Source organism: Silene latifolia, chromosome X (genome assembly GCF_048544455.1).
Source record: "Silene latifolia isolate original U9 population chromosome X, ASM4854445v1, whole genome shotgun sequence".
Taxonomy (NCBI): domain Eukaryota; kingdom Viridiplantae; phylum Streptophyta; class Magnoliopsida; order Caryophyllales; family Caryophyllaceae; genus Silene; species Silene latifolia.
The window spans coordinates 44,258,636-44,330,724 of NC_133537.1; the positions used below are offsets into that span (position 1 = coordinate 44,258,636).

Consider the following 72,089-nt stretch of genomic DNA (forward strand, 5'->3'; position numbering starts at 1 on the left):
CGGATTTCGTTGTTCTTTGCATCATAGTAATCCTTGCATCAAGGGTAAGATCCACGTACCATTTTTATAGCATTTAATTGACTTTGTTTAAATCCTAATTTTGGGAATTGGGGGTTTTTATGATTTGTTGTGTTAGTAGTGATTGTATGATTATGTGAATAGGAGGATGATTCGTAGAAGAACGATTTTGAGACAGCTGCTAGATCGTCTGCTGTTTGTGTTGCATTCCAGGTAGGGTTTTCCCTACTCAGTATTAGTTACATGACATGTGTGGTGATTGTGCTGTAGTTAGTGATTGTTGATTGATTCAGACGGTTGTGATTTCGTATTATTGATTGATTCAGACGGTTGATGGTTTTGTGTTGTGATTACTGTTTATCTGTCTGTGTTCTTCGGGGTACGTCCCTGGCTGAGTGGAGTCACTTGCGGGAGTGGCTTCATGCTCATGATTCGCCTTCTGTGGAACCCGCCACAGAAGGGATGTGCACATTAATGGACTTGGGTTTATCGCTCGATGGAGATGAGCGGGGCTTAGGTGGGAACGGCTGCGGTCCCCCACTGGCGGTGTGGAGTACCTTTTGCGATGGGTACTCTGGCAAGGCTACACACTTTAGTGTGTAGTCAGTTATGAGGAGATTGATTATGGAGTTGGGATTGGATGTGACGATTGAGCTGTTTGGTACTTGTTTTATTGTGATTTATGTGATGTAATTTAGTACTGACCCCGTCTTTGTTTTGTAAAAATGTGGTGATCCATTCGGGGATGGTGAGCAGTTGTTGAGCAGGTTTGATTAGAGCCATTTGGGGCTAGCTGGGATGAGTCACCACGAGCTGATTAGAGTCTTCCGCTGTCGTATTTTAGTAGTTTGATACTTTTGGTTTTTGAGAACATGTACCGTATTTTTATCAGTTTGGTTTTGGTTTTTGGGAAGTAAGATGAACATGCGGGTAGTGTATACGAGTCTGTATGACTCGATCGAGTGGGGGGCACTCGATCGAGTAGGTGAGGTACTCGATCGAGTGGGTGTGACTCGGTCGAGTAGATAGTTTGATGTTTTTCTGGGCAGAATCGTGTTTTTGGGTACTCGATCGAGTATATAGGGGCACTCGATCGAGTAGGGGCTGCTCGATCGAGTGCCATGTCAGCTCGGTCGAGTATGTTTTTGAGCAGAGGTCTAATTAGGTTCTGGAGTCGAGGCACTCGATCGAGTAGGTTGGGCACTCGATCGAGTAGCCTCAACTCAATCGAGTGGGTTCTGGTACTCGATCGAGTGGGGTCTGTGCAGGTTATATGCGTGTTCTGGGTTATAGTATGCGTGTTTATATCTACCTTTTCTTATATAGTTACAAGATGCCGCCAAAGAAAAACGCCTTATATGCTAGAGCTGAGAACATGAACATTGATGATATAGTAAAGATGTTGGAGCACCAAGATGCTTTTACGGAAGCGTTGAAGAGAGTGGGAAAGAATAAGGAGGTTGATCATTCAAAGATCATCGTCCACATATCGAGGTTCAACCCTAAAGAGTATAAAGGGACTGGGGAGCCAATTCTTCTGGATAACTAGCATAGGGAGATGGAGAATATCTTGGAGTTAGTTCATTGTCCGGATGAGTTGAAAGTGGAACAAGCGCCGTTCTACTTGAGGGAAGCGGCAGATGAGTGGTGGGATAAGTTCAAGGTGGGTGCTAGGGAGATGTACATGAAGCAGGGACTACCCGTTATACCTTGGGATGAGTTCAGGAGAGTCATGAGGTGAGAGTTCGTACCGGAACATGTGAGGAGCAAGTTGAGAGAGGAGTTCGATGAGTTTAAGATGGCATCTTACATGACGGTGGCTGAGTACTACCGTAAGTTTAATGAGAAGGCTAGGTACGCTGAGAATATGGGTTTGAGTGAGGAGAACCTTGAGAAGGGGTTAACCCCCAAGATAATGGAGAAGCTACCCGTGGGAGTCCTTACAGATGTTAAGGAAGCTTATGAGAGAGCTAGGAGGGCTGAGAGGTTGGTGGAGATGACCCGAGAGAGAGGTACTGAGAAAAGAAAGGCTGAGAGCAAGGGTGGTGGTCAATCCAACTACAAGAAGGGAAACCACACTCAGGCAAGAGCATATTCATCTGGTTCGGGGTTTAGTGCTGGGGCTTCATATGGGCGTGGCCGTGGGAGTGGTAGCGATGAGGCGGGGATGACTGTTTTAATGCGTGGCGGTGTAGGCCACAAGAGACATGAGTGCACCGGTGCGGTGAGTGGGGGTTTCGGAGGCCGGGACAGGGAAGCTTTTCACGTGGTCTCGCACGAGTTATGCGAGCAAATGCATCACCGGGTCATGGAACAACAAGGGAGGTCAGAACAACAACGGTGGGGGCAACCGCAATGGCGGTAATTCTTATCAGAAACCAGCTACGAACACCAACAACAACCAGGGGTCGGGTGCTAAACCGGCTACTTCAGCTAGTACTGTCCAGGGAGGTGGGCGGTAAGACCGATGGCAAGTGTTTATGATGGAGAAGAAAGCAGCTGAGGACGACGCTCATGTTATCACTGGTACTTTTCTTGTTAATGGTGTTTATACCTTTGTTTTGTTTGATTCGGGGGCGTCACATTCGTTTGTATCTTCGAGTCATGCTAAAAGGTTGGGTCTGAGAGAGTATGAGTCTGTAAGAGAGGAAGTTTTCATACCTTCGGGTGAGTCTGTATCGTGTAGGAGGTTGTATAGAGATGTATCCATGATAGTTGGGCAAGTTGATCTACCTGTAGACTTGCTAGAGTTTCCTTTAGAGGGCTTTGAGATGATAGTCGGGAAGGATTGGCTAGGAAAGTACAAAGCTAAGATAGATTGTCATCAAAATAAAGTTTCTCTGAGAGGTCCTAAGGGGATTAGTGTGTCTTATCGTGGGTTTGTTATCAAACCCAAAGTTAAGTTGATTGCAGCTATGACCTTGAAGTCCTATCTGAGGAAGGGGTGCCCGTTGATCTTGTGCCATGTGAGAGATGACAGAATGGAGAGTCCGATAGTTGAGTAGATACCAGTTGTGGGGGAGTTTCCAGATGTCTTTCCAGAGGAGATTCCGGGGTTGCCACTGAAGAGGGAGATAGATTTCAGTGTTGAGCTGAAACCGGGGACGGGGCCAATCTCTAAGGCACCGTACCGGATGGGTCCTAAGGAGTTGGAGGAGCTCAGGAGGCAGTTAGATGATCTGATTGAGAGGGGATACATTAGACCTAGTGTATCACCGTGGGGAGCGCCAGTTCTGTTTGTGAAAAAGAAAGATGGGAGTTTGAGGTTGTGCATAGATTACAGGGAGCTGAACAGGGTGACGGTGAAGAACAAGTATCCTTAGCCAAGGATAGATGACCTGTTTGATCAGTTGAGTGGTGTAACAGTCTATTCTAAGATTGATTTGAGGTCAGGGTACCATCAGGTAAAGATTAGAGAGGAGGACATACCAAAGACAGTTTTCACGTCGAGGTATGGCCATTATGAGTATGTAGTGATGCCGTTTAGGTTATCTAATGCACCCCCTGTGTTTATGGATTTGATGAACAGAGTCTTCAGTCAGTTTTTGGACAAGTTTGTGGTGGTTTTCATAGATGACATCTTAGTCTTTTCTAAGATTAAGGAGGAGCATAAAGAGCATCTGAGGATTGTGTTGCAGACCTTGAGAGAGCATGAGTTGTATGCAAAGTTGTCCAAGTGTGAGTTCTGGTTGGAGAAAGTTATTTTTCTGGGGCATGTGATTTCTAAGGAAGGGGTAGCTGTGGATCCTGCAAAGATTGAGGCAGTTACCAAGTGGGAAGCACTAAAGAATATAGCTGAGATCAGGAGTTTCTTGAGTTTAGATGGGTATTATCGACGGTTCGTGAAAAATTTCTCCAAGATTGCTAGACCTATGACAGCTTTGATGAGGAAAGAGAACAGGTTTCGTTGGGATGAGAGTTGTGAGACGGCGTTCCAAACATTAAAGGAGCGTTTGACCACAGCTCCAATCTTAGCATTGCCTGAAGGGAGTGAGAACTTTGAAGTGTATACAGATGCTTCAAAGAATGGGTTGGGATGTGTGTTGATGCAGAATGGTAAAGTGATTGCCTATGCTTTTAGGCAATTGAAGCCTTATGAGGAGAATTATCCTACACACAATCTAGAGTTGGGTGCAGTTGTGTTTGCTCTCAAGATTTGGAGACATTACCTATATGGGGCGACCTTTAAGGTATTTTCAGATCACAAGAGTCTCAAGTACATCTTCACTCAAACGGAGTTGAACATGAGACAGAGGAGGTGGATGGAGTTGATTGGCGATTATGACATGGATATTATCTACAATGAAGGGAAAGCCAATGTAGTTGCAGATGCTTTGAGCAGGAAGAGTGTACATTCTTTGTGCACGGCTATATTGTTGATGAGATTGAGAGATGAGGTTGGGAAGTTTTGGATACATATGATCCAGAAAGGGGATGCCATGGAAGATTTGATAGTGCCGCCTGATCTTTATGATGATATTCGCGGTAAATAAGAGTTGGATCCTAAGGTGGTGGAGTGGAGAGCTGGAGTAGAGAAAGGGACAGTGTCCAGATTCTCTATTCATACAGATGGTAGTCTGAGGTTTGATGGGAGGTGGTGCGTCCCTAATGATGAGGAGCTGAAAAAGACAATCATGACAGAGGCTCATTGTACACCATACTCGGTACATCCAGGTGGTGACAATCTATATAAGGATCTAAAGAAGACTTTCTGGTGGCCTGGGATGAAGAAAGAAACAGCTGAGTTCGTGGCCCGTTGTTTGACATGTCAGAGAGTTAAAGGGGAGCAGCGACGACCACAAGGCAAGATTCAGTCTCTTGAGGTACCTGAGTGGAAGTGGGAGTCCATTTTTATGGATTTTATCGTGGGTTTATTGAAGAGTCAGCAGGGTAACAACATGATATGGTTTATAGTGGATCGACTGACCAAGTCAGCTCATTTTGTGCCAATGAAAGATACATGAACTAAGACACAATTAGCTATGGCTTATCGGAAGAATGTGCTAAAATTGCATGGAGTGCTTAAAGATATAGTGTCTGACAGAGATTCGAGGTTTATCTCAAGGTTTTGGAAAGAGTTGCAGGAGTCTTTAGGAACTACATTAAAGATGAGTACAGCATTTCATCCTGCGACAGATGGTCAGACAGAGAGGACCATCAAGACTCTTGAGAATATGTTACGAGCTTGTGTGATGGATTTTGGTGGTAGCTGAGAACAGAGGTTAGATTTGATTGAGTTTTCTTATAACAACACCTATCACACCAGTATTGGCATGGCGCCATTTGAGGCTTTATATGGGAGGAGATGTAGGAGTCCGATTTCTTGGGACGACAGTACTGAGGCAGTGGTTCTAGGATCAGATATGGTGCATGAGATGGTAGAGCAGATTAAGCTGATCGGGGAGAGGATGAGAGCGGCTCAGGATAGACAAAAGAATTATGCAGATCTACATCGCCGGGATATAGAGTTCCGGGTTGGGGACAAGGTTCTTCTGAAAGTGTCTCCTATGCGTGGGGTCATGAGATTTGGTAATAAAGGCAAGCTGAGTCAGAAGTTCATAGGACCTTATGAGATCTTAGACCGGGTAGGAGAGGTTGCTTATCGGTTGGCATTACTGTCTGCTTTGGATAGGGTACATAATGTGTTTCATGTCTCTCAGCTGCGGAAGTATGTGAGTGATCTATCACATGTGTTAGAGGTGGAGAACATAGAGCTAGATGAGTCCTTGTCTTATCTTGAGGTGCCTAAACAGATTCTTGACCGGAAGGTTAGGAAGACTAGACATTGTGAGACAACCTTGCTTAAGATCCTTTGGTCTAATCATGAGGTTGAGGAAGCTACATGGGAGGCAGAGGAGGCCATGAGAGAGCGCTATCCGTTTCTTTTTTATTAGGTATGTATAGTTACGGGGACGTAACCTTGTTTATTTTAGGGGCGTAGGAGATGGTCGCGAAGAGTTTTTACATCTTTTTGTGTTGCTTTGACATAGTTAGTACTTGTTTGAGTCGGGTTGAGTTTGGTTGGTACATATGTGTTGGAGTTTTTATGTTGAGTTTTGTTTTGGTTGTTGTGTCGGGAGTGTGTTAGTATGTTTTTATTTTGTTGTGGTTTGAACTTCGGGGACGAAGTTCTTTTTAAGGAGGGAAGACTATAATACTACGGTTTTATGAGTCTTTGGGTACTCTATCTAGTGGGCCTTACTCTGTCGAGTAAGGGTGTTTTGATTTACGAAACAGTGTTATGTATGTAGGGTACTCGATCGAGTAGCCTTGGCACTCGATCGAGTAAGTGGCACTCGATCGAGTACGAGACTTACTCGATCGAGTAGGTCGGGTTACGGGTGTTAATTGACGGGTTTTGTTAATAAAGCGGATTAATATATTATAAGTTCGTCGTCTTCCTAAAACACTTTTGCTAAAACCTAATTCACTGTTTAAGAGAGTTCTCAAGTACGTTGCTTTGTTATTCCGCTTTATTGACAAATCCCGGAGCTAGAGAGGTCGGATTTCGTTGTTCTTTGCATCATAGTAATCCTTGCATCAAGGGTAAGATCCACGTACCATTTTTATAGCATTTGGTTGACTTTGTTTAAACCCTAATTTTGGGAATTGGGGGTTTTTATGATTTGTTGTGTTAGTAGTGATTGTATGATTATGTGAATAGGAGGAGGATTCGTAGAAGAACGATTTTGAGACAGCTGCTAGATCGTCTGCTGTTTGTGTTGCATTCCAGGTAGGGTTTTCCCTACTCAGTATTAGTTACATGACATGTGTGGTGATTATGTTGTAGTTAGTGATTGTTGATTTATTCAGACGGTTGTGATTTCGTATTATTGATTGATTCAGACGGTTGATGGTTTTGTGTTGTGATTACTGTTTATCTGTCTGTGTTTTCGGGGTGCGTCCCTGGCTGAGTGGAATCACTTGCGAGAGTGGCTTCACGCCCATGATTCGCCTTCTGTGGAACCCGCCACAGAAGGGATGTGCACATTAATGTACTTGGGTTTATCGCTCGATGGAGATGGGCGGGGCTTAGGTGGGAACGGCTGCGGTCCCCCACTGGCGGTGTGGAGCACCTGTTGCGATGGGTACTCTGGCAGGGCTACACACTTTAGTGTGTAGTCAGTTATGAGGAGATTGATTATGGAGTTGAGATTGGATGTGACGATTGAGCTGTTTGGTACTTGTTTTATTTTTATTTATGTTGTGTAATTAGTACTAACCCCGTCTTTGTTTTGTAAAACTTTGGTGATCCATTCGGGGATGGTGAGCAGTTGTTGAGCATGTTTGATTAGAGGCATTTGGGGCTAGCTGGGATGAGTCACCACGATCTGATTAGAGTCTTCCGCTGTCGTATTTTAGTAGTTTGATACTTTTGGTTTTTGAGAACATGTACCGTATTTTTATCAGTTTGGTTTTGGATTTGTAATCACTTAAATTTTATTATTATTTAAATTATGTTTCGTTATTGTCATTTGATTATCATTGCCTCGAGAAACCGAGATGGTGACGTTCTTATACCTGAGTGATCCTGGTAAGGCACTCGGAGTATGGGGGTGTCACATACATGAACCACACTCAACATATCATAATCATCCTCTTAATAATGTGATTACCACTAAACATGTTATAATGCAAATGCCCTAATTATGTAAGACTAACAACAACATCAACATAAACAACATCACATTATTGAAACCGAGTAGGATTAACCTACCTTTTAGCATTCTTCACAAGCAAATCTGAAACCACCAAGCATCCATATCATAAAACCGTCTCATCCTACATAATTCCATAACAACTATCACAAAATATGCTACAACAACTAATACTACTAATTAACCCTTCATTATTACCCATTAATTACTCCTAATACTAATTAAAACACTAATTAACAACACCATTAAAAACCCCCAAATTCTAAGGTTTAGTCTTAAAACGAATTATCCAAATTAAAGGGAAAAAGATAGTATAAGACTCACCAAGGGATAAGGAACAAGAATATGTGAATGAATCTTCCAAAATCTTCACCCTTAGTTGTAGATCTAGGATTTAGAGAAGGAGGGATTGTAGAGAGAGGTGAGAGGGGTTTAGAGAGAAGGAGTTAGGGTTTAGGAATGAGAAAAACCAGAAAATAGAGTATATATATCAAAACCCATCAAAGCAAGCCCACGCGAAACTCAACGGTTCCCATGACACTCGGTCGAGTAATATGTTCACTCGGTCGAGTGACATCGCACTCGATCGAGTGAACCACTCACTCGGCCGAATGACAGCCGGCAAAATAAATCTCAACACTACACAGGTCTACTCGGTCGAGTGGACCAACACACTCGGTCGAGTGACTTTCACTCGGCCGAGTGAAAGTCCGAGTAACTATAGAAATTCGGGTTATTACACTTACCTAGGCCCCCTAGGTAAGTGAGAATTCCTGTGGAATTCACTTCCCACATTCCAACCAAACAACTTTTTTCCATTTCATGTGATTTACAAAATCATTGGAACTCTTATTTCCTTGGAATTTTAATTCCCTTAACGAACTAAACAATCCTTAAACGTTAATTATTGTTTGGTTCATTACAGAATTGTATGAAAGAGAGAATGAAGTTTGAAATCAACCAGAATATGGGTATTAGATTTCAAAGGATGGGTGAGGAATTAAAATCCATCAAATTCTAACTCTATTCCAAAATAATTTAACCAAACACTAAAATAGATCAAATTCATTCTATTTCATTCTAACTCCTCCAACCAAACACCTCCGACGGAACTGGATTTGGGGTACGAACTATTTAATAAAAATATAGGGTTATCATGGGAAAGCGCAGGTGGTATTTCAAGTTGAGAACAACTTATTTACCACCGAGTAGTATATAACAGATTTACAAACGGAGGGGTTTAAAACTATGTTGTACTTGTAGCCAACACATCCATGAGCTCCTTTTATTCTAGCCATTTATTTAGGTTTTCATTTTAATCTATTATTTTATGAACTCATATTCTTTGGATCAATTGCTAACATAACCAAATACATTAGTTTTCTTTTCTTTTTGGAGCTGACAAAAGCTAACCCAAATAATGGAACCCAACCTGAACCGCCCAAAATCTAACACGCTAGAACAAGAGATTTGGTTGAACCGAACCGACAAGAGGCAAACAACAATGTTAACATTATTTGTACCAAATCAAACCCTCGCTTAACATGGACAGACTCGTGATCCATCATTGACTCAATCAAATCGATGACCAGAGAAAGAATTAATAATAATGGTAAAAGTAAGTCTACTTGACATCCATCTTATAATCACTTTTTACTTGAAGCTAAAATAATTGAAATTATAAAAATATAAGATAAAATATATACTGATAGTAATACTAAAATTAAATCCATCCGACTTATTACCCAATTTTAACCCTGACTTTATGATGGCCAAGTATGCCTGTTATTAGCTTGACACAACATGAACCTAATATGCGCGACCCACTTAGACCTAACCCATAATCAGCTCGGGTAGTTATTGATGTGTCGTATTCTCTTCGTTTGACATTTTTCTAATTAAATTTGGGTTGTACTTTTTCACATATGAATTTTACTCTTTCACATACGCATTTGACAATTATATCCTTGTCATTTTTTCCTTCCTCACTCAATCGATTTAATTCATCTCCCTTTCTTTTACCTCCCTTCGGCAATCCACTCCGTCCAACCTCACTCCGGTAGACTCATGCTCCGGCCGACCTCGACTCCCCCTTTCCTTGACTACCCTTGTCGGGCTTCTCCGTCAAACGAAAGAGCAAAAGGGTAATTATCGTCTGCGTGGGTCAATAAAAGATGATAAATCTATAAGAATGAATCTGATAAAATCTGCGTGGGTTAATCTAAGATTTCTGGTAGAACATCCAACTAGTAATTACAGTTGTCTAAAAAAAAAAAATCCAACTGGTAATTAATGGCTGCGTGGTTTTACTCAACACTTGCCTTGACACACATGTTACCAGTTGCAACAAATTCTCACATGCAATTTTTAAAAAAATCCATGGGAGTAAACATCCAAATTGGAACTTCACGCATTACTGCATCATCGATCAATCCTCAATCGCCATTGTTTACAACTCAAGAGATTGCATTGTTTAATGTTACTGATATGAAACTTCATAATTTTTACTTACTGTCTTCCCCCAAAAATAAACCCTAATTGATAATAATTAATAAACAATTAAACATATTAATTTCTAATGATAAATCCAATACTTTCAACAAAACATATTAATAATTCTTAAATAACTAAATTACTTCACTAAATGAAGAATTTTAAGGAAAAACATAGACTTAATTTGTGTAGATTTAGGATAAAGGTAATATAACACTTAATTTGCGTAGGTTTAGCAAAAAGGGTATAATATGAAAAGATAATGAAAAAATGTATGTGAAAAAATAAAATCCATATTTCGAATTTCAATACATTTAGTTTCCTCATTCCAAGGCAAATTACTCCTCAGTGATAAGCATCTCTTAACTTCGTATTATGAATTTAAAATCTAACTACAGTTTCCCTAACTCTAGCAATTACAGAAAGTGAAATAAGAGAGAGGTGAAAGAAAGAAGACCCAAAAATCTAATGTTAACGTCATGTTTTGCTCCAAAGCAATGTCATACGGACTTGCTGCCTAAAACCTCAGATGATTATCGTCTTACATAAAAAAAAAAAAAAAAAAAAAGTCGTCTCAAGTCTCAACCGACAAGCCACGCCTAAAGCAAAAAGATGAATTCAATTCAGCTCCGACTGCCAAGCAGTAGAGTCGAAACGAAACGGCTATGCCCTTGTCCACATGCAGCTGCGTATTAGACAACTATTAGGACTAACCTGTTCCTCGATTGACCCTTAAGGTTAGCAATCACAAGTTGAAGAAAAACAAACCTCATAGTGTTCCCACCAATGACAAGATAAGGAGTTGGATGTACATTATGGTTTCCCAAATGATCCAGGATAAATGTTGCGTCAAAAAATACATCTATCGCGTTAAACTTGGTCATCCAAGGGAAGGCATCTACCCACTCTTTCTAGTTTCTACATAACAAACATATCCAAAACGGAAATAATATAAACAATCTAAAAATAAACGAACCATACAGCATAAGCAAAGCATTGGCAATGCCTTCAGCTGATACATACACAACAGCAACTTCATCATCAGACTCGGTTACAAAGGTAACATATATTCAATGTTTTCGGTTTAAAATGTACTCTGTAGTACCCAGTCATTGCACCCAAATAAGAGTGTCGAGTATCAAATACTCGTGCAAAAAGCAGGAATGGACGTAAAAACAACAAACATTAGAGAACCAACACCAAAGCAATATGCCGACTTATCAGCTATAGACTACAGAGATACTTTCCGTGTCTCAAACATCAAGGTTCACAAATTCATTTTCAGGATCACACTTTGCTGTGTTCCCTTTCTGTTCCATGATTTCTCAATTTGCATTTTCCTCCACACATTCTTACAACTGTTAATTCTTGTGCCATGAGAGTTGTCAACTTTGTTTAGAGACAGAAGGAGTAGTAATTTATAAAACCTAGAAAGTAATCCAAACAACACAATAATTCCATGGCAGAGCAACATGCCAACGTTAACCTGAAGAAAACAATTTGTTTTCAAGATGGTAAACGGCTTATCATGTCGGATTCCAGGTTACAAATGAAGAACAAGTATTTATCTAAAGGCTACAGTCAAGGGGCCGTTTGTAGGCAGCGATGAGGATTAACACGCAATATGCCTACAGTATAATTTTGGATCATAGCCGAAGGCCCGGGCAGAGGTCGCGATAACCCCGGCCAAATGCAAGGTCTGTTCAGGTATTAAAACATGGTTTGGCCAAGTAGAACTGATGCAATCAACTTCTAGAAAGAGTTAAAAGAGTATTCAAGTTGAATTTTGGGTGAATAAGTGCTCAAAAGCTCTAGAGGACATTGTCTGTACTGACCTTTGTGCCTGCTTTTTCCCACTAATTTAATACAATGAGCTTTTACCCTAAAAAAACGAGGTAAAGAGGTTGCCTAATCCGGTACATCTAACTGATACTCAATACACGACACACAATCATTAGAGTATCTGATAATTTATCATACACACACATGAACCAGTCGACCCAACCCAAAACCAACCCTACTGACCTGCTAGCCAACTCTAGTGCAATTTCCTTAGGACAGCACCAAGTACTCTGGCCTTCCAATTCCTAAACCCTCCTCCATCCACAATCCAAAATTCCACATACACATCACCAGCCTTTAATAAATAAAGTTTACTCTGATCAAATTTCAGGCAACTAATATTCAGACATCATTTTCGACATGTCCATGTTCTACGTCAATCCTACACCTTTTGGCTTCCCCCAAAACAACCTATTCCAATTTCTAGTTAATAACATGTGTATATTACTACATAAAGGCGACTCCGTGAAAGTGCCTCTAATGAAAATCGATACCAAAGAATCTGAAGTTAGAGAATCTGAAGACGGGTGAAATAAGGACAACTAAAAGCTAGACAGAAACTTCCCACAAGAAATAACTCAATTGATAAGCCAAAAGGCAGCATCTTGCTGAGATCCATGCACCAACACAGGGATGAATAACTTGACCTGCCACATAACAGCTCACTAGTACTATTAGAAACGTCTTCTAAAAGAGCAGAAAAACTAACACAATAAGCATCAAAACGTCATGTAAACTTATCATAGCCTTACCCCTGAAAAAACAGTGTTCTCCATCCTGCATTAACTGTTAACAACTTAAAACTACCTGACAAGGGCTGAAGGAGGGTCAAAAGATACCATCCGACAATCAGACAGGCCTAGAGTGAGAAGCAAGGTCGACAAGAATTTCAGATGAAAAGTAAGGACCACAACGTTAAAAGACCAAAAGATGAGGGCCATGAGAACATGCAAAAAATGAAACATACACGGTTAACGTAAATAAAATACAAATCAAAAGTAGAATCTGGTCAAGTAATTAAAGGACTGTTATAGCAGCAAGAGAATATATAAAAAAAAAATATATATATATATATATATATATATAAAGAAGGTCCAAGAATTCAATGAGCTTCCACTACAGAGATCCTGCATGACAAAACAATAAAATGGTGAATTACAGAAGTGCAGCAGCAAAAGGGGGATGGAGCAGCTCAAGCTTGTATCGCCATGTCTCTGCAAATGTCATAACAGTACAGCAAGATTAAAGAGGTGAGTCTTAAACTTCCAATAAGTCATGGCAATAGGTAAGTAATCAGGTTCACAAGAGCTCCAAGAAAAATGATGCCTGTCAAGATATTACAACAACAATAACAATGAAAGGGATTAGCTAAGAAAGAGAAATTTCACAAAAAGTTAAAATAGCAACAAAAAACTCGAAAAATTTTCTTTAATTGGAGGTTAAGGCCCTGCTTTAATCTGAAACCAGCACAACATTATACGGAGTACATCATAATTCTACTGAAAGACGAGTGGTCAGGGTTAGCAATGAGAAACACAAGTCACAAAAATTGTGAAATACAAAAATGTATACCAACTTATGAGTTGTGACCCGCCAAGTTCCCCATGTACTTTGCCACCCAAATTTAACTATGTCAAAGCTCTTTCCTCCCACACTCAGTTTCTTCGCTGTGTATGTCACCATACACACAGAAAGGCATGTACTGTCTCTATAATCTGCTTTAGAGTTCACAGCAGTAGAACTCAAAAAAGACTTCAAAATAGTACCTAATTACCAAACAAATTTTCTGATTAAGAACATCGACTGTCAACTCAAAGTAAAATGGTCATATATAACAGCTAAAGAAGAAGGCTACCCTCCTCCCACACCCAAAACGAAATTCAACAACGAAATATCAAGCATTTGGTCCAAAAGCTACACCACAATGAAACAACCGTCAGCAGGAAGTAATAAAACAGAAGGCTGTAAAAACTAAATAGAGTTGGAGAAAAAAAGACTAAAGAAACGAAGATCACAGTCCATACCTCTTTGCAAAGAAAGAGTACCACGTAATAATAAAGAATCACTTCATCTCTGCCATGAACTTCTCATACTCCGCATCAGCTCCCTGAGTAGCCTGCTCAACAGGTGGGGGAGGTGGGGGATTTGAGGCCCAAGGGACATTAGCCAGAACTTGAGGTTGTTCAGCAGGAGGTGGCGGAGGAGGCGGTAGTGCACCATAAAAGGGTGAGTATGCATACGAAGATGGAATATAACTAGGATGTGTATGAGGAGCCATACTCACAGGAGAACCCCCATACGCACCACCCTGAGACTGCATAATGTGGGTCTGCACAGAAGGCGGATAATAACTCGACCCAGGTGGCGGGGGCGGGTACCCAGGGTACGGCGGGGGTGGACCCCAAGGGACAGGAGCACCATAGCTTGGTGGAGGCACACTACCTAAGGGGCCACCAGAAGGAAATTGCTGGGAGGGGTAAGAGTTCAGTCCCTGGTTTGGGGGCGGATAAGGCGCGGGTGGTTGAGGTGGAGCGGGTTGCGCGGGTTTACCAGCAACCCGAACTGCAATCGTCCTTCCCTCAATGGACCGTCCATTCATCCCCACAATAGCAGCATTAGCCTGATCAACATTAGCATACTTAACAAAACCATAACCTCTTGGCATATTAGTCCCTCTTTCTTTAATAACCTTAGCCATCACAATTTCGCCAAAAGCCGAAAAATGACTAATCAAACCCTCATCCTCAAGTGTAGGTGGTAAATACCCAATGTACAAGTTAGTCTCATCAAGTTCCTTATTATTCTTACCCACATTCAAACCCAACCCCGGATGCCCACCCCCATTACCATTACCATTACCATTACCGCCACCGCCTTGCCAAGAACCCGACTCCAACGACTCCAATTTCATCGAATCAGGCACCGTCCCCCCTAACTCAGCCAAAAAGCTCTTATACTCATCATCCATCTTCTTACCAGTAGTCCCTTTAACAGGACAATCAATAGTAGGATGACCACCATCACCACAAATCTTACACAACACATCACTCTTAAACGTCGTCGTCTTGGCCGGACAAGCGTACTGTCGATGCCCCGGTTCGCCACACAATCTACAATACTCCTCATCCCTAATAGTACCATTCAACGAAGCCAATTCCTTAAGTTGCTGCCTTTTATGCTCATTCAACACCTCATCAACAGGCTGCAGTAACTTCTCAACCATACCAGCCGCCGCCTCTAACGACTCCGCTGTATCCGCCTCCACTAATACGTGTAAATCCTCGTTCTCACCCGAATCGGGTTTTAAATTCAATTTCTGTTGTAATCTCCCCTCTTTCACACTTCCTTTTCCCCGAATCACGATTTTCGCACCGGTTTCCTTCTCCATTCTCTTCTGAGTGTTCCCCCTCGGCCCGATTATCAACCCGATGAAATTATAACCCGGGAACTCCTTTTGCGGGATGTAGAGCTTCTTGTGAAGCTTCGGAGGGCGGTAATCGGCCGGCGGTTTGAATGCCGGGTTTTTCTTAATGATTTGGCTGATTATTTCCTGTCTTTCCCGGTTCAGCTTCTCCCTTGCGCGATACTCTCGGGTATTGATCCGGATTCCCATGTTGTCGTAAACCGGTTCGGGTGAGGGAGACCGGGCACCTTCCGGTCGGTCGTCGAGGGGTAAACCGGACTGTAATTTCCGGCTTATTTCGAGTAATCGGGAGTTGAGGATTTGTACTTCGGGATCGAATTCAATACCGCCCATGAAATCGGGTAAATGGATAAGGGGTTTCGGCTCCTCGTCGGCCCAGCGTGATTTGCGTTTTCTACCGCCGGAATCTGCTGACTCGGACGGTGGTGGGTCCCATCGTGAACGGCGTTTACGACGGTTAGTTGTGTCATCCTCGACGGCGGAGTGAGGATGTTGAGTGTCGGTTGTCGTCAGAATGCCGTTCGCGGCGGCAGCAGGAGTTGATATTCCGTTGTCATGCGTCGCCGTGGTGGTGTTGTTGACGGCGTCTAGGGCTTGAGGAGGGGAAGAAGTAGGTAGAGTTTCAGAAAGCACTTGAGGTTCCATGATTGATTGATAATTAATTTGTGATTTGCGAGAGAGGGAAAATTTGGGGAAAATTTAAGTGTATTTATAAACGGGTCCTAATTTGTCAAGTCTGATTATACCAAGAGTTGGATTTTGACCCTTCAAACGGGTCAGAGGGGCGGTACGGGTTTATATGAGTCGGGTTTATACGGGTTTCGGGTTGGGTATGATTTAGTAAGAGTTAACATTTTTTGCTTAATATATTCAATATCACAATATTATACGAAATATTTGGTTGATGACATGTTACATGTATATGACAAGCAGTGATTATATTTGTATGGTAATCAATTGAGTAATTAATCATGTGATAAAACTATACTTTAAAATAAGTATAAGCGTATCGTATTCAAATTAGCAAATTGCTTGACAAAAGATATGGTGTTCAAATTAGCAACAGGATAAGCATTCGACCTCGTTCCTTGAAATGGTCCAACTTACGGTTACAAATCTTCCTTGTATGCTCCCTAACTGTTGCGAAATGAAAGTGATTCATGGAAATTTTGCTCACACAAGAAGAGCCCAAAGGTAGGCATTTCTTCTTGTCAATTTGGTAAATAGTCTCCTCTTCAACCAACTCAACCTTCTTTGTTAACTCAAAATCGAAATTTTGATTGTGCATCTTAGGCATATGCCTTGAAGTTGTATGAGGAATTGCTGCTTCTCTTGAAGTCTCTTCATAGGGAGTTCCCGTCTGGACTTCATTATGTGGTAGTAAATGAACATGAATTGTCATTGTGGTTAAAAGTTTACGCCGGTGAACATGAATTTCCTTACCATGAAGGAGGTTATTATAAGAGCTTGCATCAATCCTTAGATGGGAATGGCCTCCACTTTTTTTTTTTACTAAATTTAAGAAATTGATCCCCTTAATTTTGATTGGATCAAGCAGTAGGGTCAACATTCATATCAGTGTCGGAAGAGTCTTTATTACTAACGCTGTTACTACTACCCAGGTCCATTTGACCTACTAACAATGCAACATTATCACTTGGACATAATTGTGACGACGAACAATAGGCAGCCCCAGCCTCAATCTGCACCGAAGTTTCTTGAATTTGAACAAAGGAACACCATTTTTCCCAACTCAAACCTCGTTTGCATCGAAATGGTCTACGACAACCCGCTTATCATTTTGATTAACTACAAGAGAATCCTAACTTTCTCTAATTCTCAAATAATCCCCTATTTACTAAAAGAATAGGAAAATCTTCAAGTTTTCCCACCTAAACTACATTTCCTATTTTGATAAAATCTCTTATCAATACTATATATTAATTCCAGAAACCAAGGGACTTCAATGTAATTAAAGAAATTTATACAAATTAAATATACTATATAGTTTTAAATCGATAGCACCGTGTGATGGACCTGATAAAGGGATCTCAATGTAAATATTATATAGTTTTGGTTAAAAGTATAATATAAACATGCCTTGATGAAGAATATTTATGGAAACTACATTAAATTAAAGTAATTAAATTTAGAAAACACAATAATATAGTAATTTTCCTTAAAATTAACATGCCCCACTTATGGAATTAATTAGTATCATCATAGAATTATAAATTTAAGTTAAATGTAGTAAAAGTAATAGTAGCAGCAACGAGATTAATAAAATTAACGGTATTAATGTGGGAGTAGTGAAAGTTATAATAATGACAGTGGGGGTAGTGAATGTAACAACGAATGTAGTGAAAGTAACAGTGGTAACAATGAGAAAAAGTATGAACAATTAAATAACCAATCGACTCAAAGAAATATTTTTATTTATTTAAATACAAGCCGGATAAAATTAACGGGAATAATGAATTTAACAAAAAAAAAAGAGTAATTAGTAAAAGAAATAATAGTAACCACGGGAGTAGTGAACGTAATGATATTAACAAAAAATGTCGTGAAAGTAATAATATTAATAGCGAGATAGTGAACGTGTCTCATAATTTGAAAATAAATTTTACATTTCATTATAATTGCAAAATATGTCATAGAAAAATATATTACTAATAGTAAACGTGTGAGTTAGACAACTCCAACATAGTTTATTTCATTGAAAATAAAATTTAACGGTAAATAGAGGTAGCCCGGGCGAAGCCGGGCACCAAACCTAGTACTATATATTAAATCCAGAAACCAAGGGACTTTAATGTAATTAAAGAAATTTATGCAAATTAATTATATTATATAGTTTTAAATCAATAGCACCGTGTGATGGACCCGATTAAGGGATCTCAATGCAAATATTATATAGTTTGGGTTAAAAGTCAATTATATAGAAGCTTGGTAATTTTCCTAAACATGATTAATTAAGATGGTCAATTTCAAGGAGATTAAAAGAAAGAAGATGTTTGGTAATTTTCCTAAATATTTAAAGAAGACTAGAAGATGGTCAATTTCCTTAAAATAAAATAATTAATTAGTATAAATATGCACACTTATGGTATTAATTATTATCATCATAAAATTATATATTAAATTTAAAATCTATGCAATTTTATTAAACTTTATCATTTTTTTGATGTATAGAGATGTTAATTATTTAACATACAAAAATATAATAAGTAGGCTATAAATAATTCAAGTTAGATTCCATAATATATAATATTGCATAATTCTTTCGATTTGATTTAATGCATATATGTAATATATTTATATAAATATATAATCCTCTTAAAATTGCATGCATAAGTAGTAAAAGTAATTTCGTCAATAAAGAAAAGAATTGTAGTAACATTGGATATAGTTATATGACAATAATCAATATTAATGCGGCAATAGTGAAAGTAACAATAATTACGGCGGGAGTAGTGAAATTATCAATATTAATGCAGCAGTAGTGACAGTAAAAATAATTACGGTGGGAGTAGTGAAAATAACAATGATTACGGGCAAGTAGTGAAATGTTATTACTATTGTTTCATTAATAAGAGTAAAATATTAATGGCGGGAGTAGTGAATTTGTCTAAAAATTTATTTCATCGTAATTTTAGGATATGTTATAAAAAATATATTAATGATAAATTTATGGGTTATGCAACTTTAAGTAATTTTATTTAATGAAAAAAAATTAATGGTAAGTAGAGGTAGCCCGGGCGAAGCCGGGCACCAATACTAGTTTACTTTCCTATTTTGATATAATCTCTTATTTAAAATTTGTCTCTAAGATTTTTGTGATAAAAAATTCGTTCTTTGTATGCTAAATCATAACTAACGGAAGATGATACGCATACACATGGTGTACAAATTTTTTGTACACAAATCAATAGCTACGTGACACGTAGCAAACCATAGTTAGCTAGGTTAGATTAGTTTAGGGTTAGGTTAGTCATTTTCCATATATAGTTAATTTATTAACTACACTTAGTTAACATTATTTATGGTTTTTTTTTGTATTTGATTTAGTTTTCTAAATTTCCAATTATGTTCAACAATTAGGAATAACTTTTTTTTTCTGATTTATTATTTATAATTGATTTATTTTTCGAAAAAACCCTAATTATTTGAACCCTACTTTTATCCAAATAATCAATTCGTAATTGAATTTTATTAATAAAATTGATTAATAATCCTTATACAATAATCAAAATAGTTCAAACAATTGATTATCATCCCTAATTCAATTCTCGAAATTGGTGAAATTGAATTCGATTTTTTATTTTTCATCATTAATTAATGATGAACCCTAGTTCGTCAATAGGTGCCTAAATTTAGCCCTAATTCGATCAATCATATGATTATGAACCGTAATTCAATGCGTGAATGTAACACCCCAACCATCCGGCCAAGATAATTAGAGCGTTACCATCTCGGTTTCCCGAGGTAGTGTTTCAAAATTTCAATCAAAGAACATTTTATAAACAAACATAATGTTTAGTGAATTACATAAACGTAAACAAATGAGTAAATAAAATACAACTCGTGACATCTATACTCTTCTAGCCAACTAGACTCGTCTCGTGATATCATCAAGCTCGTCCCGTCTCCCGCGTACTATCCAACAACCTGAACATAATCTGCTCCCCATATGACCAAAGGATATCATATGGATCGACACAAGCCACCCCAAAAGAGATAAGTGTCAAACACAGACACACAAACGTCAGTAACGATAAAAGAAAGTGTGACACGACTCAAGTGAGTGAGTCAACAATAATCCAACCGTCACGCCGGTACCGGGACACGCCCAGACGTAACCACAACCACTGGTGCCAGGAACACGTCCACGACGCCACAATCACACAAGGTACTCTGAACACGTCGGTGGTACCGGGCCCAAGAGCGACTCGGGTCCTCTGCCAGATGTCGTGCCTCACCACACGCGTCCTTCCAAACTCAAGTCATTAATGTGCACATTCCTATTGGGGTGAGAAACCCCAATAGGCGACTCAAGCGGAAGACGGTCTCTCAACCGCCTTCCTTCTCCATATAACAGGTAACCAACCAACACCGAAATATCCTCCAATATACATGACAAACACGATAAATGCAAGATACCGTATAACATGCCAACTACCGACTCATCAAATACAATTAATGACAAACAACTCATTTAACAAATAGACAGATTATCGAAATTGAGTAGGATGAACCTACCTTTCGCAAGCTCCATAAGCAAACCCGATCCAATAATAACTCCACTTCATAAAACCGTCACCTAATTAAAGTAATTAAATATACTTAATTACTAACTAATCTAATTAAATTAAATACGAATTAATTAATTAAACCTGTTTCAAAACTACCCAAAACCCGTCACAAGACTCGGTCCATACTACCACCGTACCCCCACCGTGTACCACCTCACCCTAGCCACCACAACCAACCTATTCCCGGCCTGCCCAACCACCATCACCACCACCAATCATCGTACCAACCACCACCACACAACCGTAACTACAACACCCACACACACCCGCACCCTACACACAAAACACCACATACCGCCACCACCGTGGCCACCACCGTCACTGTGGCATCCCCTGAACACGATGGGCCCAACCACCAGCCTACAACCCCGACAACACCCACCATAACAACCGACATCTATGACAACAACAACAAACACAACCCATAAAGTCAACCCGTATGGCCCCTTAAACCCACTGTTTTCGACCACCTACGGCCATCCATTCCGCCACCCATGACCACCACTACAACCCCCACTCATCTCTCGACAAAACCCACCCAAGGTCAGCCCAAGATAGTCACAAAAGGTGGGTCGAAAATTCGTCTTAAGATCGTCGCACAAAAATTTATATATATATATATATATATATATATATATATATATATATATATATATATATATATATATATATATATATATATATATATATATATATATAGGATCGGGATCCGGTGAGAACCACTAACATAATGAGAACCATGAGAACCACTTAATTTACAACGGATCGATCAGCCAATTCCCACAACCAAACCCAAACCCCGTCATTTTACATTTTCATTCCCCCAATTTCTTCTCTCTCTTTAAACCTCACAGTACATAGTTTATTATATACTCAAACATCAATTTCCGATTTCGCGTAGCCCTTCGATCACATTCCAGACTTTGTGGTTCAACTTCATTCGTCAGGTTTTCTTCATTAATGGGAGTTGTATTTGGATTCGATGAGGTAAAGACTTGAATTTGATTTTTATTTGAGTGAAATTAGGGTTTATATTTTTATGTCTTTTTAATTTTATGATTCATCAATTAAATTAGTCGAATTAGGGTTTACATTCATCAATTTAATTTGTATTTTTTTTCGTTGTTGATAATTAGCTTTCATATTCATCAATTTAGATGACGATAATTCATCGTCGTTCTCTTATGGTTGTCAAAATTGTTAAAGAATAATTATCGGGAGAAGAAGAAGGCGAAATAGGGAAATACCTGTTGAATGGAAGAAGAATGTCGTCCACTACAACAATTTTATACCAGCTGAATTGTTGTTGGCTATTGCCCTTTCACCATTGATGTGTCTGCAACCCACCATGGTGCACCCATTGCTAGGTATGTTTGTTCTTCTTTTCTTTGTTTTATGCTTTTTTGTCTTTCGCACTTTTCTTCTTGTATTTTCTTCTTCTCTGTTCGTGTTTCTATGTTTGCTGTTTTTCTTTCTCAGCTAATTTGGATTCATCTTCTCTGTTTTTCTATCTTTGTTTTATGCTTTTTTGTGTTGCACTATTGCTTGGGCCTGACGCACCTCTCCAGTCCAGTTCAATCTTTTTTAGGTTCAATGTTTTTGGTTACTTAATTTTTATTTGTTCGGATGTTATTAACTTTCATGTTTTCCCATAATCAGCTACTGTCAAAGCATTATGATGTTTGTCCCTGCAAATTAGCACAGCACCTCATAGATTTACATGTTTAATGGCCACATGAAATTTGTAGAGAGTGGAAACAAAAAGTCCAGGGAAAACAACTGCATTGTCAGCAACTTTATTTCACCAATTGTCCGTTACTTAAAAGGTACCTTGATTAATACGTTGATTAATGGCTCATGGATACTTCTCTGCTCCTGAGAAGTGGAGAACGACTTAACTCTGAGAGGTTGATATGATTCTGATCGGACGCTCACAAGTATGTCTAGGTCACTTCTCTGTCTCGTGAAAGATCAATAATCAGCACACTCTGTCACACTGAGAGTTTTAAAACTGGCTATTGTGAAGAAATTTTCTACCTTGGTTTCCTCCTGTAATATGTGATTTGGAAATTAGAAATTGTTATTACCACTGTCGAACTGAGAGTTTCCAAACACAAACATGCCTGAAAACCTGCGTACGACCTTGGGATTCCCGAGTTGCAGCTGCTATAGCTCGGACGAGAACAAGAATGGATTGGACTGAGCACAAATTTTTGTTCATTGTTGATACTCGTATTAGAAAGTTTTAATATGTTTTTGTTTTGTGTGAATGAATTAGATAGTTGGTTGTTTTGCTTTTATAATGAAAGTATCTGTATTCTCTTATGATACATTAGCTAGCCCATGGGATTGATTGGCGTCTTATGAGTTACTGTGACAGTGGCTGTTGTTAGAACTGGCTATTGTTAGAACTGCCACCTACGTTAAGTAGTTTGATCCTTTGTCTGACTTAAGTAGTTTTATTGATTGCTTGATTGTCTTCTCCCTAATTTCAAGTTTTCACTGAAATTTTAATCGAGGGTTACCTTATGCCTTTCTTTTGAAGGTTTATGTATCCTTAATTTGAGTCTGAAACTCTAGATATCAGTTGTAAGCTAATCAAACGCGTATCGGATCCTATTCTGTAAGGGACTGCTATTTGTTTGTAGAACTGGCTGAAATGGACGACGTATACAGACGGTGTGAGTACCATGTCAGTATGTCACTGTCACCTGTTCTCTACATTATGAATGTTTACGTTTTACTTATTTTGAAAGTCAATTAGCTCAAATGGGAGAGCATTGTGCAATGCACAAGATGTGGGTTCGACTCCCATATTGGCTATGAAATACCAAATTTTTCTTTTATTCTAAGAATGAAATAGTGTAATTGGTAATCCTATTTCCACTTCTTATCATGGACCTAAAGACAAAAAAGATGAGGAAATTGGACACTTATTTCATGCATATACAGGGTTGTTTAATGCACATAGGTTGCTTTTTCATGCATCTAATAGGCTATATGGGACTCGAACCCATACCTTTGTGCAAAATTTGCACATTGCTCTACCATTGAGCTAACAGCCTTTAAAATACGCTAAATAAATACGAGTACGAAAAAACTAACATAAGTACCCTGAAATGTTTCTCACATATTAGTAAGATATGTAATAGATACACTAAAATGCCTTGTAGTTACATAAAAAGGCCGGTTAATACATTAAATCTCCTTCATAGTCATTTCCCTTATTTCATGTACATAGAATCTTATTTCATGCGCATAGAACCTTATTTCATGCACATATAATCTTATTTTATGCCCATATAAAAGTAACGTCCTTAACCAACAATAATTAGTATCATAATATAATCAAACTGATGCAACTGAAAAACTTTTTAATGTACATAGAACCTTATTTCATGCACATAGAACCTTATTTCATGCACATATAAAATTAACGTCCTTAACCAACAGTAATTAGTATCATAATATAACCAACTGATCCAACTGCAGAACTTTTTAATGCACATAGAACCTTATTTTATGCACATAGAACCTTATTTCATGCACATATGAAATTAACGTACTTAACCAACGGTAATTAGTATCATAATATAACCAACTGATTCAACTGAATAACTTTTTAATGCACATAGAACCTTATTTCATGCACATAGAACCTTATTTCATGCACATATAATTTTATTTCATGCCCATTTAACACTTATTTCATGCACATAGAACATTATTTCATGTACATAGAACCTTATTTCATGAAGAAGGCAAACACAACCATATCCTGAAAGCTTTAACAGTAACATTAGAGATTTAGAGGGTCTATTGCATGCCAAGAGATAATCGAGTTTGCTAAAGGTTTTGTCACAGTTTAATACCCAAACTATGTTACTACTCAAAACGGCTAACTTAAAAAAAATCGGGCTCAACTTGACAAAAAGGAGCAGAAGTAGAAAATTTTAGTCATGTTCATTTGTTAGCCTAAATGTTTCTTGCCTTTTTGTTACCAGTTTGTCTTTTAAAATTACCTGTTTTTAACCAATCGATCATTTTCACTCTTTCTATTTTTACCAACTTACTGGTTTGTCCATTTTTTATGGATCTTTGTCAGATAAAGCCTTTCTTCTGTGTTTCTGTAAGTGCAAGATCAATGAAGCCAAAAATTTACTGAAATCGAGAATTCCTTGTTATGGATTTTGCAGGAGCAGAAAAAGTTGCGGTGAAACGACTTGCTCTGAGAAAAAGAAGCTATGTTTGGGTCAAAGCCAAATGTAAAGAAACCACTCGGCCCCAGCACTAACAATAACACAATGGTTGGGACTCCAGCTAGGCGAGTAGGAACACCCGGTGGGCGTCACGGGTTCTCTGGTAGCAAAGATCGAAGAGATAGTGTCAGAGCTGCTAATGTGATACCACCTAATTTGGTGGCCCTTGCTAAAGATGATTCTATCTCTCGAGCTAACTGACCCCTACACCTTGTCCATATGTTTCCTACATTTGGCGTCTTATAGGTGAGTCGATTCTAATATGTTTGGGTGTTGTACATCGAAAGCTTTCGATGCAATGAATGCAAGTTTATTTTCAAAACTTGTATACAAAAAATTATACTCTGCAGTTTCTGCACACAATTTCAAACCTCAGTAAATGATGCTATTTTAGTAACTGTCAAGACTCAAGAGTAAATTCACGTCTTTATGTTTTCATACTTTAGGCGCACAACTTTTTTTTTTATAGCTCTCTTGCTATTCACTAGAATTACACCTGATTTTTTATAGCTCTCTTGGTATTCACTAGAATTACACCTGATTTTTTTTTATAGCTCTCTCGAGCTAAAGTATGTTTTCATACTTTAGGCGCACAATTTCTGATGCCGCGTTCCGGGTGAGCTTCTAAAGCTTGTTATACCATAAAGAAAATAGAATGTCACACCAAAACCGAGATGGAATGAGGGATCCTATTAAGGGTCAATATGCTTAAAAGCCATGGCAAATAGCATCAGAAATTGCATTCCTCAGAGCAAAAGCCTCAGCTTGCAGAAGCCCTCAAAAGATTAAGAATCCTTAGGAGGACATGGGGGCTAAAGAGTATGTGTCCTATAAAGGGATTGTTGCGATAATTTTTCAGGAGCAGACAAATGACAAAAAGCATAATTCTACCATCATTATTAGAGTAAAAAAAAGGTCCGAGAATTCATTAAACATCAAAAGACTAACGGAACACACAATCAAACCAGAAACAAAGAAAAGAGTAATGATAAATAGTAAACGCCATACAAGAGATTATAGTGATAGATCATTGATTAAGTACGTAAAATGAAGTAATGAATAGGTAATTAATGTGCAGATATCTTGAATTGAACAAAGCAACGAACACAAATGAAAGAAGTACAAACAAGAATACAACCCTAATCAACTAATTTGAATTATAAAAATCAGGAAAACTGAGGAATAAAAAAAGAAAATGGGGGAATTGTGGAATTACCTAAATTGTAATATGCTCGAAATCGGAAAACTCAATGATGAAATCAGCGGAACAGAGAAGGAAGCAAAATTGAAATCGGATATACGAAGTATTTTGGTCGAAATCACAATGATTGGCGCTCGAGATCAACGAGAATGGAGAAGGAATGAACCAAAGTTATCGCAGGAAAGAGGGTGTGATGAAGGAGGAGGGAGAAAGTTGAATGAAAAGAGAAAAAGTGCAGAACGCGTGATAATGATAATTGAAAAATGGAGAGTGAGACGGGTTGGACTAATCTCAGCCCTATGTTTAATCTCAGCCCTTAAAGAGGTTCTCACAGTTCTCATTATCTTGATGGTTCTCATGGGATCCCAAATCTATATATATATATATATATATATATATATATATATATATATATATATATATATATATATATATATACTGGTCAAACCCCTAATTGGGTGGTCAACGGGGTCCATGGGTGGTCAACGGTGGTCTGTGGCGGGTCAAGGTCGAGTCGGGTTAAATAAAATATTATAAAAAACTAGTGTGAGACAGTTTACCTTACGATCTCGAGGCGGAGGGACAAAATCTCCATTTTTCTTCTCATCTCTCTTTTCTCTCTAAAATGTATGGTGGATGGTGGCTTTTGTGGGATTATAATAGGATAAGGGTAATATGGATAGGCTAGGGTGGAGTATATATATGGTGAGTGCGGTATACGTATACATGTATCGTATATCGTATTATTATTATTATTACAACTTATTATTACTACTATTATTATTATCGTTACCAACATATAATAATTATTATTATTATTTTATTATTCCGTCTCAAACATAACTCGTATAAATATAATAAAATATTATTTATATAATTATAAAATACGGAGTATTACAATCTCCCCCCCCCCCCCCCCCTTAAAAAGAACTTCGTCCCCGAAATTCACCTCACTCTCTCCTTTCCACAAATCTCATGCATTCTCTCACACCTCACATGTCTATCAACCATATACACTCTTTCTAAACATCGCACTCAACCCAAAGTTCTTCACTCAATTCTCACTACTTTCTCATGTTCTGTACTTTCTCTTTCCTTAATTTCCGACTGATTACATCTACTCCCCCTAAAAGAGAACTTCGTCCCGAAGTTCGACTATCAAACCTCAAACTGCGGTCTCATACGCTCGTTGCTAAATTGCACAAATGGCTATGTTTCAGGTTCAACACACTCTCTTACTTATTGCAAATCCATTATCAAGTCTCGTATCATCTTATGCCATTGCTATAATCCCAATTTAGAAACCTCTCTAGAAGTCTCTCTACGGGTACCCCTACGAGCCTCCCAAAGGTCAAGCGCCCGGTCCAACCCACGGTTCCCAATCTATAATCTCATAAATAACTCCTAACTCATATTAGCAATAGGAATACGTATCTATCACGGGGTATAACCCGATTATAATTATGTATCTATATCACGTCAAATCTCATGTTTTCCCATGTATGCACATCAAAACACCAATTACGCGAATTCTAGTAAACAATCAATTAATGAAAAATTACTTGTAATGTGACTCAATAATGTTCAACATTCCCATTTCCGGACATCATGCTACGCCATATACCGCGGCAAATCCACCACGTGATCACACACGTGCTTCCATATCCGTTCTCATCCATCATCACCCCTTTCGCTTATACGGAAGACCACAATCACTATCATGCAAAGACCACTATGCGACACATAACTTGCATGTTTCATCTTACTTTTACACAACAAAACAAATCACGCCGATTAACACATATCCAACAAGATTATCACCTCATTTGTCATCCAATTTCTCATGTTAAATCACGATTTCCATTTAATTGCAACATGCCACTCAAGATGATCAAACGTAAATAATTCACAAGGTCTCATCCATATTGGGTCAACATATTTATCCGAAACAAACCAACCAATATAAATCACAAAAATAATGGTATACACCCCATACTAGGTCGAGTATTGACAAAACAAGGATCAAAGCAGATCGCTCGGTCGAGTATAGGAGGCCACTCGGCCAAGTAGGCGACCACTCGGTCGAGTGCATGGTACACTCGGTCGAGTGTCACCTGGGGCAGGATGTTTTCATTCTCTAACTCGTTCACAAAGGGTGAAAGGTTATCATGCACGACCTCGCTAGGAACATCGCTTTCTGCAGGAGGGAGTCTAGTTTCCACAGCAACGATTCGGCCTTCAATGGCTTTAAGGCGCTCATAAGCTTGGTCTTGGCTTGTTTGGAGACGAACGAGCGCAACTAGGATTTGATCATTACCATTTTTGGGATTGACCAATCTGACGTGTGGTACTAGTTTCAGGCATCTTTAGAGATTGGAAAAGAGATTGACAACGAATCAAAACACGATCGACTATTCTAGCACACTCACTCAAAGAAAAACTCAACTTGTGAAGTGGGAGTGTGCCACTGTGTTCAGTGAAATTTGAAAATGACAAAGGTCTTGAAATGTTTGTCCTAGGCAACTATAGTGTAGTTGTATGAGTGCTGACTCAAACGACCTAAGAAGGTCGAGTAATGAAAACCGACAACTGTCTCATATAAATTATTCCCTAACTTTGTTCAAGTTTCACCCTTGGCAACACGTAAGTGTATTACTCCCCAGCGGAGTCGCCAAACTGTGGACACGGGGGCGCTTGGGAAACAAGCGTTTGCATTTGTGGAGTCGCCACCAATTTATTGTGGAAAATTGGAAACTGTTCTAATACCTCGTGTCATGTCAAGACACAAAGTAGTTACATGAACACTAAGAACTCGTTACCCTTAGCATTATATGTCTAGAATGACTCTCGTGGATGCCAATGAACAAGGATGTTCACATAGATCTGGAGTAAGGGGCGAGGGTACGTATTAGAAAGTCCTTTTAATGAACACCTAATCCCTCCCGCCTCGATAGCGGCCTCTACTAATGATTAGGGAAATCGTTTGTACTCGATATGTTGTCGATTATATGCATCCAATGCAACATCCAACGTTTTGATCCTAACATGTGAATTAATACTAAGTCAGTGGACATGTAATTTAGCACTCATTAATGTCGAAGTAGAGTTTAGAACTAATTACATGTGAAGAACAAGTAAATAAACCACACATAATAAAATACAATAAATAAAATTGCGATAATTAAAATTACAATAAATTACAACGATTTAATTGATTTACGTCAAAAATATACTTAAGATGGATAATTTGAGAAAAAAATAAGGGAAACCAAAATAGGTTAGAAAATATGGACAGATTAGAAGTGATATTACGATTAATAGTCGATTAATATGTGAATTAATTAATTAGGTCAAAGCAAGAACGGAAGTTCAGAGACAGAATTCAACCCGGAACAGGCGCAACAATGATGCGTCCCTTGGAAGAGGCGCAGTGGTCACTGCGTCTGTTCCTGAGGTGAGTTCTGGCAGAACTGCGTGTTGTTAATGTTCATTGGTATATTTAATGGTTGATTATTAATATTTGACTCGGATGAAAGTGATTTAGCGTATTATTAACATATGAAATCGTCATAAAAGCGATAAAAACGAATTAAAACGGATTAGAACGAATTATATACGGGTTATAAATTAGTTACAAATTAATTAGGTTATTTACGAAAACGTAAACGAGTTAGACAAACTGGGAATAAATGGTAAAAATATGTACAAAGACGAACTTCAGAAACTTGATATGAACGAATCGAGTCTCTAAAAATCCGGGTTTGATTTAATGACGAAAACCCGCAAATATCAATTACAAGGGATTTAAATCGGAATTAAAGCGTGATATTTATTAAGAATATGTATTAAAGTTATTATATACGAAAAAAAAAGAAGAGAACAAGAAAACAAAGGAAAAGGAACGAATTTACAGAGAAACGAGGAAGAAGAAGAAGAAAAGCAGGAACTGCGGCAGCCTCTGGAAGAGGCGCAACAGATGCTGCGACTCTTCGAAGAGGCGCATCAGTTGCTGCGTTTCTTCTCGACGTCTGCCTACTGTTAATCCGTAAAAACGGTTTAATAAAAGGGTTTTAGAAATTGGTTTTAAGCATACTTTTGACATAAATCTTACATTAATTAGTACAAAAATAAAATACAATAATAAAAGATGGGATTACACCCTCAGACTTACATGTTTGACGAAACAAGATTAATTAAGTTAACATTTTAGTGATTGCTCGACTCGAATGTATGACGAAAGTGCCCTCGTAAGAGTATTTAGATTAAATTGATTGATTAATTGATGTGTAGTTGGTCAAATTGGTCAGTCATGCAACGTGACTGGTACTCAGAATGATCTGAGATTACGTGGTCAATTGATCAAGCACGTAGATGTCAAAAGCTTAGAGCACGGTCTTAGAATGCAAAGGGAGAAGAGAAGGGCGGACACTCGCATGAGAAATATGTGGAACGAAAGTCCCTATTTATACTAAAAAATATGGAGAGTTATGGAATGACTGTAACACCCCGTAAATTTGGACCGTTATTATATTTTAAAAGTAATATTTTAAATCAACTTTAATTTAATATTAATTTATTTGAAATAATAATAATTCGATAAAATATAATTTTATTTTATTTTGAAGTAATATAATTATTTTTGATAGTTTGGAAATGTTTAAAAGTAATTTAAACTATATTTGAACCTTTTCTTTAATAAAAGGTTATTTCAATGAAAAGTCGTAAACATGGGATTTTCTATTTCTTACGGTCGTTGGGTAAATGAGTTAGGATATAGGGCATATGGGTACTTATTTTTCTAGTAAACTCGTGTTTAAAAACTTTAGCGTTTTCGAAAATCGCGTTTGACGAATAATTTGATTTTCCGTCAAAACGAATCAAAACCGGTTTAATTTAACTCAAAACGGTTTTAATAACTATCGAAGTTTCTTAACGACGAAGAAACGTACGTATAATAAATAGCAGGCAGGCAGGTTGCTCCCTCATTTCTCACGCAACATTTCTTCTTCTCCCTTCCTTTTTCTTCTTTTTCGTCCTTTTCATTTTTTTTTTTAAATTGATTCTGCCACTCCGTTTGTCATCCATTATCAATGATTTTCGTTCCATAGTGCTGCTTTCATCGTTCCTGTCAATCCGTTGTAAGTAAAATTCATTTTCGTCATGTATTTTTACAAACCCATTTATATTTTCAGCTTTATTTATTATAAGACGGTTGTATGTACTAAAATAGACGGTCTGGTAGAATATTTGTTAGTCATGAAGGACTAGTTCGATCGGAAAAAGGTAACGATAACGGATTACTAAATATTACTTGTAAAATATGTTTATTTCGAATGCTGGTTAGTCTGCTTTATAATTGAGACGGTGTATAATTATATATAGGGATCCTTATGGATGTTAATTAGTCAGTTGTATAGTTGAGACGGTGTATACAGATATGTGGAGATGATTGAGACGGTGTATACTGACCTCTAGGGATCATTTGGGATGCTAGCTAGTAAGTGGTATATTTAAGACGGTGTATACTGACATGTAGGGATCGTTTTGGGATGCTATTTGGGATCTTGTTTAGTTGTGGTATTGTGCAAGAAATTAGATTTTTTTTGAGTCCGCTGCAGTACTTTGGGACATTTTTGGGACTGTTTTGACTCGGTTTAGGACTGGTTTAGGATTGATTGAACTCTGTTTTGGTACCAGTTTTGTGCGGCCTTGGACTCTTTTGGGACAAATCGAAATGGAGGCCGTGTGGGCTATTTTGGCCTCGGTTTTGGGAGCCGTGACATTTGGTTTGGGCTCGATTTTGGGACGGATAAAATGGTGTTTTATGGGACTGTTTCTAGGGCGTAAAAGTTGTGACAATTTTCTTGGTATGCCTGTCAAAAGGGAGGGTCATAATGGTTTATGAACATAAGACAGTAGCTAATGAATATGTTTACATGTTTTGATTTGAATTAATTTCCGTCTCATATTTTATATAAAGATAATTCGTTAATATCGTCCTTTCACATAATTATTTTAGGTGCCTCATATGTGGTTGAAGATGAAGAGTAATTTTGGGGTTTTAGAAGCTTTCTCAAGTTATTACTTGTCTTTTTGCTAGCGTAAGGTAACTATTCCGAGTTACTCGACGAATTAATGTCACATTAGTAGTTAATGTTGTGCTTGTTGTTTGTTAAATGTTTAGGTGATTGATAATGTGTTACTTTTGTTTTTCACATGATAGAAATTGGAAATAGCATGAGAATAATATTGCAATAAAATTTGTGATTTGGGCCAAAGTAGGCCAAGACTGGAAAGTGGGCAGATTGACCGAACGAGTTTGGTCAAACTAGGTTTAAACCAGATCGACCTCGATTTGACCGATGACCCGTCGCGGGACTCGGTCGAGGGTTTGTCTTTGAGGTGAGATTGGTTGTTATTGGAAATTTTATGTTATGCCTTGATATTTGTAATTATCATTTCACATGTTGGTTGTTGGATGAATTGGTTGCCTTATACTTGAGTCTTCTTGCCTTGTTGCCATTTTAGCTTGTTCTCATAAATTATGAAATTAACGGTTAGAATGGAATTTGGATTATTATTGATATTGTAGATATTGTTGGATTGTCTCATTTGAATAGACATTTATATAGCTTTTCACATGATAGAATGTTAGCATTTATGTTGGTAAGTTGGACTCTTTGCCCCTCTTATGGTTAATTGGGTATCCTACTTGTCTTGTGTGGTGTGGGCTAAAGTATTCAAGCTGGGACTAGCTGGGACTAGGTCCTAGGTGAGTATTTCGGCCTTCATCATAGATAGGCCATTATAGTCTTTGACGAGTGTATGCTCACTGCTTAATAGCCTCTGTGTTCCTGACTTGGTGGGTTTATATCCAAGTTGGGGCATGACCTCGTTACTTATTTTGAGAGTAAGTGGTCAGCTTAAGTACTAGCCAACCCTTTGGTGGACTCCTTAGGGTACTCACTTTGTTTTAGAAAAATTGTGGGTCTTGGGTGCGGTGGTGTGTATCCGCATGTCTAGGTCTGCGCAGATTTTAGGCTAGGGTTGTGTTGTGTCTTGGCCATGTTTTGATAGAACCTCTGAGCCAAGATACCGGTTCGATTACCTTCCCTACCTCGTGGTATAGACTCGATTCTGAGTGACTATTGACGGGACTAAGAACTTATGCCTGTCTTTGATATATTGTCCTTTCTTGTTTGATGATTCTATGAATCATAGAAGGTGAGATGCAAGCCGGCTATGGTTGATAGAGTTTGGATTCCTGGATGTTATGTGATTCACATGATAGTGTAGTATGAGTCGGTCTAGTATTCACATGCTAGGACTATGTGGCGTTATATTGTTGTTCACATGATAAGCACGATTGTCTAGCATCTATATGCTAAGGCAGTGTGTGATTCGTATTCATATTCTTATGTTTACATGTTATATTAATTATGACATTTCGTGGCGGGAGAACTCCTGAGTTACTCCCCATGACCGTGGCTTTCGTATTTGTATAAAATGCGAATGACAGGTAGGTGATGCATATATGGGGTACATGGACGAGCTAGCGAGCAAAGTAACCTTGGGACCTAGACTGGTTTTATTTTATTGTGACCCTTAAACCCTTTTTATGTCACATACATTTTAGGGACATATGTCTCCCTTTCTCATATTTGGTTTGTATAACTTTGTTTCGCGACTTTAGCGATATTTCATTCATGAGATTTATTTTGGACCTTGCATGTTTGACACCTTCCCTTTTGGATATCTTTACAACAGGTTCAGGTTTTAAAAATTACAGGTTTTTACTATAATGAACCTATTACAAACATATCCATGCAGTTTTATTCTAGAATTACGTGTTTACTTTTCCGCGATAAATGAGGGTGTCACAGTTGGTATCAGAGCATATTTGCTCCCGACGCACGTTTGTGCACCCCAATATAAATAACTTGACCTTAAAATAATAAACTTGAGAGATGGGTAGGATGGGTAGACTTAGGACCTTATGTTGTAGTCTGTTTGTGTTTGCTCTTTGTTAGGTACTAACCTGTTTGTTGATTGTCATTTAATAATTGTTGCATTCTTGGATCAATGACCGTGATCTTATCTATAGCCAATGGAGTTATTACCCTTATTATAAAAAAAAAATTTGAACTAAAGGTTTTGAAAATATTTTAATGTTTTTCACTGGTTTTAACGTCAATTAGTGTTAAAGCTTGTTATTGGAGACGTCTGATAATTAGTTTTATCATTTGTTGGTGTAAAAATGTATTTTTATGTCTTTAAATTGGAATATTGATGTTCTTGAGTGATCGCCAAGAGTATCTCCGTTCCATTGAAAGGACACTTACATTTTACGAAGATCAAGATTTAGTGCCTATTGCTGAGGATTGAAGATTTGTTCAACCTTTGAAGAATGCTTCTACTTCCTTGAAGATGTTTCTCGTTCTTTTTGTATCTCGCCTTATTCTTAATCTCTTGGTGCTTATCCTCCTTCTAAACTCCCTTCTGTTTTATTTTAAAAGCTACGCTTGTACTCCTAACTTGTCCTTTGTTCTTTGCTTATCCTCCCTTAACGCCATTAGATAGTACTCTTTCTTGTGAGGAATGTTGACCTTGGTTGGAAAATTCGACTTTTGAGGAGATTGTTTGTGCTTGAACCTTTCCTGGTTTTGAGAGGATTTGATGTTGGAAAGACTTAGGTAGTGTGATGAGAGATACTTGATGATTCTTATACCTATAGATCCTTGATAAAGTGAGTACGTTGGATTGGTGGATTTTGTGTGTCAAGTGTGAGTTGCATTGGTTACTAAGGTTATGGAACATGGCATTGTTGTTTATGTTTGGGATACTAGTGCTTAGTACTTAACTTAAAAGGGATGAAACTAAATGGTGGGTTTGAGGATATAGGATTGACTAGGTAAGTCGAGTTGTGATTGGATTCCATAATCACTTTGGACATGAGAGTTTGATAATGTGTATGACCATATGAGAAAAGCTAATGGTGGGATTATTAGTTGGTTTTAGTGAGTGATATTGATTACTACTTGAGGTATGGCATGAGAGTGAGAGTAAGCTACATTATTGGGAAGTTTTAGCACTTGTTTTAATAACTAGAAAGGGTAACGGTATGGTTGACACCAATTGTTAGGTTAAAGAACATAGTTTCAATTTATGGTTTTATGAACTTTGAGGTGATAAAGTGTTGTTACAATTAAGACCTTGTTTCTTGGGAATTTGATGGTAAGTAAGTTTTAGGATGTCAAATTTGAAAGAATACTCCTTGGGATGTTGATGACCATAATGGATTGGTGATGTGATTTGGTATTAGTTGGCTCTTGAGAGTTCTTGAGTTGAGAGAGTCTTAGTATTGAAAAGAATTTGTTAACCCTATAGTTTTATAGACCTTGAGGTCGCATTGAGTACTTGAGATGATGGGATGATGTCGTAGCTGAGTGTAGCTGAGTGTAGTTCCGCTTTTGGGAATCCTTGATAAGTAAAAGGATAGAGAAACTTGAGATCCTATTGATTTTTCAGATTTTGGGGTTGGTATGTTACTACCTTGTTTTGAAATGAGAACCTTGTGGAATATTTGAGGAACCTTCTCTTGGAGTTTAGAGCTTGGTATTGGGATTCTTGATTGAAGGTTTACTTTTTTTAAGGAACCCATAGTTGTCACTAGTTGGATACGAATATAGCTTTGATGGAAGCCTTGACCTTAGGCTTGTGAAAGTTGTTTCTGGATGTTTGAGGATTTGGAGCGATGAGATCACACTTATAGTGGAGTACCTTGTTTCAGGGAATAGATTAGGATGAGGTAACATAAGCGATTGAGGAAACCCTTGGGAGTGATGTGGTTATGAGTTTTGTTGTTAGGAAGTTTTCGGAACCGTTTTGAGTGATGTTGTTGTTTGAGATAAGAGTGTCTGGCGTTTCCTTGTTGTCTAATTTCCCTTCTTCCTTGATCATGAGCGTTACCGCTCATACCTCTCTTCCTTACTTCATCATACTCCTCTCATAAGTTTGATGTTGGTAACCTATGAAACTCCATCTTTGACACCCTTTTAGGTTCGACTTCAATTCTTATCCCTAGGAAGTTCATCATACCTCTTTTGTTGGTTAAGCTTGAACCCTCTTAGCATACTTGTATCTATGATGTCTAACTTACTTTTCATTTCACACAATTTCTAAATATTTCAAGCTACCATTTTTGGTTCGTTGCTAAAAATTTATGTTACCATTACAAAATTTTCCCTACTTGTAAAGATTTGGAAAATGAAAATTCGATCAAATTCTCTAATTGTTCTTTGAGTATAGACTTCTTTATCATGATTTTAATCGCTAAACCCAAGATTTCTTTAAATTTTATCCAATTTCTGTTAAGTTTGATTTATTTATGACTTCTTTGTCAAAGTTTAATATTATATTTCCGGAATTTAACTCCCCTTTTAGTTTAAAGGTGAAACCTTTATTTCTATTTTGGCTTTTTGCAAAAGAAAATTTGAGAAGATTACCTTTTCTTTTGATTTTAACGTTGATCGGATGTTAGAACTCGTTATTAGAAACGTTTAATAACTTGTTCTACTCTTGTCGACGAGTGATTTTCGGTTTTAAATTTGTCTTTGACTTGGAAGGTTAGCGTTCTTGTGTGCACAACAAGAGCAATTTCGTTCCATGAATGAGACTTATACTTTTGAAAACTCTTCATTAATGTTTTCGAAAGTATTTTGATTTTTGATTTATACAAATGATTTGCCTTTGACCTTATCTTGGATTTGGAATGTGATGTTCTTGAATGCGCAACGAGAGCACTTCCGTTCCTTTGATGAGAATCCGGTTCTGTCGGAAAATTTTATTTGAAACTTTTGAAAGAATTTTGATTCTTACGATAAATAACCTTTAAAATGTTTTGGTTACCGATTCCAATTCCAGTTTTATTTTTACAACCTTTCATTTATACTTTCAAGTTTCGAGGACGAAACTTTTTAAAAGATGGGGTGATTGTAACACCCCGTAAATTTGGACCGTTATTATATTTTAAAAGTAATATTTTAAATCAACTTTAATTTAATATTAATTTATTTGAAATAATAATAATTCGATAAAATATAATTTTATTTTATTTTGAAGTAATATAATTATTTTTGATAGTTTGGAAATGTTTAAAAGTAATTTAAACTATATTTGAACCTTTTCTTTAATAAAAGGTTATTTCGATGAAAAGTCGTAAACATGGGATTTTCTATTTCTTACGGTCGTTGGGTAAATGAGTTAGGATATAGGGCATATGGGTACTTATTTTTCTAGTAAACTCGTGTTTAAAAACTTTAGCGTTTTCGAAAATCGCGTTTGACGAATAATTTGATTTTAGTCAAACGAATCAAAACGGTTTAATTTAACTCAAAACGGTTTTAATAACTATCGAAGTTTCTTAACGACGAAGAAACGTACGTATAATAAATAGCGAGTGAGTTGCTGCTCCCTCATTTCTCACGCAACATTTCTTCTTCTCCCTTCCTTTTTCTTCTTTTTCGTCCTTTTCATTTTTTTTTTAAATTGATTCTGCCACTCCGTTTGTCATCCATTATCAATGATTTTCGTTCCATAGTCTTTGCTTTCATCGTTCTGTCAATCCGTTGTAAGTAAAATTCATTTTCGTCATGTATTTTTACAAACCCATTTATATTTTCAGCTTTATTTATTATAAGACGGTTGTATGTACTAAAATAGACGGTGCAGTAGAATATTTGTTAGTCATGAAGGACTAGTTCGATCGGAAAAAGGTAACGATAACGGATTACTAAATATTACTTGTAAAATATGTTTATTTCGAATCTTTGGTTAGTCCGCTTTATAATTGAGACGGTGTATAATTATATATAGGGATCCTTATGGATGTTAATTAGTCAGTTGTATAGTTGAGACGGTGTATACAGATATGTGGAGATGATTGAGACGGTGTATACTGACCTCTAGGGATCATTTGGGATGCTAGCTAGTAAATGGTATATTTAAGACGGTGTATACTGACATGTAGGGATCGTTTTGGGATGCTATTTGGGATCTTGTTTAGTTGTGGTATTGTGCAGTAAATTAGGACTGTTTTTGAGTCCGCTTTGCAGGTACTTTGGGACATTTTTGGGACTGTTTTGACTCGGTTTAGGACTGGTTTAGGATTGATTGAACTCTGTTTTGGTACCAGTTTTGTGCAGCCTTCAGACTCTTTTGGGACAGTCGAAATGGAGGCCGTGTGGGCTATTTTGGCCTCGGTTTTGGGAGCCGTGACAGGCTGGTTTGGGCTCAGTTTTGGGACGGATAAAATGGTGCTTTATGGGACTGTTTCTAGGGCGTAAAAGTTGTGACAATTTTCTTGGTATGCCTGTCAAAAGGGAGGGTCATAATGGTTTATGAACATAAGACAGTAGCTAATGAATATGTTTACATGTTTTGATTTGAATTAATTTCCGTCTCATATTTTATATAAAGATAATTCGTTAATATCGTCCTTTCACATAATTATTTTAGGTGCCTCATATGTGGTTGAAGATGAAGAGTAATTTTGGGGTTTTAGAAGCTTTCTCAAGTTATTACTTGTCTTTTTGCTAGCGTAAGGTAACTATTCCGAGTTACTCGACGAATTAATGTCACATTAGTAGTTAATGTTGTGCTTGTTGTTTGTTAAATGTTTAGGTGATTGATAATGTGTTACTTTTGTTTTTCACATGATAGAAATTGGAAATAGCATGAGAATAATATTGCAATAAAATTTGTGATTTGGGCCAAAGTAGGCCAAGACTCTGAGCTGGGCCAGATTGACCGAACGAGTTTGGTCAAACTAGGTTTAAACCAGTCAGCCTCGATTTGACCGATGACCCGTCGCGGGATTCGGGTCGAGGGTTTGTCTTTGAGGTGAGATTGGTTGTTATTGGAAATTTTATGTTATGCCTTGATATTTGTAATTATCATTTCACATGTTGGTTGTTGGATGAATTGGTTGCCTTATACTTGAGTCTTCTTGCCTTGTTGCCATTTTAGCTTGTTCTCATAAATTATGAAATTAACGGTTAGCTGGAATTTGGATTATTATTGATATTGTAGATATTGTTGGATTGTCTGCTGAATAGACATTTATATAGCTTTTCACATGATAGAATGTTAGCATTTATGTTGGTAAGTTGGACTCTTTGCCCCTCTTATGGTTAATTGGGTATCCTACTTGTCTTGTGTGGTGTGGGCTAAAGTATTCAAGCTGGGACTAGCTGGGACTAGGTCCTAGGTGAGTATTTCGGCCTTCATCATAGATAGGCCATTATAGTCTTTGACGAGTGTATGCTCACTGCTTAATAGCCTCTGTGTTCCTGACTTGGTGGGTTTATATCCAAGTTGGGGCATGACCTCGTTACTTATTTTGAGAGTAAGTGGTCAGCTTAAGTACTAGCCAACCCTTTGGTGGACTCCTTAGGGTACTCACTTTGTTTTAGAAAAATTGTGGGTCTTGGGTGCGGTGGTGTGTATCCGCATGTCTAGGTCTGCGCAGATTTTAGGCTAGGGTTGTGTTGTGTCTTGGCCATGTTTTGATAGAACCTCTGAGCCAAGATACCGGTTCGATTACCTTCCCTACCTCGTGGTATAGACTCGAGATTCTGAGAGTGACTATTGACGGGACTAAGAACTTATGCCTGTCTTTGATATATTGTCCTTTCTTGTTTGATGATTCTATGAATCATAGAAGGTGAGATGCAAGCCGGCTATGGTTGATAGAGTTTGGATTCCTGGATGTTATGTGATTCACATGATAGTGTAGTATGAGTCGGTCTAGTATTCACATGCTAGGACTATGTGGCGTTATATTGTTGTTCACATGATAAGCACGATTGTCTAGCATCTATATGCTAAGGCAGTGTGTGATTCGTATTCATATTCTTATGTTTACATGTTATATTAATTATGACATTTCGTGGCTGGGAGAACTCGGAGTTACTCCCCCCCGATCGTGGCTTTCGTATTTGTATAAAATGCGAATGACAGGTAGGTGATGCATATATGGGGTACATGGACGAGCTAGCGAGCAAAGTAACCTTGGGACCTAGACTGGTTTTATTTTATTGTGACCCTTAAACCCTTTTTATGTCACATACATTTTAGGGACATATGTCTCCCTTTCTCATATTTGGTTTGTATAACTTTGTTTCGCGACTTTAGCGATATTTCATTCATGAGATTTATTTTGGACCTTGCATGTTTGACACCTTCCCTTTTGGATATCTTTACAACAGGTTCAGGTTTTAAAAATTACAGGTTTTTACTATAATGAACCTATTACAAACATATCCATGCAGTTTTATTCTAGAATTACGTGTTTACTTTTCCGCGATAAATGAGGGTGTCACAATGACTAAAACTTTGGAAATAAATCACGGAAAAAATCTGAAAACACGCAGAAAAGAGTTGGGGAAGAGGCGCAGCAGCTGCTGCGTCCTTTCACCAGAGGTTTCCTCCTGCGGAAGAAAGATTTCCGCGTTTCCTTTATGAAATTGCGGTGGATCTCAACTTTCCTTATTCCTTAAAAATAAGATTTTCGGGATATATTTTGCCAAAAGATATAAAATTAAATTATAGAATAAAAAAATATCCGGAATATTCTAGGACATTCCGACTCGGCATTTTAAACGGTCTATTAGAAAAATGAAGCGGTTTTTTACCCGGACTCCAAATGAACTCTAATTACTGTCAAAACGACGGTAATGGCGCGTAGATGACAACCAAGGGGTAGACACAAGTTTTTGAGCTATCACTTGATGATAAACTTACGAACTGTCATAAATCATTCCGCGTACCAAACATGCGGCCCAATCATCATCGGGTGGCTTGCGGGAGGTGCAAAAATGAGGTATGTACAACTTTCAAAAGTGTATATCAGTTAGATAGATTGTTGTTTTGTTTACTCATGTTTCCTGCGAGTTTCGGTTTGGACATATAGACGGTTGTTTTGTTTATTGATGTTTCTTACCAGTTTCAGCTTGAGAGTGAAGGTAGAGTATGATATGAAAGAGAGTTGGGTATGTTTCCGTTGTTGTCATGATATAGTAATATTCTGTTAATGGGACACAGTTATGAGAGGTTGTTGGAGTACTTTTCCTCTTGTTTTAGAGGAGGCATTGATTGACATAATAGTGCCAAGTGATTTGTGGAACATATGTGGTACTGAACTGGAAACTACAGGTGGTTTATAACCTTTTATTGGGACAGTGAGTACGGAGTGTTGGGACTTAGTAGCATGTTAAGTTATGAGTGAGTTTTGTGGTAATAAAAGAAATGAACTTGAGAAGCTAATGTGGTGTGTGTAACAATTGTGGATCGTGAGTTATGAGTGGAGATGAGTGTATATATATATAAGTATGTCATTTTGCGGTAATGTTGAAGAGTTGGGGTAGTGGTTATGCTGAGGATTTTATGGTTTAGGTTGATGGAGTGCAGAATGAATTGAGGTATGAGGACTGTTAGAGAAAGAGAGCCCTGGATATAAGAATGGTTGTAGGTATTGAGGTTATAGTGGGTTATCATTGACATGCGGTGGTAATGAGAATTATGGGAGGTATAGCAAAGTATCACTACTACAAATCTAGGCAACTATAACACCCCTTTAACAACGATTATTCACGAAAATCACAATAGACGTTGTAGAATGTATGGCGCGAATTTTACTAAAATAAATTACAACGGGTATGGTTATAAAAACCGTTGTTATTAGTTTTAACAACGGGTCACACATGCACAACCGTTGTTAATAATTTGGCGCAAAATTGGCGCAAAGTTAGTGAAAAGTAATAACAACGGTTATTTTTGAAACCCGTTGTTAAAACTTATTTAACAACGGGTGTTTTTTACAACCGTTGTTAAAACATATTTCACAACGGTTGTTGTTTAATAACCGTTGTCAATACCTTCCATACTATAAACCACACAAACAAAAGTCTGCTGTGCAGCCCACAAAACACAACCCTTATTAATACACAAACACAACAGACAAACAAACACAAAACACATACACACTCTCTTTCTCTCTTTCTCTCTTTCTCTCTTTCTCTCTTTCTCATCGTCGCTTTATCTTCTCGTCTTTGTGATTTCATCGTCTATTACGTTCGTATTTATCAGGTAAATCTCGCAATCCTTTGTTAGTTTCATCGTCATTATTTTCTTTTTCTATTTATTTCTTTTGCATGTATGTGTTTGTATCGACCATTATGTTATTTGTTTAAGTATTGATCGCATAATTAGTTAGTAAAACAACGAAGAAGCAAGATGAAGAAGTAAGATAAACATAATTAATATATATATATATTAATTTATAAATACATAAATTAAAAAAAAAAATTACATATGTAAAAATGCAATTCTTATATTTTCATAGAGGATCTTATTCTGCTCTATCGTATCCGTCCTCTCCTCCTTGGCTATTTGGAGGTTCCGTTCGGCAGATTGCTATATCGTCATATAGCCGCAATCTCTTTTGCTCCGTCAAGCCATCTTCTTTGGCGTGCTTCAGTGCGGATCGAGCATCCGCAAGGTAGCTCCTGAAACTTTCCTCAATATGGAGGAACCGGCGGATGAAGTTGTTGTTGTTCTCGATCATGGTAAGAGTCTTAAGGATGAAATCATTCATTTTGTTGGAGTTTTTTGAGTTTTTTTTGAAAGATTAAGTAGAGTTTGTTTTAGCAGTTAGGGTTTGGAGATGAATATATTGAGATAATGGAAATGTTAGTTGAGATATGCAATGTATTTATACTAAGCAATGTGTGGGTTGAGTTGCTTTTTAATTAATATATATGTTAGGAAGTTGTGCCATAATCATCATCATATCTCTCAATAATGCTGCTTCAAATCTTATTACTAACCCTTCTCATTCCATATTATCCGTTCATATGTACAGTGATGTCAGTAATAATGCATGCATCGGAATTCTAACAGGCCGTAATTATGCATGCATCTAGTAATATTTAATTTAATTTTTTTTTATTTTTTAAGAACAAACAACAACGGTTATTTTAAAACAACCCGTTGTCTTTAGTTATAACAACGGTTTTGTATATTAAAACCCGTTGTTATAACTTTCCCCCCAAAATTGAGTCACACTTTCCACAACGGGTTTTTATACATAAAACCGTTGTTAATAGTTTTAACAACGGTTTCCTTAAGAAAACTAACCGTTGTTAAAACCTTCTACAACGGACGCTTTAACAACGTCCGCTTTTTTTATATAACAACGGTTTTTGACCGTTGTTATAGCCTGTATCTGTAGTAGTGTATCTAGTATTCGTGAGTTACGAGGACGTAACATTTATCTTAAGAGGAGTAGGATGTGACAAAGAGAGTTTGATGGTTGTACATATTGTAGTAGATGTGGAAGTTCGAGTCTTGGTAGAGAATAAAGGATGGATTTGTACTGTGGTTGATATTGTTTAAAGGTCATGGCCGTGCTTGTAGTAGTGTGATGTTTAGGAATGTCAGAATACTTCGATAGTGTTGACAGTTGGATGATGATGTTTATGAGTGTGATTAAACTTCGAGGACGAAGTTCATTTTAAGGGTGGTAGAATGTAACATTCCGTTTGGTGGTTGATCTTGCTTGGTGGATTGTCTTGATATTGGATTTTCTAGTGGATAATATGTTAGTGAGACGGAGCTAGCGACATTTGTGGATGGTATTTGGTAGTGTATGGAGTTAATGTCGAGAGGCTATAATGTAGTTGATACGATATCGTGAGCCATGGTGTGGAGGTAGGCATAGTTGGTGAAGTTGGGGTTATGAGTTCATGTTTTATAGGTTGGGTTTGAACTTCGGGGACGAAGTTCTTTTTAAGGAGGGAAGACTATAATACTACGGTTTTCTATGCTTTTGGGTACTCTATAGAGTAGGGCTTACTTTGTCGAGTAAGTGAGTTTGGTTTTCGAAACAGTGTTCTGCTGATGGGCACTCGATCGAGTAAGTGTGGCACTCGATCGAGTAAGGGTCACTCGATCGAGTAAGTGACTTACTCGATCGAGTAAGTCGGTTTTGTGGGTTGTTTTAGCCGGGTTTTGTTAGCAATGCGTTATTGATATTTAAAGCATTCCGTCAGTTCCTTTGTCACTTTTTATCTTTTCTAAAACCTCTCAAGAGAAAAACAAGTTACGTTACTTCCTTTCTTCGCGTTGCTATCAAATCCCAAAAGCTAAGGAAGTCGGATCGTCGTGTTCTTTACGCCGTTGAGACCGTCGCGTTGTGGATAAGATCCTAGTATAGTTTTTATATGGTCTTGTTGATTTTGGTTAAAACCCTAATAGGGTAATTTGAGGGTTTTGGGATTATTTTGATAATAGATGGTGATTGTATGATTGTGTGTTTGATAGGAGGTGATTTTGTAGAGGAACGTTTCTGATTAGCTTATTGTGACGATCTTGGTGATTGCCTTTCCAGGTAGGGTTTTCCTAATCAGTTATTGTATAAATGATTATAAGATGGTTGTCTGGTTGATTGGCATGATGATTATATCATAATTGTTATTGGCATTGATTACATTGTGTTAATGGTGGATTGTTGTTGGTTGTTTACTGTTGTTGATCTTATCGTATTGGTTATTATTGTTGTATAATTGGATGGATGTGTTTGTCTGTGGTTCGCGAGGCGCGTCCTCGGCTGAGTGGAGTCACTTGCGGGAGTGACTTCACGCCCTTGATTCGCCCTCTGTGGAACCCGCCACAGGAGGGGATGTGCACATTAAGGAACTTGGGGTTTTTGCTCCGAATTGATGAGCGGGGATTTGGTGGGTACGGCTGCGGTCCCCCAATGGCAGCGTGGAATATCTGTTGCGATGGATATTCTGGCAGGGCTACACACTTTAGTGTGTAGTCAGATGTGTGGAGATGTGACGGTGTTGGAGATTGTGATTGTGTATCTGTTGTTGTTTATCTTATATTGTTTATGCAGTAACTGACCCCGTTTAAATGTTTGAAAAACTGTGGTGATCCATTCGGGAGTGGTGAGCAGTTGTCTAGCAGGTATACTATGGATGCGCGCGGGATTAGCTGGGGATGGAGTCGCCACGAGTCTGATAGTAGTCTTCCGTTGTGTTATCATAATACTTTTGTTACTTTAGTTGTTGTTTGGTTTTAGAACAGTTGTACTTTACTTTACAGTTGGTTTGATGTAGTAACTTTAAACTTTATGCTTAAATTATATTTCTTGATGGTCACTTTTGAATACTATGCCTCGGGTAACCGAGATGGTAGCATTCCATGCATTAGGTGGTCTTGGTAAGGCACCTTGGTGTATGGGGGTGTTACAGTGTAGGCATCCTATATCGATCCCTAGACCTCCATTCAACATGGATAGGAGGTGGAGGTGTAGGATGATCACGATTATAGCCAAACTCATCCCGAACATCTATTGCATTGTCCACAACGGGCATAGAGAGATACTCCAAGTCACCTACTTGACGCCATTTAAGTTTGTCATCAGGTAGGATCGCTGCATTTTTCGCATTGTACTTCTCCTCTTAAAGGTACTCGATCTTTTGGCACGGGATGCCATATAGAGCTTTCTCGAAATCCTTCTTGGGAACAATGTCAATCATTGTTCGAACAAACCTACGTGTTTCCAACATATCTTGTGCGTGAGCTTTCCTCTCATTTTCAAGCTGATACTCCAATGCACGATTTCGTAGCATAAGTTGAGCCATCTTATAATCTTGATCAGCCATTTCTAGTTTAGAGGGTTAGTTTTGATTAGTTTTTAAAATTGGGTTTTGTTATGAATGTGTTTTGTGTGAGTTAAAATGATCAAAGAGTTGTACTTATATACAATCCCTAATCAATTTTCCTTCCACTTTTTCCCTCCATTTTTTCTCTCCACATTTTCCCTCCAAAACCTTCCACCAATCCCACGAAAAAAAATAAAACTTCCCATAATAAAATTCCGTAAATGATTAGGCTAAATCTTTTTTGAAATAAAAGATTACGATTTAATATCTCAAAATAAGAATAAATAAATATATTATAAATATGGTATTTTCATTCGATTAAGAATAAATTTTTAAATATGGTAACAAAAACGATTCCTTGAATAATTTGATATTTATTTTCCTTAAATAAGGAAAATAAAATCATCAACCATAATGGAAACAAATATGGTCGAAAATTAGGGCTTCTAAATAGGAAAGTTTGACTTTTTTTCATAAATTACGATTATTTAACATTATATAATAAAATGAAATTGGTTAGTAATCGTGCTGATACCCCTTGTTTAATTGGTTACGAGTATACATGCAAAGACTAACACCCTACTAATACATCGCGTGTTCGAACCTTACTAACAATATTATTTAAAATTCTTTTTTCCCTTCATTTTACCCCCAATTCCACACTAACCTATGCAATTCCCCCAAAAATTCGAATTAGGGTTCATCATTATTCTTAAGAAAGTTCGAATTTAATTAGGGTTAATCATCAAATTCACGACATTGTTCCACACTAACCCATGAAATTCACACAAAAATTAAATTAGGGTTCATCATTACTTATAAAATAAATCGAATAAAACTAAGGTTAATCCAATTACACGATTTCAATTAGGGTTCATCATTAACTGAATGATCAATTTTTCTGTTTAATTGAATTATGGCTAAATTAGGGCTACCTTCGAATTACTTAATTTAGGGGGAAAACAATGAACAATTAGATTAGGGAGAAGATGTTATACGAAATTCATTGTTATGATCCCTAATTTAGTCGATCATATTCAAAATTAGGGTTTCGTTAATTTGATGCAAATTAACGATTGATGCAAAAGTAATTGAATATGATAATTAGATTTTGCAGAAATTAATGTAATTGAATAAAATTAATGTAATTGAATAACAAATAATTCTATTTTTAAGTAATTGACTAAATCTAAATGGAAACAAAATAAATGAAATAGGAAAAAAACTAACCATAAATTAGTTAACTATATATGCAAAATGACTAACCTAACCCTAAATTAACCCTAAATTATTCTAACCTATTCCACTACGGTTTGCCACGTGTCACTCAGCTATTGGTTTGTGTACAAAAAATTTGTACACCATGTGTATCTGTAGCCTTTTCGGTAACTAAATGATATGCTAATAAAAAGTTTATATACATTTCATGACATTACTCAATTTTTTGTTTAATTTTATAGTTTCTTTTTTTTTTTCAAAAAATAAAAGCTCTACACATACCGCGCATTCATTGCGCGAAATCTAAACTGGTATCTCTATTATGAAGTTCTATCGCACTTGCCTCCGAAAATCTATTCAAATTTCTGAGAGCCACAACTTTACAAAAGAGCACCTTAGCAATGAAAAAACAAATCTTTAAAACATATCTTTTTGGAGAACACTTGTCACTACACAAGTGTATTCAAATGTCTCATATTATAACTCATACTCCATGTAAATTTCTGTATCTCTCGGTCATTTGTTTAACTTTAATTTTGGCAAAGACTAAGAAGAGGGGAGGGGATCATTATGAAAATGTTGTTATTTAATGACAAGTGTACAATGAAGTATGCGGATGATTAAGTTACCTTTAGAAAATATTTCCAACATAAACAGAATAGGTAAACAAATGACCAAGACGGAGGGAGTAGAATAGTAGATTCATAGCCTTGATTATTTGAGATTTGTAACTTCATCCATAAATCATTATTACATTACAAAACAAATGATGAAAAATCAAATAACTTAATTAAACAAAATTTTACTATAATCCTGCCCATACAAAATTGAAAACATTGATTTTCAATCGGCAAGAACCATATAACAATGACTTATCTGTGAAATCTCTGGGTTACTTGTGCTGGTACAACATTACAGATATGCTTTCGTATGAATGTTAAAAACTCCTTTCATATTTCCTTCTCTTAGCAGATGATAAAAAGCATCGTTAACGCCTCAGTTAAGGAATAGGGCTCTCAGATAAGAGACCGTCCCATTAAAGACTTACTGATCATCACATATCCTTGGCAGCCTCGGCTTGCCGGGCTCCTACATTGAAGAACTCGCTAATGACTTCAAGAGGCATGCCCTTAGTTTCAGGAACCTTCAAGTAAACAAAGAACCAAGAGATGATGCAAACCACGGCATAAATACCAAAGACCCCAGCAAGGCCTATGGACGAGAGCAAAGCTGGGAGGGAATATGTAACGATGATATCTCCGAACCAAAAGGTGAGAGAACATATAGCAATGCAAAGCCCACGGACCCTTGTTGGGAATATCTCCGAGCATAGGATGTTGGGTATGGGCTCAAATCCCATGACAAAGCAGCAGAAGTAAGCTACGACACTGGCAGTGGATAATGTTGCATGGATCATATGCTGCTCATATCAATAATGTTGGAAAGAACTAGAACGATTAGAGATGCTATTAAGACAGGATGTCAGGAAGTGTATTTAGCAGCAGAAACCTGCAAACATGGAAAAAAGAAACGATCAAATATTTTGATTATATACAAATTTATTTATTTATAAGACTGTATTATAGTAACTTGTCATGTCAACTTTGTTCTGATAGGAAGATATCACTATCTAGTACGGAGTGCTTGACTTGCTCTGACAATAAACTTATTGTGCCAACGTCTTACAGGAGGAAACTGATTGTATCAATATTGCCAAGTGTGCACATTTATTCTTTTTGCTAAAGGTAAGTATCAAACTAGTGGTAATTTAATTTGGATATAAAGTTAAGTTAATAAAATTACCTTCTTCCAGAGAGATCCATTAACCTCATAGCAAGGCCAATGGCAAGGAGCATTAAGGCCCTGTTTTTTTGGACTTAAAGTCACTTAATTTAAGTTCACTTCAGATCCTATAAGTTGATTCGATTCGATTTAGTTGATTCAATAAGTTGATTCGAGATCCAATAAGTTGATTGATTGAGACCTATAAGTTGATTTCGTTGGATTCTATAAGTTGATTCGAGATCCTATAAGTTCGATTCGATTGATTCGAGATCTTATAAGTTCAGTTCAAGTTCAGATTCTATAAATTCAGTACAACAAAATTATATACGGAGTATTATTTTTAAAACCGATGCAAAAACATTTGACATTAATTATTCGATACATATATACATTATTATTTTTAGTACAAAATTATCACTCCTCTTATTATTTTTTATCGTAATGTAATCGTAGTATAAGGTATGAATAAACCAATGTATATAAAGCGGAAAAATGTTATTATCTTACCTTGTACTTTAAACTATATTTTCTTATCAATGTTCTTGGCTACCCATTAATTTATTTTAAAAAATTTATTTCATCTCAATAAAAATTTGCGTTTTTTTATAATACAATAAGTCTCTCTTGTGACGGGTATATCTATCACAAACTTGTGACGGGTCAAATATCACCGACTTGGGTAGATAAAACAAAAGTAATAGTGTATAGGGAATCACAAAACCCTTGTCTTCATCTACCTAAATGAGTTTTATTTGACCCGTCACAAGCTTGTGATGGATATTATCCGTCACAAATGAGAATTTGTGTTTACAACAACGTTAACAACAACAACAACAACGTTAACACCACCACCAACAACAACAACAATAATTAAGTTAATTTAAATTTGGATTCTATAAGTTCAGTTCAGATCTTATAAGTTCAGTTCAATTCAGATTCTATAAGTTCAGTTCAATTCAGTTCAGATCCTATAAGTTCAGTTCAGTTCAGATCTTATAAGTTCAGTTCAATTCAGATCCTATAAGTTCAGTTCAGATCCTATAAGTTCGATTCGATTGATTCGAATCCTATCGATTCGATTCGATTCGATTCGATTCAGATCAAATCCGTTTCAGTCCAAAAGAACATGGCCTAACAATGTTGTCAAAGCACTAATAAGGAGAGACGCAGAATCTGAACTAAGACCCAGATTCGATAGCAGAACATCTACTCCTGCCTGTGAAAGAATTTGAGGATGCCGAAGAACTGGATTGATTAAAGACAAGAAAAGCATCAAGAATCATGATTATTTTTATGCGGCATTGATAGCATTGTTTTGTGTCGGTCTAAGAGGGTGATTTTATCACCCTCGTGTCTTTTAATATGGGTCGTTTGGTTCACTTTTCCTAACAATTGGCAATCGGTTATATGGTGGTAACTTGTGCATTTTTACTCGGTTGAGCACATAATCCTTATGCATGGAACCCGAGCGGCAATAGAGCACCTTTCAAAGGTCAAGATAAGGCACAAGAAGATCATTTGTAACCCGGAAACAAGTTGGGAGAAGTAGGAATGAAGACTAGAAGAAATGAAGGCAATTGAAGAGGTCTAGCTCGTGGCAAATAGAAATCCCAAAATGCGAGCCGGTCTGCGACTCTTGAAAAAAAGTCTTGCAGTGCGCAATATTGCGCAGTGGAACAATGCTTGCGCGACTGCGCGACTGCGCGACTACGCTGCGGGTTTTTCTAATCTCGTTTGTGGGCTTCTTAAGTGGAAATCTTTCTAGGTTTTCGTGAAACCCTATATATACCCGAGAAGTTTGAAGACCTGGGATTATCACCTACCATCATATCATCTCTTCTAATCTCATTCTTAGGGTTTAATCTTGTAATAATTTAGAAGACTATTTGGATGCAAAGTTGTAATCTTTCTTTATTTCTTTGGGTTTTGAAGACTATGGAAGGCTAAATCCTTCCCATCTTGGTGTAATTCATCCAAAGTTTCCAACTTTGGTTTTGTAAGACTCTTTTAATCTCCTCTTATTTATCTAATGAACTTTTCTTGTGCTTTATTTCTTATGTTGAGTAATTGATTGTTTGGGTTGGCCATCCTTGCATGTTATTTACTTGATTATTGCAAATCCTAATGAAATGGTTTAATTTAGTTGGGATTGTTGAAGCAAGTTTGTTGTTTGTTGATTTGGTTTAAAGGATTCATGCAACAAATAGGAAAGTTCATGTCTTTTGCTCATTTGTATGGTTTAATCTTATGAGGAATTGATCCTAGCTTCATCTTTTGGTTGAATTCTTAATGCTCATGCTTAGTCTCTTGTCATGGTTTAATGATTTGTTGCTTAAGTTTGAAGGATATGTGTAGATGGTTTAATTTGCATGTATCAACATCTTGAGGTGATAGTATTGGGTAGAAATTAGGAGGAGAATTATAAAAGAGTCAAGCTTTACCATTGTTGGTTACTAAGGGAGGATTGCACCAAGTTCTCTTAATTATTGAATCATCTTACTCACCAAGTGTTTGTTATATTGCTTGTTAGACTAAGATTGCAAATTTCACTTTGTTTCATGTTGCAAATCAACTCAAAAACCCCCCTTTTTATGTCTCTCTATTGTTTGCCATTGTGAATAACCATTGTTTGTTTATAATCTTGTCTTTAGTAGTCAATAGTTTACATTTCAAGTTTTTAGCTTAAAAGACCTTCTCTTGGGTTCGACCCTTACTTGCACTATATTACTTTATCATTTAGAGTAGTCTAGAGTATAGTTTGGCTTATAAATTGTTAATTTGGTACGCTAATTCTAGTATTTTAACGACCTAGTTTATTGCTTATCAGGCATACAAAATAATGAAACTATGGTATTAAATCTAGGCCACGTCAATAATGCACGACTGGTTTATCAAGGTTAGACTGCAGTTTGAAGCAATATCTGCCGCGTTTATGGCACAATGATTCATTTCAAAATCAAGTCTCAAAGTGAGAGTTTACTGCAGAATGAAGAACCACTTCAATAATTATGGAATGGCCTAACTATGAGTACTAATACGAGGGATTTGTTCCATATTTCCATCACTGTGATGTCAAAATTATGAAGCCTGTGTATTAAATCTAGCACCCGATACTGAATCACGGCCAAGTTATCAAGGTTTTACTTTTAAGGGATAGACTTCTTTTCTGAAGAAAAATACTCTGTCAAGTTTCAAGTAGAAAGTCAAGAGTCATAGTTATTAATAATAATGAAGTCACGGTACAACATCTAGGCCATGACACTGAATCACTGATTTCAGTGACTCAATGAGAATTGCAGCACACATTGACCAAACTACCGAAAGCCCCTTAAAAGCTTATATTTCCTACACAGCTTTGCCATAAACATATAGAACATGCCATGCGAACCAGGAAATCAAACAATATTAGGAATGAGAATGATAAAAACAGTTCAATTTGGAGGAATTTTATAAAACATCCTGAGAACAAAACTAATTAAGCACGCCCACTATCTTACGAAATAGTTCATGTATTCGATTTTATCCGTCCCAAATAACTAGCCAATAATTTGTGTTTTCTTTTTAGACGTGTATTTTGAGGTAGTTTTGGTGGAAAATCAGGTTGGGACTTCCTCACCCAATTCCGTGTGCTTACTTAAGAAAACAATCCAAAAGCAAACATAAACTATTTTCTAGAAGAGACAAAGGAAAGAATAATTAATTGCACAAGAATGAGCTATTTCTCTTTTAATAGCAGTCTAAGGTTTCTCTTCACCTGCTGGAGTATCTGAAGTCCAATCCCGACAATCAATGCACGCTTTACTCCGGGCTCAAACAGCTCCATCCAGCTCGGCCCATTCGTTGCTGAAACCGACGATTTAACCACACATTCTTCAAAGGGAGAATCAACCTTGAAATCCGTGACACAAAGGGTGGATTGACTGACCAATCCAGCAGCTTGGACAACTGTCCATTCCCTGTAATATCAGCAGACTGAATAGAAACAAGAGAGCCACGTCTTGATCCCATACCGGGGTCTTTGTGAAGATAAACCCTTTTCAGTTCACTTTTACCATCCTGTCCTTTCTTGTCAGTTCGTTTATATGCTAACTGCCAACCACCTCCAATACCTGCCAAAATGTTCACACATAGTTCAGTACTTCCATATGTATCTTGAAAAGGGATGAACAAGACAAGGATCAAGCAAAGAATGTCGGCTAGTTTCACCGGTAATACCAACGAGTGAAGGCGCTCATGGCCAAATTCATCATCATCAAAATTGCCCTTGTGGCTGCCTTTACTACCAAATAAAAGGCTAATGTTTCCTTTGAGGCTAAAAATTCGATATCCTTTGATGATACCTGTACAGAATAACAAGGTTCGTATAATGATAGCCTATCACTACCCATTCCCCTCTAAAGATCCTATTAACAAGGTTTGTATAATAAACACCACACCTAGGACAGGAAAAAGGTAAATTTAAGATTTGGTATTATATTCTGATACCTGTGCTATTGACTACTTCGCCAGCTTGCATTAGACTGCTATTACGCCTCATGTTGGGGATGCTGCCACTTGATGGAGGCAATGTATCCTTTTCAAGAACAGACGCATTAGGTGAGAGCAATGGTGTCTTCAGGTTATCATCAGAGTCGCCATCTGCAGCATCAACATCAGATGTGGCATCCTCGCCATGGCTCTCCACCTCCCAATTTTCCTGCAGCATTGAACATGCTCCCAAAGTTCGGGAAGATAGCACTCCGCATACTTCCTGTTTGGGGAAGTGCCTCATGTACACTGCCGAATAGCGTTACAAGTGGGTCCATCATATTTGCCATGCTTCCATAACGAGAGACCAACCCGAGCATGCTTTGCCCAGTAACAGGTTTTGCAATCCAAGATTGACCTTGCTCCGCACCATATAGCTTGATTTGTCCCTTATCTAGGGTGGCTTCCTCATCATTATCGGGACCTATCATATACTCTTCGATAGTTGTATCCTCTCCAGTTCCAAGACCTTCAACAAGCAATGCCATCTCACCTACATAGCAGCACGTAAATCGTAATATAATACGTGTTTAGAGAAAACTTTTAGATTATAGCTAGCATCATGGAGTTGTATATATTTTTCATTCATCCAAAAGGGGGTTTGAGGTTGATTTCTAGATAAGTAAAAATGAGCCTTTGTGTACACAAGAAATTCAATGAGAGCAATGTCATTGAGCTGATCTTGTATTTTAATGACATGCTTCTCATCAAGACTTCTAAGTTATATCCCTATGGAATCCGCAAAATTTTGGCAAAGGAAGAGTTTCAACATGAAAAGCCTTGACAAGGTACAATATATATTGGACATTAATATCTACAGAGATGGGGAAGGAACCGCTTGGGTTCACTGTGAAAGGTTATCAGGTGAGATGCGTAAATGTACTTTCTACATGTATGTCGCTCTAAAGAACATTTGTTTTATAATGAATTTCAAAGTAAAAACACTTTCATTTCAACATGAAAATTCACACTTTAGCACCATTTGAATACAAGAATTTCAGCAAGCAAATTCAGGATCATAAGCCAAAGAGCAACTTTATAGAGCGATATAAACATGATAACCACAGAAACAAGGATGCTCATTGTTAGATGTCAAGAGTTAGTCAAACCTCTGAACATCAAAACAAAGATATTTACAGTTTTAAAAGGTTGCGTCTATTGTAAATTGTGACAATATATCTCACGTAATTTGATCACCAAAGTCAAATGAGGAGGATATAAATGGATGACGGGATACTTACCAGTGACATCTTCTCTGCCACGCAATTTTTGTAGGACCTTCTTAGCCTCAGCCATTCTTCCTTTACTGACAAGCCACCTAGGGGATTCCGGCAAGTAAAATACCATCAATGCAAAATATAAAAGTGATGGAATAGAAAGAACACCGAGCATCAATCTCCAACTAGGCGCCTCCAACAAAGACATGCCGAAAACCATGCAATAAGACATAAACATCCCTCCTGAGCCAGTGAACTGTGGGAGGGTATTTAGCTGCCCTCTAATTTCTGGAGGAGCAGTTTCCGAAATATAGACTGGAACAAGAGTAACAGCCAGGCCAACTCCAAAACCATCAAAAAGCCTCCCCAAAAGTAAGATATATACATTAGGAGACCAAAGCATCACAAGGCCGCCAAGGAAGTATAGTAATGATGAGGCAATTAGCATTGGACGCCGCCCTACAGAATCTGAAACGGGGCCTGAGAAAGTTGTGATAACAGTGGCTCCGATGAGGGACATGGCCACAATAAGCCCTTCCAGGGTTGGTTGAGTTTCAAGCTTGAATTCCCTCTTGATATAGATAACAGCCCCTGCATTATCGTCAAATAAAATCTTGTTTACTAAATCAACTTTTCAAATAATACAAGCATCAATAACAATCAATGTAATACCATACCTGCAATAGTTGCATTATCCCACCCTTGCAACAAGTTGCCCATAGTTGCAGCAAGCGCTGCAAACACAGCCCATTGTTATTCCGTTTACTAATCATCAATTCTCCATTGTTATTCACTATCAGCAGTTATTTCTTTATTTTTTTTGGGTGTAAAGGGACCTACACAAACACTTTTGATGCTTACGGGTTTTGAAAACAGGTCATGAATACCGCATTACCACTCCTCAATAAATTGAGCAGGTAATCTTTTAAACACACTTAACACAGGGATTGCGTAACTACAACATACAATGATTTCCACCGCAAACCCTCCATCATTCTACTACAAAAGACCAAATCTTTTTTTCTAGCTAACAGAAGAATTACAGATGATCTATATACATTACATATTTAAATATAACATCATCTCATCAATCAAACAAGCATACGATGAAATCTAGATTCCTCAGTCCTCACTAAAACATAAATCACACATCATTTAACCGCATTACAATTTTACTTGCATTATACTCCCTCCGTCCCAATCATTTGTTTATCTTTATCTTTTAATCAATGGTAAACAAATGATTCAGTACGGAGTGAGTACCATTACCATAGGAGTAATAATAAACAAAAAAACATACCAGTACCAGTTAATCACCTGAATTCCAAACTAAACCATCGTATTAAATCTCCATAAAATACTATAGATCAAATATTTTAGTAATTACATCAGAATTATACATGATTAACAAGCATAACATATGATTTCAAACAAATAAACTATTCTTATGCCCAGAATTCTAAAAATAGATATAATAACTAACTAACCAACAACAAATCTTCAGTCCACTAAAAAAAATTCATACTTAAAGTGGGTTACAATAAAATCACGCATCAAATTCATGTATGATTAAAAACATGTCAAGAACTATCTCAAAAAAAAAAAAAAAAAACATGTCAAGAACATACCTTTTTTTTGCCCTCAGAGGTCCTTAACGTTTGCTATGAATTATACTCCTTCCATACCACACCAATGGTAACATTGAGAATCTTGACAATATTCATGGTCGTAGAGAATCTTCGATATTATTCTTAATCTATAAAAATATAGTTACGTGAGATCTTGTTTGATTTATCGTCATGAATGCTATAAGAATATCAAATTTTTATAATTTTTAATAATGTCAAACTAAAGATATTCACGTTACAAAACGTGTCTCGACAAGTGTGAAAAAGTCAATGTTACGATTTGTGTGATATGAAGGGAGTATTTATGCAATTGAATATATGGTCATGCATTATAAAGGTCACCCACTAATTATTAAAACCACTGAATCCCAAGATTGAGACGGAGAGGAGATTACTGTTTAGGTATTTTTACCCAAATTGATTAATTAGGGTCAATGTAGTCTATATTCGTTGGTCGATTGTATGATGATTCGTATGTTAATAAGTAAATAGGAAAATAAAGTGCGTAATGTAAATTGACACGTAAGACTTTGGTGACGCGGAAAACTCAATGTGGGAACAACCGCGGGAGGGACGGTACCCTGCCAAGTATTGCACTATATAAATTGGAGGATGATTACAATTATGGCACGAAGCTTAATCCTGCTGACCCTAGGTGTCAGGCCTGCAAGATCTAGAATGAACGTATATTGTCTGCAGAGATGTGGTCTTGAATGTTGATGTATGAATGCGGGTCTCTAATGAATGAATTCTTGATTCGCTCCCTTGGCTATTTATAGGGTAAGAACCCTAGGTATGTCCTACCTTGAATATGGAAAGGGAATATAATTTCCATAAGGACTCTTTCCAAATCCGGACTCCCTTGCCAATTCTCCTTGATCTCCCTGACTTCTCCCTAACTTCTCCCTTACACTTCTTTCCTTAACGCGGGCGCCTACTGTGATGGGCCCTAATCTTCCTTAAGCCCGTTTCTCCACTCCCTTGTCCGCGGGCTCCCTTCCTCCTTACCACTCCATCCCTAGCCTTTACCTTATTAAGTGGGCCTCCTCCATTATGCTATTTTTGGCCCAAACAGTTTGCCCCAAATTTCTTGTGAAGTACGCTTTCAAGTATCGAGCAAGGAATTTTACGTAACCAAATGTTAAAAAACCCTACGCCGTCTTTTACTTCTTCCCATGCAAGCCATCATTTCCAGCCGCCCTACTCCTCTTTCTCCGCACCCAACTCCCTCTCTCCTCTTTATAACCCCAACGTCCCTTTTCCACTCTCATTAATCACTTCAAATCATTTCAAAAACTCTTCTCTCTTAAACCCTGAATCTTCCTTCTCCTTTATTCCTTGCCGGCTTCACTGTTTCCCTTCTCCGTTTCCATCACCAGGTAATCCATCTTCTCTTCTTCTTTTAATCTTTATTTTCTCTCTCCACCATGGGCAAAACTCGTCAATCCTCCACACCTTCTGATCGTAACCTCAACCCCATTTTCCCTTCTCGGGGGCTTTTCAAGCACCCCCACGACCGTGACTCGCTTTTTAACGCAGCCGACATCCCCATGATCAAGAATGCTTGGTCTTGGTGACGGGGTGGATATCGCCATCACGAACCAGGGACATGAAAGTCGACGCCCTCCGTCCGGGGTGGGTTTGTTTCTACTTGTACCCGTTTAAATATGGCCTCCGCTTTCCTTTCCCTAAACTCGTCCAAGATTTTATCTTCACCAACAATTTCGCCATGGCACAAATTTTCGCTGCCATATGGAGAGTTCTTTCTATTCTCTCAAGGCCGGTCGAGTGAAATCTGCAATCTGTCACTGGGCGTCGGCATATGTACAACATCGGATCCCGGGCGGGGGTCAATTCTCCTTCCGGCCGTGGAGAGGCTCCTTCGGACATGTGTCAAAATCTCGCGATGAGAAATGGTTTGAGGACTTCTTCTACGTGAGGAAGGACTCCATCCAGCCTCCTGCCGATTATATTTTCGAGAAATGGGCTCTGACTTCGAGTAAGTAGTCTTCCTGTCACCAGGGGCAGACCCAAGTACACCCTTGGTGTAGCAAGTGCTACACCATAATAAAAAAAAATTAAGAGAAAATTAAAATTTGCTACATCATTAAATTTCATGATTTGTCATTAATTATCTTTATCCTTCCCGTAATACTTGTCCACATCTCCTAAATGACTCTTTTAATTACTCCCTATTTTGCTCAAAGTATTTATTTGCTCATTTATTGACAGAACAATTTTCATAACACATTGATTATTAATTGCTTAATTAATCACTTTAAACTTTCCATGTAGAAAGTATGTTGTTAATTACCCAGCCTAATTTTTTATGTTCTTTTTTTTTTTCATAAACTTTTTTGTGTTTGTGTTTAAAATTTGATTCATTGTTATTTTGTTTTACCAATTAATTAAATATATAAGTCAAAGGACAACAATAAGTTTTTAAAGAAAAAATAGTAAAGAATTATAATTTATGGGCTTATTAATAAGCGATATCGTAAAATTGGACCGATAAATAATTTGTTTTGAGAATTGTGTTATTTTATTTTTTTCCACAAAATCTCATTCAAAACGACACTATCCGTCTCAAATTTAAAACTTGTCAAATTAAGACAAAACAAAAAATGCTTATTATTAGCAAAAGACTTGTGTTATCTATGCAAGTGGTAAATTTTTTGACCCAATTTTATCTTAAGACGGATACGGATATATTCGTCTTAAGAGACTTATTGATTTTTTTTGCTACACCAAAATCTAAAGTCTGGGTCCGCCCCTGCCTGTCACCTGATTTGTTTTATCTCGCTGCTTACTAGCTTACTTCATCGCCTTCGTGCATGCCCCTGTGACCTCACCCGTATCGGGCGCTAAGATCCACACTGCAGCAAGTCGTTTCAACATTTAGAATGCGAGAGAAAGTTCTCGGACTGCTTCCCGGTTTTTCACCGCTTCTTCCTCCAATCCTCCTCAATCAGCCCACGGTATGTCTTCCGGTAAGGTTTACGTAACCACTTTCGTTTGCATCTTTGTTTCGGCGACGTTTTAAGCATACATGCTTTGAGGCTATGTGTGCTTGCAGGTTCAAAGGTTGATCAATTGGAACTCATCCTCCAAAGTGCTAAAAGAAAGAGACCTTCTGCCAGCCCTGATGTGGCCTTTGCCTCCAAGAGGAGTGCTCCTGCTGCCTCTTTTCAGACTCCTCCAACAGTTTCCAGTTTTGCTGCGCGTGTGCCCCTGGAGGTTAACCCGTTATCTCGCCATCCGCCTACTCCTCCTGCCAGTCCCCGGGCTTCATCCAGCGGAGGCATTATCGCTCACTTCCCAGAGGGTTTTGGGAACGTGGACAAGGTGCCCTACTGGCCGGAGATTGATCAGCTGCTCTTTCCTCCTGTTGAGGAAACGTTTTCGGAGTTCACCCTAGAGGAGATAGCTGAAAATGATGTGCACAACGCCTTTATGGTAAATATCCTTCACTTTCTACCTTTCTGTCCATCTGCTTCTTGCTTAAATTCTGCCTCCCAACTCTCTTGCTGACTTCGGATTATTTATGCCCCAGACTCTTCAGTCTGCACTCTACAACAGGAAGATGATCAACATAGTGCAAACCACCGGCCGTGCTACCGGCGCAAGAACCGGGAGTGAAGGAGACTGTTGCAGATCTGGCACATCAGCGGGTTGATCTGAAGGAGCGTGTGGTGGAGCTGAAGACTGAGCTTGCCGTCACTAAGAAGAAGTTGAAGGAGGGGGCTGATCAACTGGCTCGAACCTAGGCGGTGTGCAACACTTTTTCTGACTCTCCGAAGCAGTCTAAGGAGAATATCATTGAGCTGATCTCCCTGGCCACCAACGTTGTTGCCTATGCCACCTGGCGGGGAAAGATCAGTGGGATGCGTGCTGCCCTTGAGGAGGCTCCCACCCAGCAGGCCATAGAGGAAGAGGAGAAGCAGTCGGAGATGCTCTACCCCACCCAACCCGATCCGAGCGTGCGATGCTGAAGTTGGTGAGGTGAATTATCTGCGTTGGGGCCGAGCAGCTTTGGGGTGGTCTTTGGAATGTACCAGGATCTGCGACGGAGCTCAGGGAGCTATGGCGGCTGAGGATGCTCAGGCTGAAGCAGTACATGAAATGAGAGGTCAGCAGGCAGAGGAGATGCCAGAGGTGGAGGTAATTAATGTGACCGATAATTAAGTTTTTATGTTTTGATGAACTTTTTTTTTTTGGCACCGGCCCCGGAGGTGGGCAGACTTTGTAAGTTTTAAACTCTTCTTGTGTTTGCTCGCCGGGTGGCGGTTAAACTTGGGCCGTATTTTTGGCCATATTTTGAAATGCTCCTTGTCATAGTTTGGCAAGGTTTTAGCTTACATATCGTGTGTTCGTTGTTTCTCTTCCCTGTTTTTAGGAATTTTGTGCCGTGTCATCGCTTTTGGCGATTTAGGCGAGTCTGTCACCCGAAAAGGCTAACGTTCGACTCGGCTACGCCGTGTCACGATAGCTGATTTAAGCGTATGCCGCAATATTAGGAGGAGTGTTCGTGTCAACCTAGGAGGCTGATTTAGACCAGCCTTGTCAACCTGAAAAGGCTGATCCGGACAAGCTATTTGCCGTGTCGGCTGATGATGATTTAGGCGTATCTTGTGATTTTTGGACTACTTAACCTTGTTCATGACGCAAGGTGTGTTCATCTCGTTTAATGCCAACATGGGCGTCATTGAGACAAGTTTATCGTCATTCTAGGACCAAATGGAGACGCTGCAGGATTTTGGTAGCGCAGATATCCCTACGTTCCATGTTCGTTTTTGCATGCATCTTTGGGGCCCCGATTATTGCGATTAGTGCGAGCTACGTCCGGGGGATGGTATCGGGGGTAGCTGGATAAGCGTATTCACTGTGTCCCCAGGCTCCCTTTCGTATGTTCCACGGTCACTTTGGTGAGGGTACTCCTTGTGGAGAAAATAGGTTGGGCATGTTGGAGTGCCGTGTGCCTTGTCACCCGCGTTGGCGGTTGGGTCTGCTAGACATCCTTTCAAAGTACCATAGATACGAGAATTCAAAGTGATGTACTTAGAGAAGCCACGAAAATAAGAAAATCTATTAAAATGATGTGAAGTACTGTCGCCATCTCATGGTGTACCAAAGCAATTGTGGTCCCGGACGCGTTTGCGGACCACACCATCCAATAGCGAGTTTAAAGTTTTAAAAAAAAGCTTAAAGATATAAGGAATAAGAGTGAAACTGGCAGTATGCCTACTACCGGATTTTTATTTTGTCTTTAAAAATGATTTGGCTTCTCATAGTACATTATTCTGAAAGCTAGAGTTTACTTATTATTAAAAGTAATATCTCTTCAGGTGAAGTATGTTCCATGGGCATTGTATGATTTGACCGTCTATAGTCATCAGTCTGTATGCACCATGGCCAACAACTCCTTCTGCCTGGTATGGTCCTTCCCATTTGTAGGCGAATTTGCACCTTTTCGATTTTGGTGTTTTGAAACACCTCTCGGAGAACCGGGTCTCCTACCTCCAGGAGCCTAACTTTCACATTCTTGTTGTAACTCCTGCCTTGTTGTTTGTAGGCGCCGGACGGATTTTTGCGCTTGCTCGCACTCGTCAATTATGTCCGGGCTTCGGTCATCTCGCATTGTTCGGTTCCTCGTCATATTTTCATACTGTGAGTGGGAACTAGAACTTCGATGGAATGACCGCTTCTGCGCCAAACACCAGGCTGAAGGGTGTTTGACTTGTTGCTATCTTTGGCGTCGTTCTGTCTGACCATAACACTAGTGGCAATTCATCTGCCCACTTTCCTCCTAACTCGTGTAACCTCCTTCTCAGATTGTCCATAATGATTTTATTGCTGGATTCAGCTTGTCCATTGGACTTTGGAGTCCTAGGTGCTGACTTTTTTAAGGTGATATTCAACTTGGCACAGTATCCCTCGGTATCGTTGGAGATGAATTGTGAGCCATTGTCACATATAATTTCTGATGGGATACCAAATCTGCAAACGATGTTTCGTTTTATGAATGAGATGACCTGTTTGTCTTTTACCTCCGTGAATGCTTCTGCCTCTATCCACTTGGAGAAGTAATCTGTCATTGCTAACATCCGGTTCATCCGTTTCCCGTGGCCCGTGGTAGGGGCCTACTATGTCCATGCCCCATGCCATGAATGGCCAGGGAGAAATGATAGGGTGCAGGGGCTCTGCTGGCTGATGGATCATGGGCGCTGAGCGCTGGCAGGCGTCACATTTTCGTGCGTACTCTGCTGCATCTGCTTTCATTGAAGGCCAATAATATCCCCTGTCTCGAGGGCTTTATTTGCCAGGACTCGCCCCCGCATGGTTTCCACATTCGCCCATGTGGAGAGCATGCAACACAGTCTGTGCTTCTTCCTTGTCCAGGCACCGTAGGTAGGGGCCTGCTAGCGATTTTCTGAATAATATATCATCAACAAGTATGAATCTGGAGGCCTTTATTCTAAAAGCTCTCACTTCCTTCTTATCATCTGGTAGCTTGTTATGGCGCATCCAGTCTAGGTAAGGTGTGCATGATCGTCTCTTTGGATCGGCTACAGTCGGGTGTCACTGTTTGGCGAGAGCTCTCACCTTCCTCTCAGAATCGCTTGGATTTCCTTTTCGCTTTGTGGATCCTCTAGTTCACCCATGTCTATTTCGTCTGCCTTCTAGATAGAAGGTTCCAAAGATATGTGCTATTGGAATCTTTGGATAGCTCTGTTGGTTTGAATGTTGCCCCCTGGGGTTGCTAGGCGTCGCTTCCACATTCGATCTCTCGGGGACTGTTTAAGCTTGCAAGTTTCGAATTTTTGTTTTAATTCCTTTGCTACTTTTAGGTATGCAATCATCTTGAATCTCGGCTATAAACTCATCATTTACGTGGTTGACTATTAACAGAGAGTCGTTTGGATATGAGTAGGTGTCGACCCCTAACTCGAGCTAGCTTCATTCCCAATATCAAGGCCTCTATTCTGTTTCATTGTTGGTTGCCTTGAATTCACATCTTACGACTTGCGCTATCGGGTCCCCCCGTGGTGATCGCAGAATTAGTCCTACACACCGCCCCCTTTGGTTGGAGGCTCGTCGATATGCATCTGCCGGACTTCTCCTTGCTTCCTTCTAAATTGAGGATCTGTAGATCTGCCCGATTTTGGATGGTGGATCAAGTCGACACGAAGTCGCCAATGCTTGTGATTTGATTGCTGTTCTAGGGTCGTATTGGATATCGTATCCACTGAGGTGTACAGGCCATTTAGACATTCTGGTCTCTGCCGACAGTAGAGACTTGCTTACGTAGTATACTGGCTTCTGCTCCTTTTCTTGCTCTCGACCAGACAAAGACTCATCGCTACTTCGTGTGACTAGGTATAGGAATAATGGTTCTCCTGGCTTTGGCTTTGACGAGTGGCGGGTCTTTGAGATAGTGCTTCAGGTCTCTGAAGGCTTGCTCGTGTTCAGCGGTCCATTCAAACTTCTGGTTTTTCCTTAGTACGTCATAAAATAGCCTGCATTTGTCTGAAGATCTTGAAATGAACCTGTTCAGGGCTGCTACCTTTCCAGCTAGTCTTTTAACATCCTTAGGTTTCTCGGGTGATTCCAGCTGTAAGACAGCTTTGATCTGCTCGATGCTAGCTTCTATTCCTCTTCGTGTTACAATATAGCCTAAGAACTTGCCAGAAGATACCCCGAAGGTGCATTTAGATGGGTTTAATTTCATCTTGTATTCCCTGAGGGTGCTGAATGTTTCTGCCAGATACCGCATATGATCTTTGGCTTTTTCTGATTTCACCACCATGTCATCAATGTACACCTCCATGGTTCTTCCTATTTGCTCTTTGAACATGCGGTTAACCGGCCTTTGATATGTGGAGCCTGCGTTCTTTAGGCCAAACGACATGACGTTGTAGCAATATATTCCTCTCTCGGACATAAATGCTGTCTTCTCTTGATCTGCAGGATCCATCTTGATCTGATTGTATCCACTCCACGCATCCAGAAATGTTAACATCTCGTGTCCAACTGTTGCATCCACCATTGCATCAATATGAGGCAGCGGGAATGGATCTTTAGGACATGCTTTGTTGAGATCGGTGAAGTCCACACATACTCTCCACTTCCCATTCTTTTTAGGCACCACCACTACATTAGACAACCATTTTGGGTATTTTACTTCCCTTATTTTCTTCGCTGGCAGCAGGCTATCTACTTCCTGGTTGATTACCTTATTTCTCTCTGCTGCAAACTTTCTCCTTCTTTGTTGAATGGGTTTACACTTTGGGTCCACGCTAAGCTTATGTGTTATGATGGATGGATATATGCCTATCATATCATCGTGTGACCATGCAAAGCAATCCATGTTATCTTGCAAGAACTTGACTAGCTGCTGCCGTAAGCTTCCTGTACATCCTGCTCCAATGAGCATGGTTCTTTCTAGGTGCAGCTTGTCCAGGTTGATCTGATCCAGCTGTTCTGCTGGGGGTTCGATATATTCGTCCTGGATAGGCTGCTCCTGTAATTGCTATGCGGGAGGGCGGGCAGTGCACTTGAGTGCCTTCTTATAGCAACCTCTAGCTTCCTCCTGATCTCCTCTTATCGTTTCTACTCCCCATGGGGTGGGGAACTTTATGCACTGGTGGTATGTTGAAGGATCGCTTTCATCCGCAGTGCAACCATGGTCTTCCCAAGATGACGTTGTAAGTAGAAGGGCCATCTATAACCAGGTATATCGACTTGTTTGTTGACTCCTCCCACATAGGTGGGGATGATTATCTCACCTAGCGAGCCGGTTTTTGTTTCTCATTTGAAGCCTACTAGCGGAATAGTCTTCTTCTGTAAATTCTTCTCGCTAAATCCCATGTTCTCTATGGTTTTCAGCATGATTAAGTTGACCGAGCTTCCCGTATCTACCAAGACTTTTCTAAATGTGCAAATAAGGTGATAATAAGTGCGTCATGATGTTCTCGTTCATCGTATGTATCTCCTTCATCAAAGCTTACTGCGGCAGGTCTTTGTGGGAAGTGCAAGAATTAGTGGCCTATCTCCTTTGATCTCGGTGGCATGTCTCTTAGCTGTTTGAGTATGTCAAAGCCGCTTAAGTACGAGCGCTGTTATCACGTTTATAATTTTAGTGCATGTGGGTGGGTCTGCCGGCTTGGCGGAACCTACCTTATCCTGCTACTTGCCCCCACGTGGTAATAAGTGGCTCAACTTTCCTTGTTCGTACATGCGCTTGATCTCTCTTCTTAATGTGTAGCAATCCTCAGTGTTGTGTCCGATATCACGATGGAATTCACACTTCTTCTTGCTATCCTTTCTCCAAGCTTGCTCTCCTACTGGTGGGTTAGGCCACCTGACTCCATCTCCCATCTCTCTAAGCGCCTTCAAGATTCCTCCGATACCTATAGTGAATCCATATTCTGCCAAGGTGGGGAGTAGCTGGTTTTCCTCGATTCTGTTGACTCCCCTCCCATATGGTCTGTATCTCTCGTCCTTCTTGTTGGTGGTTTGCTTTTTTCCTGATTTCTCCACACTGAAATCTTTGGAAATACTTGGTGTGCTCGTAAGTCGGGCTCGGCTAGAATATCTTCCTCTAATCGATCGCGGCAGCATTGCCTTTTCCTCGCATCGCTTGAAACTATGGCGGGGATGCATAGTTAGTCGCTTGTATAGGTCGGAGTCGTGGTGGAGGCCTCTTCGAAGGCTTCTCTGCTTTGTTGAGACATCACACTCTCGTCATCGCTACCTTCTCATTGTTAAATACGGTATTGTATTCTCCAATGCTCTCTCCCGCCTCCTCGGACGATTAATACATGGTCTCCTGCGTGCTTCTGCGGCTTTCACGCTTTGCGAATCACTGTTGAGTAAATGCGTTCACCAATTCAAGCAAATGTAGATATCGACTGTTGGGCGGGCTTACAAACCATCGAAGTGCCGGTCTTGTTAGGGTGGACCCGAATCCTTTGCACATGCAGACCTCCTTAACTTGTCCTATGGTATTACCGTCATCATTTTTGTATCTTGGTGATATGATCAAAGGGTCTCTTTGTGGCGTCGAAGAGAGGCATATTTGGGTTTGTGAATCCCTTTGGCATGGCTGTGATGGATATGGTGTCCACGAATGGTGAGTAGGCATAAGCGTCTAGAAATTTTGCTTTCTCGAGTGGGGGTGGTAGCCCCGGAACCTCGCTCAAGCATCTCCTTTAGTTCAAATCTGCTGATTAGTTATATTGGTGAATCTCGAGTCCTTTGTCATTTGTCTGCATAATTACTCCCGATCCGGGCTCTTGAAGATTCGATAAGCTCCGTGGCCAGGGGGTTGTGGCAACGATTGTCCATTGCTTGCCGAGTTCACTTCTTTGGTTTGACTCGGATCCGCTACTGGTGTCGATCGATTCTGCATGACTGCTGACGGGGAGGCCACCTGTTTGTATCCCTACGCAGCTAGCTGGCTGCCAGCTATCTGGTGTGAGGTATCCTAACCCTCGTGGGGTTATCCTTCTATCTGATGGTATCGTAGCCAAATCCAATCTTGTAATTATTTGGTTGGTATCGCTGTTTTCGCTTGCTCCTTGTGTCGGATCTACGAGGAGATCTTCCTTCACCGTCCATTCATTTGGAGTGTTGGACTCTTTGTTTCAGGAGATCAATTTGTGCCGAGCTCTCTGTCTCTCCTTCTTACCTCGGATCTGCTCTCCTTTTGTCTTCTCTCATGTTTTCCATAGCTTTCTGAAGATTTTCCACGCCGGCGAAGCGGATTTGCGTGGGGCCAGGCGTGAGTGACGCCCTGAGCTTAATGTTCCTTTGTACGATCGATGCAGGTTGAGACAATGGGGGTCTGGGAGGTACAGAGGCTTTTGTTGTTGGTATGATTCTTGAGGTATGTCCGGGAGCCTGCATAGCCACTGTCGATGTTGGACTTTGGGTAGACGGTGGTGGTGGCGATGGTTGCCTGCTCCCTAACATGGCTTCAGATACTTGCTTTTCCATTGTATATCTAAAATATCAACGATTGACGACCACAATGCCCCACGGTGGGCGCCAAACTGTTTAGGTATTTTTACCCAAATCGATTAATTAGGGTCAATGTAGTCTATATTCGTTGGTCGATTGTATGATGATTCGTATGTTAATAAGTAAATAGGAAAATAAAGTGCGTAATGTAAATTGACACGTAAGACTTTGGTGACGCGGAAAACCCAATGTGGGAACAACCGCGGGAGGGACGGTACCCTGCCAAGTATTGCACTATATGAATTGGAGGATGATTACAATTATGGTACGAAGCTTAATCCTGCTGACCCTAGGTGTCAGGCCTGCAAGATCTAGAATGAACGTATATTGTCTGCAGAGATGTGGTCTTGAATGTTGATGTATGAATGCGGGTCTCTAATGAATGAATTCTTGATTCGCTCCCTTGGCTATTTATAGGGTAAGAACCCTAGGTATGTCATACCTTGAATATGGAAAGGGAATATAATTTCCAAAAGGACTCTTTCCAAATCCGGACTCCCTTGCCAATTATCCTTGATCTCCCTGACTTCTCCCTAACTTCTCCCTGACACTTCTTTCCTTAACGCGGGCGCCTACTGTGATGGGACCTAATCTTCCTTAAGCCCGTTTCTCAACTCCCTTGTCCGCGGGCTCCCTTCCTCCTTACCACTCCATCCCTAGCCTTTACCTTATTAAGTGGGTCTCCTCCATTATGCTATGTTTTGCCCAAACAATTACCAAAAAAAAAGCCTCAATTATTGAACAACAATGGGACATAGATTGCCGTCTTATAATACGGAGTAATTAACAATCCCAAGATTCTTCTGAAGCACTAAGATACACGAATATACTTTGTGGGGATTAGAGATATGATGTCAGATTGTCAGTGTTTGCAATTAATTACATATAATAAATTGATTGTACATATAATTGTAGCACAAAATCTCATTTGTGACGGCACGTATCCGTCACTTTAGAGTGACGGATACCATTTTTCCTCAAAAATGACCCAAATAGAGGAGAGAGGAAAGCACATGGGGGTGCCCCACCTTGTCCCCCCTATCCGTTTTGTGAGTGGCATTATCCGTCATTTGCTCTGACCCGTCTTCAGCAAGACTAATTGTAATTGTAGTACCATGATAACACATCGTATTGAATTTCGTTACCACTCTTTTGATCATTTATAGACTATATCACTAGTTGTTACTTACTTATTTTAAGAAATTGCAAGCTAATAGTTGACAATTGGAGTTTTATATAGACTAGCTTAGTTCCAATATTCCACAACAATACCAAACTAACAATCCAATGATCCATTGAGTAAATTTAGATTTATATTTTTTTAGCTTTCTACGTTTCTAGCTAGTAGAAATGTAAGTTAAACTATTGGAGTAGTTTGTAACTCAAAATTATTAAAATTCAAAATATGATATTTCAAAGCTAAGCTAGTGTAGCTTAACCATTTGACTCATTCTCCTTCATTTGTTTACCTTTATATATTAAGAATATACTAGTTTGAAAGCCCGTACCTCGTACGGGTTAATGACCTTGATTATTTTAAAACTAAGTTGTAGAACATTATCGAATAGGTGTTTCGAAGTTCAAATCCGGGTGTCGGATAATTTGAAAAAAAAAATGAAATATCTTAATCCCTTATGGTCTCTTGCTACGTACTTGATTCTAAGCATTAAGTAGCATCTAAAGCTTTGTTATCTCGAATTCTAGCAAAATTTGTTAAGTACTAATCATCATAAGTGTAAGGGAATCAGGGCGCTTTGATAGCCCTTATGATTAATAAAAAGATAGGTTTAAAATTAATGAATAATTTACTTTTACTGTATTTTGTGAAGGGGAATAAAGCAAATGTAAACTAGTGACTAGGACGGAGGGAGTATATATTATGTTTGAACCATATACCTACCCTTCAAATATGGACAATTTACTTACACATGTCATGCTTTTAAATTAATCATTTCAAATTTTTTTGTTCAATTAATAAGACCGTCTTACATAATAATAAAAATTAATCTTCTAATTACTAATACATAGAGTTCATTTTTATATTTTCTTTCTTTCATAAAGCACATGTAATGTATACTCCTATGATCATCTTATTGCTATCATTCCACCGTAAAGGCGTAAAAGATAAACACATCTATGTTTTTGGCCACTATAAGCAAACATACAATTTAGTGACAACAAAATTATAGTTTGTTAAATTTTAATTTTAACCGTTAATAATAAAAACTCTTAAGAGCTCTCTTTCACAATAGTTAAGTGACTCAAAAGATTTTGGGTTGATTCCAAGTTTCAAGGATGTCTTCTATTTATAATCATAAGATCACCCTACCTTATGCTAATCTTTCAATGTGGTATAATTCTACTATTTATACGTAGTATATTCACAACACCTCCATTATTTTTCAATGTGGGACAAATAACATACTAATAAATACACCATCTTTTTCACACCTAACTCGACATCCAACTCGAATCCCGAAATACGCACAATTACTACTCATTATATCTAACATTAGTTATATTTAAAAATATGAGCAAATACTATATGTTAATATTCGTACGTTCAACATCCAATCCGATTAATAATGAGCAAATACTAACAAAACTAATCTTATCTAGAGTCTAAAGTTTTTCACATGTATATAAGTAACATTTGTGCAATTTTATCTTATTGCTAACAAACTAATCTTATCTAAAGTCCAAAGTTTTTCTTACGTATAAAATTAACATTTTTTTCTTATAAATATTAAGTAGTTTTTAGGGTTGGACTCTATAGATGAAAAAAATGTTAAAACTTGAAAAATTAACATGAAAAATTAACATTATGTAACGTTACTTTTAAAGTCTCTTATATAATAAATATATTATTGATGTATGTTCGTTATTTAAAAATTCAGCTTAAAAAATAAAAAATAAATAACTTATTGCTAAACTACTAAGTTTGAGTAGAAAAGGAGATGATATAACTATATATAATTATATAATTGTGAAACCACCAAAATCAAAAGTATAATACAAATAAATTTCACTATTATGGACGTAATAATACAAACTCTTATAAGAGCTATCTAAGATAATACTTAATAGACTCAAAAGATTTTGGGTTGATATTTAAGCTCCAAGGATGACTCATATTTATAATTATAGGATCACCCCCCATTATGTTAATCTTTCAATTTGGGACAATTTTACTATTTATAATAATAGGATCAGCATACCTTATGTTAATCTTTCGATGTGAGACAATTCTACTATTTATAATAGGATGACCCCACCTTTTCTACTATTTATACGTAATATGTTCACCACATCTACATTATTTTTCAATGTGTGACATATAATAACATACTAAGAAGTACATCATCTTTTTCGCACTAAGACGGATAATTCCGTCTTAAATAAAATTTTTTGATAACAAAATACAAATAAACTTGGTATTAAGACTACATAAACTGTTATGGCCTATGGGTCTTTTAGGAAAATATTTTTGTAGCATTTTATTATGAGTGTGTTGGCAGTTCCTAGAGCTAACATGGTAGCTGAACCATGAGCTCTTTGCTATACTTGGATTTCTTTAATTGTTGTCCGCTTAATTGTTTGACTAATATTCAGTGAGTTGGTCTCATTGTAATGAAATCATACCTAACTCATTCTTATATTCTCATTAAATTGAATAATTAAAACATTATAAACATTATAACCCATTTTAATATAGAAAATATTATTATAATAATTAAAACATTCTCCACATTATTTTTTATATTATATTGTGAAGATAATGATACAAACTCTTAAGAACTCTCTAAGACAATGCTTGAGAGACTCAAAAGATTTTGGGTTGATAAATAAATTTCAAGGATGCCTTCTATTTATATCATAGGATCACCCTACCTCATGCTAATCTTTCGATGTGGGACAATTTTATTATTTATATATGTTCAATGTGGAATATATAAAATACTAAGAAATGTATTATCTTTAATATGTGCAAATAATATGAAATCTATACTCTAATGATAGCATTTTTTACTACGAATCTAATTGTACTATTTTCATAATTTTTTTAACGATATTTTTTTCTTCAAATGAAATGTAAATAGTTTTTATATAAAAATTAGAAAAATCACTTGAATATAATTTAGGAAATATATATTATAATAATTAAAAGATTCTCCACTTTATTCTTTATATCAAAAAGTATTATTTATGATACTTTCCTAAATTGATTTTTGATGATGCGGACAACTTAGAATTGCTAAAAAAAACCCTCTTTTATAAATATATATAGATATAGATATAGATTTTTAAACGCTAATATGATCATCTACACAAATCGTTACCCACTCGTCACGCAATAACATTACGCACAAATGGTGCTCTCCTCTCTTCTTGGTCTTAGTGCCAAAATAAAGGTAAGCAAATGACTGGACGAAGAGAGTATACAAGTATACAACTAATGATATAATTTATGAGTTTTATAACAAAAATTTTGAGTTTTGTGGTAGAGTTTATAAGTTCTAATGTAATGGTTATGGACTATTTCTATAAATTTCAAACTCAAAAACTTACGATGTAAGTAACTCAAAAATAGTACTCACTTTGTCCAATTATTTGTTTATTTTTACTTTTGACACAAAGACCTAGGAGAAGGGAGGTGAGTATTCATGGTTACTGGTAATGGATGATAATGGACAATAATGACGAGGATGATAAAAATCAATCCCAGTATAACAAGGTAAACAATTGATTGGAACA

At 38.1% G+C, this 72,089-nt stretch overlaps 1 protein-coding gene, 1 long non-coding RNA gene and 1 pseudogene across 4 annotated transcripts; all 3 read right to left on the minus strand.

Annotated features, from left to right (window-relative positions):
* Nucleotides 1-10,446: 10,446 nt before the first annotated feature.
* LOC141623274 (splicing factor-like protein 1) lies at nucleotides 10,447-16,164 on the minus strand. 3 transcript variants are annotated; one of them, XR_012533276.1, is made up of 3 exons: nucleotides 14,036-16,163; nucleotides 10,938-13,337; nucleotides 10,447-10,854 (listed from the first exon to the last, which is right to left on the minus strand). XR_012533276.1 is itself a non-coding variant. In XM_074439370.1 (2 exons), the coding sequence occupies exon 1, from the start codon at nucleotides 16,078-16,080 to the stop codon at nucleotides 14,074-14,076; it is 2,007 nt and encodes a 668-aa protein (XP_074295471.1). In that variant the 5' UTR covers nucleotides 16,081-16,164; the 3' UTR covers nucleotides 10,447-13,225; nucleotides 14,036-14,073. The 3 variants fall into 3 exon arrangements, 2 of the variants coding, with proteins under 2 accessions (XP_074295471.1, XP_074295470.1); XM_074439370.1 differs by having other exon boundaries at nucleotides 10,447-13,225; nucleotides 14,036-16,164; XM_074439369.1 differs by having other exon boundaries at nucleotides 10,447-13,337.
* A 3,867-nt stretch (nucleotides 16,165-20,031) lies between these two features.
* Nucleotides 20,032-26,854, minus strand: LOC141621374 (uncharacterized). The gene is made up of 3 exons (XR_012532269.1): nucleotides 26,768-26,854; nucleotides 20,695-20,755; nucleotides 20,032-20,114 (listed from the first exon to the last, which is right to left on the minus strand). It is a non-coding gene; the product is annotated as an uncharacterized LOC141621374 (long non-coding RNA).
* Nucleotides 26,855-47,833: 20,979 nt separating this feature from the next.
* LOC141623276 (monosaccharide-sensing protein 2-like) lies at nucleotides 47,834-56,280 on the minus strand (annotated as a pseudogene).
* Nucleotides 56,281-72,089: the final 15,809 nt, after the last annotated feature.

Coding starts and splice junctions, on each gene's coding strand:
- LOC141623274 (XM_074439370.1), bottom strand. CDS start 16,080: ATGGAACCTCAAGTGCTTTCTGAAACTCTACCTACTTCTTCCCCTCCT.